Here is a 69,634-nt window from a genome sequence, read left to right on the forward strand (position 1 = left end):
AGATGAGGAACAATACAGATTCAGGTGTAATCTTTGCAAACCCCTTTATTTCAAGTAGAAAGCTAGCTGCACAGGATTAACGGTTGCATTGTTAATTATAAGAAAACAAGTAGGTTGAGGCATCCCACTTCTAAGCTTAAATCACATCTACAGTTTCTCAACAAAATATTTGCTAAAGACCTGCAAGCCCTGTCTAAAGGCACGAGGCTTTACGTATGTATTAACTGGGCATTTCTAAATCCATGATGCAAGCAATATTTAACATATATAATTAAAATAAATCAGTATTAACAGTGAAGGCTGTAATCTCATAATGTACACAGATTAATTCTTTATTTTAGGGTTCACAGTATGAAACAGGGTATTTGTTCTCTCTTCTGACTGCAAACATCCCAGCTAGACATACAAAAATTAAGCCGATATTTAGATCTGATTTATAGATTTCAAAATAAATTAATAGCAAGTGTGGACCTGGAACTTGCTGTCAACGAAGAAATCAGTCTTTAATATTGTAGTTGCGGATTTTTGCCATGTTAGAACAGATTTTTGTGTTTATGGTATGAGCACAAGATGAATACCTGGATTTTAACTTCTGCTGAACGTCCAGCCTGGTTCCTCTAACTGTCAAACCTGCAGCTGGCATTTCCTTGGCTTTGATATTTTCCTGAGATTCTTCAGATTGCTCAGTTGAACGTATAACTTCAAACTCCACTACTCAAAAAAAGAAATAAAAATACTTTGTAGTTATGTTTGTATTTAATTATGAGAGTAGATAGTTGAAGAGAACTGATTCACTCTTTTTCTCCAAATATACTGCTGCCATAGTGCCACATTGTCGAAATCTTATGTTGAGTAACAGAACCATTTCTGTACATAGGAGGCACAGAACTATCCATTAAGGCTTGCTACACTGAAGATATAATACACCAGCATCTCCTGCTCAATGTGCACTTCATCTGTACCTGTTCATTTTCCATTAGCATCAGACTGCTTAAGAGAGGAAAAAGGAAGACAGCTGGAAGGTCGGTGTAACTGTTCAAGTCAGGTACTACCTAGCTGTTTTTAAACTTCACATTTTAGGAGTTTACCCTTCTCTCCATTGTGAGACAATATCTGTATCAATCAAGGCAATACCAACACACTGGACAACATATTACAAAGTTAGACCTATGTGTTCTCTTATTGTGAAATGGTGATAAAGTAGTTGGCTGCAATAGTTCGATCTGTTTCAAGAAATCACCAGCAGCCATAAAAGCTGCAGCAAAACATGTTTGAATATGCATGACCCAAAGGGCTCAAAGGCCATTCTGTGTGCTTGACAAAGCTGCACTACTACCACTATCTTTTGGGGGTTTTTTAATCTTCTCTCACAGAGGAAGGCATTTACTGGGGAAATCTTTGTTTTTATTGTTGAAAATATCTGTATGTACTAGAGAGGACTAACTCAAAAAGTAACATTTTTGGTTGTGAACCAGGGACACTGGTCTTAATGCCAATTGGAGTCCATTGTGCAGCCTCTCGCATAATTCTCTGAAAACCACTATCTCCAACTAACTGAATTTTAGTCTTATTACAGGTTTCATTAGGTCAGGTAAGTGGAATTGGTCAATCACAGTATTCATTATAAGCTATAGGTAATATTTACAGGTGCTTGGCTCCAGCCACTTAATCCTTATTTTTCAAGGCACTGAGATCTTAACTTTAGATTTTCTACAGAGAGCCAAAGCAGACAGCAGAAGTAGTACAGAAAGTAGCATTCTGCAATAATTGAATTTTTTGAGCACGACAGGCTTCCGTCCCAGGTACTATTCAATCACAGAGCAAGAATAAAAGGTGCACAAATTGCCAAAGATAAGTTATTAGTAGGATCAGGTAAATTTTCATAGTCAACAGAACATAGTAGGAAGTCCAAACAAAATTCTACATAGAAGGAAATAAAAGATATTCTTGAATTATGGAATTAATTAATCTATTGAGGGTTTATAGCTCTATGCAAAGCATGACACTGTGGCTAGTGTCAAAATACGACACTTTCCAAAACGATTTTTATGTTCAGGCTTAGCTTGAACCAGCTGTTCACTCGTGTGTGTGCAATCTCTGCACTGAGTCAGCTTGGTGGCATTTGTTATTACAGGTGGCAAAAACTCATCGCACTCTCAGCCTATCGATGCCAAATCCTGTTGTTCAGCTTGCCACCTAGTGGTTACCTACAGATGTAGAAGATAGGGAAGAGGATGCTTGAGCCCATGAAGACCTTTAGGTGTATTTTCCTGCCAGGAATAAGGACTTTAATTATTATAGTGCATTACCCTAGACCTCTACCACGTCTGGCAGATAATAAAGCAGAATTTCACAACATCAACAGTTTAGAACAGTGCAGGCAGCAGTGTCTGAAAGCTACTGGATATAGCTTCAAAGGTTGTTTTGCTTGAACAGGAGCTGCAGCAAAATGAGATTACCTCTCATTTGTGGCCTAAATAACAGCAATGAGCAGATCCCTTAATAGCACACAGTCAACAGTGCTTACAGACAGTCTGTTTTTTTAAATACTCCCTCAGTTTTGAAGAGTCTTTTGTATTCAACCAAGAGTATGACTTTCAGAAATAGTGTGGGAGGCCCTAATCCTGTAGATCCAAAGGCAAAGTAACCAAGCACCAATACATCACATGCATCCCTTCCTCTGAAGTCTTCTGTATGCTTGTCTCAACATTAGTAGAGACACTATGGTTATACATAGTAAAGGCTACTTACTTAGATGTTTGGAACAACAGCACAGAACACAAGCATTCTATATGCCTATTGTAAAGTTTTGGACTGTCAAAAATCCATGTAAACACAGAAATTTAAAACCATGAAATTGCAAGCTTGTAGGGTGAGTTCTACAAAATAGAAAAGAACGAACAACCAATACCCCAGAATTAGAAATGCTATTTAAAGTGAAATATCCTAAGAAAACACTGAATAAGGACCTTCCTATGTTACTGGTTCTGCCTGGGACTGTTCACATGTGGTTTGAAGGACCTTGAATAAAATCAGCATGAATATGCACTGTGCAGCAAAATTTAAATGCAGTAGCTTGTTTTTCACAAACAATGAAAAAGCACACCTAATTTACAAGCCTGTAACTTACTTTTAGATGTGACCTTGGCAACAAGAGCTAGTAAGATCATAGTTAAAAGCCTAAACTGCTTTTGAAAATGGACCTATATGTTTAGTGTATTGAAATGCTTAACATATCTTCTATTTGATGTGTGTTAACTACAGTCAGAAACTAATATACACAGATTTTTTTTTTTTTTTTTTTTAAACTAAAGAGATACAGGTAGACATGTTGTATGAACAAATTGAAATTTCCCCAGATGGAAAATTTTATTTAAGAAACTTGTCACTAGCTATTTGCTTATGGCTAACAGTGTTTCTAAAGGAACACCAACTCAAACAAGTTCCTATTCAGGAGAAGAACATTTAAGTGAAGAAAATGTAACTAGGGGATTAGTTAATATTTGTGAAACACTTCAAAGATGAAGTTTTATGTAACGCAGAAAAGAAATCATGAGTCTTTCTCTGATTGGAGCCGGAATGAAGCCAGAGCCAGAGCGCTCTTTCTGTTTGTTAATAATTTATCAGATTCTTTCTCTGGCCAGCTTTTTACCCACATGGATTGCTCTTAGAACTGTCAGTGATGTCAAAGCTGTTGAAATTCTGTCTAGTGTGGAAACACTTAAGATAACTTTTGATCCATAAAGTGTAGAATTTCAGACCACAGAGCTTTGCAAATAGCAGTAACGAGAATTAAATAAGAATTACAGTAAAAGAAAGTCTCCTGTGTAAGTTCAAGTAGTAAAGCAGGAAAAGTTACTTTGCTTCAAAGCAGCTTAATCTCATTCTGTTAGGCTACAATGTAAACTCAAATTAATACGCCCGGGGACACAATTCTGAGTATCTGCTGAGGTGAGGTTTCAGTGGGACCATCTACCACAACTGGAGCCCTCCTCTGGCATAGAAAATACGAAGATTCATCTACCCCAAAAACGTATAAAATAAGTGACTAGTGCGGATATTGTAAGTGCAGACACAGCTTGCCTTATGCTCTTATTCCCTCTGCACTGACCCCAGCCTCAAGTCGATTAAAGTTGAACTTTAATAGGTGATGTTTGCCTTTCATTCCAGAAAAACTAGTAAGTGTCTCCAATAGCAAGTAAAACCTTTACTAAGCTAAATTACTTGAAGAAAAATAAAATTCAGTTTTCTAAATGTTTTACAAAGCTTCTCCTCCTCCTGCCTAACATTTGTTCTAAAATCAAAAAAGGCCCTGTAGCCCACAGGTGAACAGAGAAACCCTGCAGCACATACACAAGCTAATCACACGGTTGAACAAGTGTGTCATGATTTTCAGAGGAAAGCATACAACTCTTCTGACAAGCAACTTCCCTTTGAGGATGGTCTGTCATCAGTGTTCAAGACACATGGTATGGATCACCAACCAAACTCTCTCACCTGCTCTCAACCCCTGGGATAGGGCATATAAAAAGGAAAGAAATACAGAACCACATTTCTTACTAGTACAGTCTATGTATGTAACACTGATGCTTTTAATATCATCATGGCTTGTACCTGTCTACCTCTGTAGCAGGATCTTTTTCTTTCAATAATACAGAACAACTTAAAAACACCTGAACAAGAAACCTTCCATCTCATTCCTACAGTACAAACTAAAAATCAGCAGATAGAGTAAGGAGAGAGAAAATTAAAATATCTCATATCCTTCTGACTTGCTTGGAAGCTTCCACAAGTTCTGAATTCGATGTTGAAATGAATAGAGTATATAACAGTCCACTTCAGTAATTCAGTGTTAACATCTAGTCATAAACACTCCGAAACACACTGAGTCATTGAATTGTGTTGTATGCTGGAAATACAGCAAATTGCAGGGCTTACTTGACATGCCAACCATTATAAGTCCCGGTAGGGTGTTTTGTACAATAAAAAAATGAAGCTGTTCAACAGGTTCAGAAAAACATTCTCACACTACAATTGTTTCTGTTTCACCAGAAATGCCCATAAAACAGACTACTGGTGTGACAGATCCGTACCGAGTTGAACTTGTAAAAGAAACGTTTGAATAAGCAAACTAACTTGTTTGCTTTGTTGCAAATATTTTTTTGTTACTAAGCTTTCAAGTCTGTGTGTGCATCACTTGGTATCTGAAAGCCCAGCATCGAGTCACTCTGTCTTAATGATGGCTCTATCCACTGTAACCATGTGTTTGATTAATGTATTAAATTCCGGTGAGTGGTTTTAAACAGGAAAGATTGAATTAATTTTCCGTAGCTCAGGCATGAAAAATAATGCAAGCCTCTGCTAAAAATCAGAAGCAGACCTCCTTGAAAATTTTGTATATTCTCCTCTGAGGTGATGTTCTTCCAAAAAATGAAAGCGTTTTCTTTCACAATCTTGTTTCCTGAAATGCAGAATTCAGTCTAGTAGAATTAAGGATACCATTTGCATGGCTTCCTGGAGCAGAAAGCTAAGCAACATGAAAGAGTTTTTTAAAGTCCTATTCTTGCAATGCAGTATTTCAGGGCCTGCATGTTTGAGTAAGAAGCTCAAGTGTTTTTAGGGTAAACCTGGATGTAGAGATCAAATTAAGGTTGTTCTCAGGAAAATATCACCCCTTATTGATGTGTCACTTGTTTCATGTTGGCAGTATCATCTTTTCCTTTTGCTATTCTCTAGATCCCCAAAAACCTACAATAAGTTTTGCAACGGTGGCTGGAAATTTCTAGATGTTAAGAAACTGATGTCCTTGTAACACTGCCAGTGGTGTTGCATCATGCATACAACAGCATGAAACTGCATGGCACTATCAGTAATGTTTCAAAGACATCTTTTTGCTTATCCTGTCAATATAGGCCTGACCTGAAATACTCTTCCTATTTCAGTCCCAGCCCCACAAAAAAAGCACATGAATCATGGCTGTCGTCAGCACTATGTCCATTCCAGTCCTACAGGTCTGTCAATGCACCTTACTTTGTCCCTGCAATGCATTGTTGTTGTGAATAAATACACTTATAACCATTCTTCATTTTGAAAGCTCTTTTAAATTTTTTTTTTTTTGTGCTGCTAAAGATGGTTCATTGCATCTATACACTGGTTTAAAAATAGATGTAATGTAGGTTGGAAAGAACCTCTGGGTGAAATGTCACAGTGCTAATCACTCCCTGCTCAGAACATATCTTGGCAGAATTTGTGTCGTTTGCCTTGTTCTTTTCACTGCACACCTCTCAGAGTCCGCTGCTCCCTCCTCCAAATTCCTCATTGGGTAGTTAAAAAGCAGCAATCAGACCACTCATTGACTCTTTTTCACACTGAACAACCCAGCTCTCTAAACCTCTTCTCGTGTAAGAGGTGTTCCAGTGCCCTAGCCATCTTAGTGGCTCCCCACTGGGCTCCAGTTTGTCAATCCTTTGTATCAGAGGGTCCAAAACTGGACACAGTACTCCAGATGTGGCCTCACAAGTACCAAATAGTGGGGAACAAAAAACTTCCCTTAACTCGCTGCTTCCATTCTTGCTCCTGCAGTCTGGTATGTGGTTAACAGCACACAAGTATCTATGTAATGGTAACAGGTCACTATTAATATAAAGCTCATTTGAAAAGGCTAAATGGCTGACATATTACTCCACATTATTACATCTGTCATCAGATCTCAGGAATAATGATGACAATAAAAATAATAGTATCAAAACCAAAAACCAAACAACCCATACAAGTCCCACAGCACTGTAAGAAATAATTTATTGAATGCTATGCCTCATTAAAAAATAAAAATCACCTTTAACTGGAACATTCTGTCTGTCTATTTATAAAGACCTTTATTAAAGAAGAGTCTACAATCCTTCTGGGGAACATACTCCATTATTAGCCATCCTTAAAGTTTTTCCAGTATTATAATATAAGGCCATTACTTTTTGTCCCATCCACAGGAAGTGTTAGAACAGTTTTCCAAAGTTTTGCCAGTAAAGGATTACTTCATGAACAGGCCAACAGTTTGGGAGACATAACATTCATCTGTAATGCACTGCTCAACATAATGGCTACTGTTAAAAAGTTCCTTTACAATTTGCCTGTGAGTAGGCTACCCTTTACTGCACATATGTTACAAATGGTGCCTCTGCTAAAATTTCCAAGAACATGTGGTGCTTTTTTGTAGAAGTGTAACATTGATTAACATTCAGCCTATGACCTAGGTTTTACCTTCTCCCCTCATCCTAACCCTGGCACTGTACGACATGTAAGGTCAGGATACTGTCTCACACATAAGAATTTGTGTCTGCTTTTATTTTTTTGTGTTACAACTTGTTGCACTGGACTATGAAATTCTAGTGAATAACAATACCTAGTTCACTGTGTGCCCACAGCATATACGACATTATGCCCATGATCTCACTTTAGGTGAGAGACCTTTAGGTCTTAGCGCACTAAGCAGTATCGTAGCCATTAACCTGCCACAAAAATAATGATTAAGCAAGGATTTGCCAAAGTATAATTCGATCTAACAGTCACTTGGCAACACTGCAGTGTTCTCAGACAGACACTTTTGTATCTGCCCCAGATAAGGTTTAGACTATGTCAAAACAGAAGGGGATTCACGTTTTCCAGGAGTATTTAATAAAAGGGGAGAAGCATTTGCAACAATGGCATTCAAACCAGAGTGCCATATAGGCATTCCTCTTAATTCTTACTTCTGCTGGCAACAGTGAAATTCCCTTCAAGTAACTCATCAGATCTTCAGATTCTGATTACAGGACTGTAACATCAGTAGCAGTCACGTAAAAAAATTAGTGGGAGGGGGCAGAATCCACTACTGTACTTCCATTCTTTTGGAAGAGTCAAATATTGTGACTACTTTACAAAGCCTGCTTACCTTTGTCAATGTTCTTTTGAGGACTGAGAATAGAAGGGCTTGATCCCATTTCTAAAGCTTGCCAAATACCTTGGCAGAAATTATGTGCTCTAGATGAAGGAAGCTGGACCTGCTGGACTTGACTAGGACTCTGCCTGAGTGGCTGACTTTGAACAATCTTTGAGGATGTAACTGCCTTTCGTTGCTCTGGCCCATGATTTTCAATAGAGAAATCTAGCTGAACCTGTTCAAATTCAAAAACAATCTTACAGAGATACATACTTCTCACGTCAAAGACGTCTGAAGATTGGTTAAATCTTATAGTGGCATCTTGGTCTTGGAAAGGTAGAAGGTTTCAGCAAGAGGCAAGACAGAAGAAAACTATTCTTTTTAATTATGAAAGGTTGTACAATAATATTAACTACAACATCATGAAAGTGATTGAGAAACTCTAGTTTATTAAGTGTTAACAAATACTATTTTGTACGGGAACAATGCATAACTTAAAAAAAGACATATATTTTTAAGTCTTCCAGGAGATGACTGTTGAGCAACCTCAACTGAAAAATCCAACTGCAGGCAAATTACATTGATGATAAAACTGCACTGTACCTCAGCAGATGGTAATTCTGTTTCTCCCCCACAGCTGCTTGGTGCTTCTTTTTCCTTTAAGCTAGGGCAGGCAATTAGAGAAGACATCCTTGAGGGATGCTGTTGCTTTGCATACTGCAGCCCCTAATATGAAATATTACATTAACACAAATAACTCACGGTCTCTAAAAATAATACATGTATAGCTCAGTTTGCTGTTACATGGCTAGATTTAAAATAATCAGTTATAAATAATATTAAAAAAAATTATGTTCCCTTCAGATCAACAGCCAAACTACCCTCTTAATAAGCCTCTTACTAAATATGTTCAAATTCTACATCTCTTACTGCTTCTTACTCAAGTTTATATTGTCAAGATCAGTCTTTACTTTTGTCTTTTCCCATGATTAAATTACAGAAGAAAACCTCCCAAAGAAGTTCTAAAAAACCAAATAAAATAAAGCAGCTATGGAAAAGTAATTTGTCAGTAACTAAAAAAGTCTAATTACCCCACAAACTTTCACCAACACTCAACATGTTGCAATTAAAGTTAAATTTGATGAAAGCAAACTGCTTCAGCCCTGTCAAAGGAGATCAAAATAAACATCGAAGTCTTTTGCTATATATTTAGGACTAAAGAAACAAAACATGAGCCCATCATATAAAGTAACTGACAATGACATTCCTCAGCTTCAGTGCAGGGTCTGAGGCCTCAGCAGGTATGTTCTGTGTAATGAACAGCCTGGAATGAGACTACTGAAGGTGAACAGCTTGGATAGAAGAAGGGCTATCCTTCTTTCTAGTCTGGACAAATTCCAGCAGTAAGAGAGATGATCCCAAAGGTTCTAGAGCTGGAAAGATCCTCAGTGATAGCCACTTCAACCATTACCTCCAAGCAACCCATGAGCTGAAGACGTTGGACTAGTACTCCTGGAGTTTAGCATACCATCTGGAAACTCACAGTCAAATGCTACCTCTGCAAGAGCCATGGACATATTGTATTTTTAAAATCTATTTATTCTTTCAAAAGCAAGAACAACATTTAATGATTTTAAAAAGAACGTGGAAGCAAACACAGTACCCAGCTCATTAAAAATAAGGCAAGGGAAGACTGGGATGGATGGGTAATGAATATTAATTGTCTCAGTTTAAGAGTCATTGAAGTTCTAAGATGACTTGTGAAAGAAAAAAATTAAAGAGATGGAGAAGAAAAAAAAAAAAAAGTAAAAAATGTGGTTTTGAATTGTGGCAATTTTGCCCAGATCTGGACACCACTTTTACATATGTTTAGTATAAGCATTTAGCTAATCCTTTTCAGACCTCGATCCAAGCAGTGCACAGATGAAACAAGCAGGCTACGAAAGGTCTTCTCAAATGCTTTGCTGGACCCTAATCTCCTTTGTAAAAATTATTCTCCATGTTAAGAGTTTAAGAGCTTAAAAACCAGTTCACTGAACTGAAAGTTCAAGTGAACCAAGGATGCTAAGTTTGTGACTTTAAGTTAATAAGATGTTCACAAGCATCCTGATTAAATTATATATCCATAAGCACACTGAGGCATTGCACAGTAAGTTCACCTGTTGTCAGACCACTTTCCAGGCTTCCTGCACACTTTAATAACAGCTGCCTCACCTATTTCCTTCTGAAACCCCACAAGAGGGAAGTAAGAATCATATGCTCAGGACTGTCATCTAAGACCAGAGCTGACCTTTTCATCTTGGAGTTTTGCAAGAAGTTTGAGGTCTCCTGCTCCAGAAGTAGCCCATGCCACTGTCCCATACGATGTATCATTGATATGCCAAAGCAGCTGTTTATTTAATGCTCCCTGATTCTCTTCTCTGAGGACCTTCCTCACGCCACAAGATGCTAATACTTCTTGTGACTGAGCTGCTGTGACAGCTCTTGAGCAGGTCCTCAGGTTGTCAATGAAGAGTTGCAAAACAGTGCTGCATTCCCAGACCTGTTCTCACAGAGCTCAGATAATTGTAGCCTTCCCAATCTTGGAACCCAGGTGGCTTTCACTACGCTATGTCCTAACTAGTATTTTTGATGCCCTCACTAATACTTGTGATGTCAAAAGAACTTGACTAGATAAATTTAGTAAAATATACCAGATTGTTCAGCTCACATTGCACTTATCTGATTGACCTGTTACAGTTCTCAATTTCTCTTATCTTAGACTATCTGCTATATCTAAGGAAGAATAAGTGTCCATTAGCTCTGTAAAGGTACACCAGATGGCATTCTCAGTTTATCATTGTCTGATGGATGGTTTACAATGTTTGCTCACACTGCAACCTTTAAAACTTCTTCATTGACTAATGGGCAGTAAAGAAGAACAGAGGCTTATTTCCACTCAAGCAATCTGTTCAAATTTGGTTCTAATTGACTCTAACAGCATAGCCTTTTGGACTTCAGGCAACCTTTCTCTACCAAACAGGAGTGCCCTTCCTGTTGGGTATCTTCTGCTAGGAAGAAGCTAAGAGAAATTCAAGCACCTGTGATAGGGTGTCCAAACACAGAGCTCTTTCCTGCCAGGTTCCGAAATGTTGCCATAGATTCAATCTGATAGATTCACCTTAGCCAGGAAACATGTGTGCCCATTTTCTTCCCCAAATATATTCCTTTCCAGGCTGAAATACTGCTGCATACTTCGGATGCTTGGAGAGCCTTTTCATTTCATATTCAAGCGTTTGAGCCCTCCTGTCCTGGTTTCATCTGCGATAGAGTTAATTTTCTTCACAGAAGCTAGTGTGAGGCTATGTTTTAGATTTGGGCTGAAAAAATGTTGGTAACGTACTGATGTTTTCAGTTGTTGCTAAGCAGTCTATTTACTGCTATTCTTTATCCAAGAGAGTAGCAATCCTGTGCAGAAGCTGGATAACTGTTCACCTAAAGACCTGATAGCAGAGCACTGAACTTGACCCTGTCAACACTTGTTCTTAAATTTAATGGCTGGATGATATTTGCAGTTCAACTTTTTACACTATTTTCTTAAATCTACTGATCCAGAAGGTTTTGTAATTAGTCTGGCTAATGTCCCTCATGGGTATAATTACATGGCTAATCTGCAGGGCTGTTTTACTTCACAGGAAAAAAAATAATCTATTTTCAGCAGAACTAAATTGCAAATTGAAAGTGCATCATCCCCAAACATACAACTGGTTAAATTAGTACCAGCTGTGTCACTTAACCTTCACTTACCTAAATTGTAGCACTTATTCTAAGCAACTACAGAGGTTAATATGTTTTTTTTCTTTAACAACTTTCTTAACTGTAAAAAAATTCAAATATTCATTAGAATTGATTTCTACTGTCTCTTTTAAGAAACTCACCTTTGTCATTCAAACTGTTGGGCCAGATGGTTCATATACTTTGTAATACACCTAGACCAACCAGATAACATCTGAAGAAATTAGTGATAACTTCAGGCTCAAAAAAATCCACAGGATGGCATGCTCAAAATGAATATGTGGTTATTATGTTATTATATATGTTATTATATATATAATATAATGTATTATATTATATATGAGGTCTTATCTTTTTAGAATGTGTCTAGATGTCAGAATGTTTAAGATATTTTCAGAATGTGTTCAGATGGTAAAAATTTTGAAGTAAATGACTGACAGTTGTGATTTCTTAGTGCAATCTTACAATGTGATAGGATTATCTCCTGTGTAGCTTCATATTATCACAGAGATCTTAGTATGTAAAAAGACATCAATTTCCTACATATTCCTGGATGAACCTTAATAATCCACAGCAAGGCTCTCAATCTGTTCTGGATTTCAGTTAAGAGAAATAAGAATGCATAAACAGAGAATTAAAAATAAACAGGATCCTCCAGAGGAGATTAGCTTTCTTTCAGTTGATTTTTCCCCAAAGGCAGAGGAGATTGCCGTTTACAATCTAATAGGCTGGAGGCTGACTGCTTGGAAAGCAGCTCAGCAGAAAAGAAACAGGAAACCCAGTGGACTACAAATTGAACATGAGGCAGCAATGTGTTCTTGAGGCCTTTGGCCAACAGCATCCTGGGCTGCATCAGGAAAAGCACTGCCAGCAGGTTAAGAGAGGTGATTATTTCCCTCTACCAAGCACCGCTGCAACCACGTTTAGAGTACTGTGTCCACTTTTGGGGTCCCCAGTACAAGACAGATATGGACATACTGGAGCAGGTCCAGCAAACAGACACAAAGATGACCAATGAATTGGTAGATATGAGGAGAGGTTGAGGAAGCTGGCCTTGTTTAGCCTCCAGAAGAGATAGGTCAAGAGTGATCTTTTCAACATGTATAAGCACTTGATGGGGATGGTGGGAAAAGGTAAAGATGCCTGAGCCAGACTTCTCAGTGGTACACAGTGGAAGAATGAGAGGCAATGGGCAGTACAGGACATTCTGCTTAAACATAAGGGGGTGGGGGTGGTAGAGAGAGCAGAACCCAAACCCCAACCTTCTTTACAGGGAGAGTGATCAAACACTGGAACAAGTTGCCCAGAGAGGTTCCCATAGGAAGTATTCCCCTAGCTGAACTTGGTTAATAATTCTGCTGGAGTTTTCTACCTCAGAGCAACAACCTCACTGTTTCTGAAAGAACATTGTTTACTGCCCTCAAAACTACAATGACAATCAGATGCTCTGACTCAATCCTCACAGGAACAAATCTGGTGATCAATTAAGTAAAGTACATAGTGAATTCCTGACTATCTAAGTCACTGGGAAGTCTGCCATTAACTACTAGGGGAGCCAGGATTTATCCACCTCTCTGATGAAAGCTGCAATTTAACTATTAAAAGTTGTATTTTAATTACAAAAAATAACAGACAGGTTAATTATATATCCTGCTTTCATATATGGAAAAATATGCTGTTACAAAAATTTGGACAAGGGTGCTTTAAAATCCCACCACTGTGGATATTTGGAAATATGCTCACTGATTAATCATTTTCAAATTTATCTTAGAACATACTGCAAATCCTTCACATGGACTATCTTGCTTATTTAAAAGTAAGGTTTTAGTTTAGAAACTCATACTGGTAATTCAGGATTGCATTTATGCTGCAATAACACAAGTGTTTCTGAAACTCCTTGAATTAAAATCATGTTTAAAAAAGTTAATTTTGAAGTCCCAAATATAACACTGTAAGTAAATGGGGAAAATCTGGCTGGTGGCCAGTTACTAGCTGTGTTCCCCAGGGCTCAATTTTAGGGCCAGTTCTCTTCAATGTTTTTATCAACGACCTAGACACAGGAGTTGAGCGCACACTAAGTAAGTTTCTTGACGATACTAAATTAGGAGGACTTGTTGATTTCCTTGAGGGTAGCGAGACCTTACAGAGAGATCTTGATAGATTGGACTGCTTGGCAATCACCAGCTGCATGAAAACTAACAAAAGCAAATGCTGGATTCTGCTCCTGGGACAGTGTAATCCTGGATGTCCATATAGATTTGGAGACAAAAGGCTGGAGTGCAGCCCTGCAGAAAGGGATGTGAGGGTTTTGGTTGATGATAAAGCTCAATATGATTCAACAGTGTGCCCTGGTAGCCAAAAGGGCCAGCCGTATCCTGGGGTGCATTAGGCACAGAATAGCTAACCAGTCGAAAGAAGTGACTGTCCCGCTATACTGAGCATTGGTGTGGTCTCACATTGAGTACTGTGTGCACTTTTGGGCTCCACAATATGAGAATTATATAGAAATATTAGAATGTGTCCAAAGGAGGGCAACAATGATGATGAAAGGACTAGAGGTCAAGACTTATGAGGGTGGCTGAGGATACTTGGCTTGTTCAGCTTAGAAAAGAGGAGACTGAAGGATGACCTCATTGCTGTCTACAACTTCCTCATGAGGGGGAGCAGAGAGGGAGGTGCTGATCTCTTCTTTCTGGAGTCCGGTGATAGGATGCGAGGGAATGGCTTAAAGCTGCATCAGGGGAAGTTCAGACTGGCTATTAGGAAGAAGTTCTTCCCTGAGAAGGTGGTCAAGTGCTGGAACAAGCTCCCTAGGGAGTGGTCATGGCCCCAAGCCTGTCAATGTTCAAGAAGCATTTGGACAATGCTCTTAGATACATGGTTTAACTTCCAGGTTGCCCTGTGTGGAGTCAGGACTCGAAGATCCTCATGGGTCCCTTCCAGCTCAGGATGTTCTATGATTTTATGAAATCTTCCAAGGTACCAAAGGAAGATTTGAGATAAAGTCAGCAAAAGACATTTAAATGCAGAATTTTAAGGAAAGTTATATTCATGGAATTAGAACTGACTTAACATTATCACTAGATTTCAGAGAGCATATCGTTACCTGTGTTGTAAGTCTGTGCTGTAGACGCTTTAAAGCTGATAGCTGACACTGTGTTCTTTTGACAAGCTCTCTTGGAAAAAGACTACCAGAGGCAATACAAACTGTGCAGTGCTTAGAGCTAACAGGATGCCAAAGTCCTATAAAGAAGAGAAAACACTGAGGAAGGCATTCTCTGCTGTTACTTTGTCATCAATATTACATTCCGAATAAGCATTTATAGTTGATATAAATGAACCATAGAACACAGGCCTTCTCACTGCAGAAGGATTCAACACTATGCGGAAATGGGCCTCGTGTTTTACTCCTTTCCTTCACTGCCAGAGCAATTGTTGCACAGAACTTAAATGCCCACAGTGAAATCTTCTTACATTAGATTTACTCTTGATTCAAGTTTACTCTATAGTAAGCTCATTCTGCTTTCTCTTCCACTTTCATAAAGCATTAGTTTTTATTCCAAGAGATAAACTACCTCTTTCTACTCTTAAAAGAAGTCTTAGTTCAACTTCTAGTTCCCACACTGACATCTAAGCACCAAGGAGTCCTTCATCTAAGATGTTCATCAACAAAAAGTTACTGCCTACAGACTCTCATTTTTCTATGTTAACACCTCTTATCACAGGATAATCTTACTTGCAACAGCAAGCAGCAACAACTGCACAGCAGTCTCACATAAACTATGCAGATCAAGAATCAGTGAGGTCCAGCACTTTGTTTTCACATCAAAGCCTAGCTGTCTCCAACTCAAACAATGAACAGATTCCCAGGTTTTATTCTAAATATGTAAGCTAGCACTATTCTATGGAATAAATTTACCTTCATTTAATACCACTCCGAGTTCTGCTCTCAGTCTGTTTCCCATTTCAATCAGCTGCTGCTTCTCTTGGCTCAGAATTGAGATTTTTCTTGCTGCTTCCTTCAGTTCATTTTGCATTTCTTGTAGACCAACACCAGGACCAGTGCTAGGTAACTGCTGTCCAAGATCTATCATCTTTTCATCAAAAACTTTGGGTTTTGGCCCCTGAAAAATACAGATAGTACTTACCATGAGTATTTTGAAAGTGTGGTCTGCGGGTTTAGAGATTTGTACAAACACGCATTAGAAACCAGTTGAAGAAAAAGTGTAAAGTTGAAGTCTACAGCCCATTTTTGAGGGTCCATTTTCAAGATTTTGTTAGCAATATAGGACAAATTAAACTATGGATAAACCACTATAACAGCCTGGGACATTCCCACAAATATTGTTAATTGTAAGTTAATAATATGCATCGAATAAACACCACATGACTGTAAACAAGAGAGCTGTTAATTTTAAGATAAAATGTGGAAAAAACCACTTTACAGCAGATAGCAAGCTGCCACAAACCCTTCTTTGTGTAATCATCGCATGCATACATACATATGGGGTAGATGTGACTTAAAACATTGTTTTAAAGAGAAAGGCTGCAGAGTTAAAAGTAAAGAGTCTACGATGAGTTTTGTGTATGCAAACCTAATTGAGTCCTCTTGCACATACACATTATGATAAAGTATTTACCCAGAAGATCACATCCCTGTTTTTCAAGAGCTACATACTGTCCTCTTTCAGCTCCCTTATTACAGAGTAGCCTTTTCAATATCCATTTAAATACTCATCATTCACTGAACAAATCATCTCCCTATAGACTTTTAAGACACTACACATTGCCACAAGTATCTAAATGTCACATACATTAAAATTGTTTTACAAAACCCTTGTTCATCTATGTTTACTCTTCTATATATAAACTATATAGTTTATCTATGTATAGATATATATATCACACTGTAGATTATCTATATCTAGAGTTTTTCTATACATAAACTAGTTAGAAGTGTACTAGACTGTAATTGTGCAAGCCCAATCAGTTTTCAACTAAGTCACCCTGAACACTGTGATTCAAGGAGTAAACATTGAAAGGTTTTATCCATACTGACAAAAAAACCCATCAACCATTGCCTTAGTGTGCCATGCAACTCCCATTCTCCTATTTCTTTGCATAGTTTTACCATAAAAGAGGATGCCCTTGAGAACATACATGGAAAGCATGCAGGTTCACAAACACTATGGGGGAGAAAAGTGGAGAAATTAGTGCATAACTAAATCTAAAAATATGAAGACAGACACCAAATTGAAAGAATAAAGGAACATGACTTTGGCATACATATAGCAATTTATATCAGGGCAATTAAAATAAGCAGCCATAAATTATTACATTTTACCCTCATCATATGAAGGGTGAAATTAACACACTGAGGCTTAATGTAAAGAGAGGTCAAGGCACTGACTAATTATGGTACTGCTGGTTGTCACACTGTGTACCACCTTCACTGTACCAAGAGGCCAAAGCACATCACATGTCTAGGGCAAGAAAACCATTTGCTTCAACTTCTATTTTTCCTGAACTTTTCATAAAAACATTGAACAGCATTACACAGATTTTTTTTCAGATGACAAATTGTAAGCTGTAGAGTTAGGAGCGGAACTCAGAAATCTTTTTACCTTTAGATCCATGTCTACAGTATAAAAGTCTACAGTACAAAAGAAAGAAAACACAGAAAAGATGGGTACTAAAAAAAGGTGGGAGGAACAACTCTCCTCAGAGTTGATACAAGGAGAAAAGAAGAAAAATATACATACATGCAAAAGTCTACATGCCTATTTTCCACAAAAAACTTTCCTCTTTAGCTACATTTTAGCTCTGGAATCTATAATCTTGAGATTATGGTCCCAGAACCTCTGTTATATTAAATGGAAAAAAGAAAACTACCCCTATGGCTCTCCGTATTGACCTCACGTCTGCACCCCCATGTATAGTTACCATTATTGCTCAACAGATTCTAAAATCCCTGAGGTAGAAATATTTTTGCCTGTAATTCATCATGGCCTTAAGTACATCCTTAGCATGCAATTAATAAATGTAAGAAGCACAGAGACAGTGTAGAAGAATGTTAAGAGATAAGCACTTCTAAAATCCAGTAGGGAATTCCAATGAAGTTTTGCCCATTGTTTGTAAGATATTCCCAGGACTGTTTTCAGCTGCCAGTCTACACCTAAGAAGGCTTGTTATGCACTGAGGAAGAAGAAATAAAGCAGACAGCAGAAGTAGACAGGAAATGATAGTTCAACATCAGTGAAGACAGCATTAACTACAGTTCCAGCAATTTGTTCACTTCAGGTTTTGGTCGGCACATCTGCTATTTACTATGTGCCAATACACATAAAGCACAAATAATTCAGCATGTCACACTGAAGATGCACATTGCTGCCTGAAAAATGTTCTTGTTCTCATATCCAGCCCTAAGCATTCAATTACAGTTTAGCATCATGAAGCAAAGAATTAATCTCTGGCACAGAGAATGTCCAGTTCCTATCTTATTGTCTCCAAGGCAAAGCCACTCTACTTTTCTTTTCTTCTCTCTATCTCCACTTAAAGAAACACAAAGAAAATGAGAATGCATCCTGGACAGTAGTTTGTAAAACATTTTTTGCAACAGAAAAGAATAGTTGGTATAAAATTCAGTTTTCACCTAACTCTGGAAGTGGCCAAAGACAAAAAATAAATCTGTGTTGTCTGTAATGGCACACAGTGATTTCCTAAATATGAATTGACAACAGGAACAAACAAATCTCCCCCTATATTCAGCAAAAAGATACAACTAAGATTAAACATGATCTGTGCCTGGCGGGTTGTGCATGTTTTCACACAAGGTTCCCAAGGCTCCAAAGTTTTATTTAGACATTGATGTTGTTTCTGTTCTTAAAGCTCTTAGCTTTTAATGTAATCAGCACCTCTCATCCTTATTTATTACTTAGCTATTATTTCCATTTGCTTGAACTTAGATGGTTACTGGTGAGTCTTAACAGTATGAAACACATATTGGTAGATATTACAGATTACTTGAAAATTAGAAAACCCTTATTTTTTAATTTTATTTTCACCTATCTTACTTAACCTGTCTTACTCCATTTATTACATTGTGAAACCATTGTGAGACAGGAAGGGGAGAACATATAGTGACTCACTTTGTACGTAGTATTAGATATTTTGTCCCAGATTTCAATTCGTTTATTATTTTTCTGAGAGATGCCTCTGTCATACTTTAATGCTTGTACTGTTCCTACCCTTCAAAATAACACAATGGGAACGACATTTGTAAACCCTAGAACCGAGTAAAAATGCTCCCAGAGCCAGTGAGTTTTTCTTTCGTGGGTGGTGAGGGCTCCGAACCGACGTTGGCGCTCAGTTATTTCTCGTGCTCATACCGAGCCATCCCCCAGCTGCTCGGGGGGGCTGGCGAGCGGGCGGCCCGCGCCGCTGGCCCCGCCGGCGCAGCCGCGCTGCCCCCTAGTGCGCGCCTGGCGGAAGCGAGCCGGCAGTTGCGAAGGGCTCCCAGGATCCAGAGCTGGCACGCGATCCCATTTGCACGTCTACCTCCGACCAAGGCTTCACAGGACCTTCTCGTCAGGGTGCAGTAGTGACACAGTATCTGCAGTTTCATCTCTGTCCACCTTATTACAAGGCATATTGATTTTTTTTTTTTGTATTTTTAAAAAAGGCTAAAATAGGGATTTACACTGGAAAACTCGAAGGGATGATATGCAGTAGTTTAAGAATTCGCAAGGAGAAAAAAGAAAAAAAAAAATCCAGGGCTTGAAAGATCAGGAGCGACTTGTACCAGGGAAAGACTAGTCAAAATTTATTCCCTAGAAAAAATGAGCATAAGTTTGGCTGAAAAATCATTGCTGGCTCTCATCTAACATCCACTCATTACCACATAAGCATATATTGCTTCAGTTTTTAATATTTATTCAAACAAAAGTAATACGCTATGTGTTTAATTACACACACACAAGCATACAGATATTTTAGGTAGTTTAAACCTCTTCATACCTTTACTGTGTCTGGGTTTACTATACAATCCAAGTTAGTTGAGCTGACATTGATATTGCTCAAAGTGGTTCCAGCTGAAATTTTATTTGTGCACAATGAACCTAAAAGAGGAGTATAATATGAATGTGAATGTATTTACGCCTAGTTTAGGCTTTCATAGTGACAGCTGCTTCAGAACTTTGTCTCATTAATATACATGTATACTATTTCAGTAAATATATTGTAAACAGAGCTGAAGAAATATATAAAAAAGTAGTCTCACAATATGCAAACATCCGTCAGCTTCAAATACAGAAGTGACTAGAAATGACACATTAGAAGGTCAATTTGTGAGTAAGGAGCACAGAGAAGTTTTTATTTCTTCCAATACTGCATTATTTAATCACTCTTGGGAAACTGGAAATACTGAGTATAACAAAAATAATTAAGACACAGTAGCTTCTTTCAATCACAGTCGAAAAAACCCACCAATAAATGGAAATTAATCCCCCAAAATTTTTCTTTTAGTTCCCATAAAAATGTGAGTCTCACCATATTGATGTATGTGGACAAGTAAGGGGAAAGAACAGATGACCTTCTGGAAACCACAAGCACCCCTCCAAGTTACTCTCCTATTGTCTTAAAAAGTTCAGTTTTAACATCATCATCTCTTTAAGTGACTGAATATGATCTCCACACATTTTTAAAAGGGATATAAGAAAGATTATTTTAGTTGAATAAAATATTTTAGCCATAAAGAAAAAGGGTAATACATTTCTGAAAATGTACATTTATCAGCTGACAAAGATTACTGCTTCTCTTGGACACTGCCAAACTCTAGCAGCGGTAAGTCTTTTACATGTTGGGCTATAACATCTTCAAAAAACAGTGGACTGACTTCACCTGCCTATGACAAAAAACTTTGCATGAGTTTGTTTTTTAATGTAAGAGAGGTTTTGCTTTAATTGGTTATTAATGTCTCATTGTTAACAAAGCTCGAACATGCTAAGCATGTTTATTAAAAATGCCTGCACACTTAATTAGCTCATGATTTCATGCTACTGTGCAAGTGACAGTTCAAAACTAATTCTGAAAACTGGTAACACAGATCCAGTCTCACTGCAGAATTAAAACAGAGAAGCATAATGACAGCAAAACAGTTAGTGCAACAAAATACCTTTCATGAAACCCAACTTACTGTTTCTGAAATATGGAAAACAATGAATGGTGACTCTGGAATAGTTTGAAGCAATTAGAAATTAAATGTTTACATAGATGAGGCAGAGAGATATATAGGGCAGCTATCTACCTGCACTTATATAACTGGTAAAAAGTGCTAAACACAGGGCTAATTATTCTACAGAAGTAAAAGATGTCCTTGCAAAAGTTATACCTTGCCTATTAAAAAAAAAAAAAAAAAAGCCAAAACAAATCAGCGCTGGTTATTCCATTACCAAGTTACCATTGATTTCCTTTCCACTTTTGTCCAGGCTTCCAAAAAGTCACAAGAGTGTTTATGAAGAAAAAATCCAGTTTTGTTTCTAAACAAGCCTGCATGAGCGCCAATCAAAAACAAACTTAAAAAAATTTCATAAATTTATACAAAATGTAACCTAGTTGCAATGAACATATATTCTGCAGTTTGTGTGTTTGGTTTTGTTTTTTTTTTTAACATTATCAGCTTTGACTTTCCCATGAAGGATAATGGAAAAAAAAGTAAAAATGAGAATATAAGACATGATATACTGAAATGTTTCTAAAAAATGCTAAAAATCACCCAACTAATGATGTGTGCCAATATCTGGTAAAGGGATGCATTTGAAAGTATTACATATTTTTAATATTGAGATGTTTTTAGATTTTTAGCTTCCTGACAGAGCCACCACAAAGGCCACCCAGTAAACATACTAACAAAGAAGGGTATCTCCTTAGAGCTCAGCTGTAGTAGGCAGGACAAAGAAAGCTAGATGGGTGCAGGACAAAAATTGTGATAACGAACTGACCTTCCAGGAAAACAGGAGCCAGCAACAACTGGAACTGATGCCCTATGCCCACTTACATATCTACACCAAAAAGGTATAAAAAGTAACTCGTTACCTTCCAAAAAATGGCCTCTCTGCAAGAGCTTCCCTGCACGTGATCTCCTGGACAGACCGGACCCTCACTGGGGATGCCTGGCTGACTCCAGACTCAATGATGTGGATCATCTTTGAAGTGAGACTTTTTTTTCTGTCATCGATTAGCCCCACTTCTGGGAACGGTTTGGTGAGTCTCATACCAGTAACATCTCATGTAATATATTTATAGGCACATGCACAGGTAAAGGTTTTTAAGAAAGACATGGACCTGTTAAATCGGTGGCCCATGAAAATGATCAGAGGGCTAGAACGCCTCTCCTATGAAGAATTTTTTTACAATGAGGGCGGTGAGACACTGCAACAGTTTGCCCAGGGAAGTGGTGCAGGCCCCATCATTGGAAGTGTTCAAGGTCAGGCTGGATGGAGCTTTAAGCAATCTGATCTAGTGAAAGAAGTCCCTGTCCATGGCAGGGATGGTGGACTGAGTGATCTTTAAAGGTCCCTTCCAACCCAAACCATTCTGTGATTCTATGATTCTATATACTTGCTTCACTAGTTGGAATTCTGTAATAACTTGTAATATGCATATACTTTCTTTACTCTTGAGAGAGAGAGAGAGAGATTTGCTTTCCCAGTGGTAATTTTGTAGTGACTTACAGTGCAAGTGTATGTATATTTGTTTTTACTAATAATAGTTTTGTAGTAACTTCTATTAAAGAAATTCTCAGAATCTCAGATCTCTGTATGCTCATGTATTGTGGAATCCCAAGAACCCTATGGTCACGATCTTTACACACCCAGGGGTCAGGTATCCCTCATAGGCTCCTACTGTGACCACTACACTCCCTTAACTGAATTTAGAGTTCTGTGGCAAGAGTAGTCACCTTGCCCTGCAAGCTGTCTGTTTTCTGTCAGAGGAAAAGAGGACATGTGCTCATCAAGACTCTCCATTTCTTTCCTCATTTGTGCAATAGCAGCCCGAAGGTTGGCATTCTGCTCCTGCAGCTTTTTTATTTCCAAGGTAGGAATATCTTCGCTCAGATAACTTTTATCATCATACTGAAATATCTGTAAAATAGAAGTACGACACAGTAATGACCCATCATTAATGAGCAACACATATTCTTTTCATAACACCACACACGCAGATCCTAATACTTTCAATCCATGAGCAGACTTTGGAGAAAAGAACCATAGGAAGAAAGAGATCTCGTTATGCTGGGGATTTGCCAGGGAAAAAAAGTGCTATTATGAGAACCTGACATGGGGGAGGAGGATGGCCACAGAGGTGGCTCTGTCTTTTCACTGCTGTTCTTTGAAGGGTGCTATCTCTTTCTCTTCTGTGCATGGGTAACCCATCTCCTTAAAGAACTTACAGGTTCAACAGCAGTCCCCTTTCTGACCTGCCAAATTCTTGAAAGCAGCATTTGAGATCAATTGTTCATGAGAACATAAAGAGGCTGGACATCCTTTGCTAAACTGGAAAAGGGGAAGTAGTATATGGATTCCATCTAGACAACCCGGGCAATGGACAACATCTAGAAAACCTCTAAGCACTTCAATTCTAAAATAAGTAGCAATGCCTTCCTTTTGCACATTAGTTACAGACAAGCTAACAGCGAACAACATAAAAGGAACATTGGTCAGATAACGATTGAAGCTCTGCCTTCACAAAGGCCTTGAAGCCTGACTTTTGGAATTATACTTGGTGGAAGTATGAATTAATGAGCAAATGTCACTCTTACAGACTTCCAGAACTGAAGAGGCTCACAAAACACAGGCTGCCAAAGCTGCTTTAACTACTGTAAAAAACCTAATTTATATTTAATCCAAAATAGAGGTTTCATCCAAATAAAGAACGCAGCATTTAGATTCCACCTCTGTAAAATTCTCTCTAGGTGATGGAAACATATGTCGTCAGCCATTTAAGAAATGCAGATACTATTTGGTACAGGAGTATTAGAAAGCCCGGCAATTGTGGAATATACACTCCTATAGTCACTAAAAGAATCTTAATTTTCAGACTGTCCAGACCAGATGTTTTTGAAAATACAGTCTAATGTGTTTGGAATATTTGTATTGAATGTTGCTAATTTACATTTCTGAGCTAAAAAAAATGTTTCTTTGTATTCAACTCTAACCTTAAATTGTTGCAAAGCAGCAGTTCTGCCTCTTGAGAGGGAAAGGAAATCCATGAGGCCCTGCACATAGGACATGTGTCAGCAGAATGCTGATGTATTGTACTAATGTTAAATCTCAACATTTACGCCTTGCGCAGCCTCAAATACTCCTTTTCTGCCTTATCCATCATTCCCCACTTCCTTCAGTCTTCTTATTTCCCCACCATAAGTCTGTTCTGTGACTGTGATCTGAAAGTGTGATCTGGAACGTTAATGGCCTTCCAATTAAAATTCCCTGTTGTAAAGACAACAGCTGCCCTACAGCCTCTTCCTTCTGTAGTTCTTTCTGCCCTAAGAGTACAGGGTATGCAGAAGATGAGGATAATCTGTATTCTGTTTTTCCAGCCTCTCCCAAGGCTGTTAAGGTGAGGAGAGGGGAAAGGGAGATTGAAAAGGCATGAAGGGAAAGGCACCAGCAGGTACCAGTACATCACCCAGGTGTGTCCTGAATTTTGGTGACCAGAACTGCATCTCAACCTGCAACATACACATGAACCGTCACAGTTGGAACCAGAAATACAACTGGTCTAGGTTTTTGCTAGTGGAAAAAGGTCTAGACAGAAGACCACATAATCATCCAGAATTACTATAAGCAATCTTTTCTTATCTGTGGACTTGTATGGTATTATTAGCATGCTCCAGTTAGGCAGACATGACCTAAGTCATACTCAAAATCAGTTACAAGCAACATTTTCCAGGCTGGTGTGTTTCACATCTCTGTTGCTTAATTAAAGGCCAAGAATGACTACTGCAATATTTCTAGCACTCTCATGGGGTCTCAGACCAATCTGAATATAGGACTTGTATGCTGAAGATACTGTACTAGGGTGTATTTAAACTTTAATCTTCCTTGCCTCAGTCATCTAAACCAGAGCCTAGGCGACATACTATTCCTTCTTTCGGAAGACCAATTGACACAAATGTTACCAATTTTAAACTTTTAATCACCTTTCCCCTTGTTTGTTGACAATTCATTTTGTACAGAAAAATTATGAGAAAAGGTTCTAGTTCAGAATAGTATTTTTTGTTGTTGTTTGTTTTTTAAACAATGGTCCTTCACATAAATCAGAGACAAAAACGGTTTTGCTGAGAGGGGTACTGCTTATCGTACAGGCCAAAAATGCAAAACAGAGATAAAGTATATTAGCAACAGAAAGAAAGGTGTGACAATGAAAACAAAGTCTTGCCAACAACAATAATAGTTACAGTAGAAGACAACAGTGAAAGTGAACAGTAAAACAAGAACCCCTCCCCAGCCCTGATTCTCTTGGTATTTGAACGATCAATTTGCAAATCAGTCCAGTTTGAAATGAAATTGGAAAAACCAACTTGCTCCATATTAAGTTTTTACTAGCAGTCTACTTTTGTCTAACATATTATAAAAATTGTTTTCCGGAAGTAATACAATACTTTCTGCATCCAGATACCACTAGGCTTGCTTAACATTGCTTTTTCTTACCAGCAAGCTCTGGTAACACACTCTCAACTGCTCATGTTGAACATCTGTAGCTGCCCAGTAGGGCGCACTGCAGCACACTCTTTTACTTCATTCTTTTACAAAAGACAATTTTCTACTCATAATGCATTATCCTTCAGCATGGCTTCAAATGAGCATTACGTTTGCAATTTTGAATGGCTTTTATTTAATATTTGTATTTTAATAAGTAGCAATGAAAGGAAAACTAGTTTGTGATACTAAAAGAAAAGTCATTACTTTAACCACTGACAAATTAGTATTTTAAAGCATTGCCTTAAATTTTTAACTTTACAACTTTAAAATCTACCTTGAATTGCAACTAACACAGAGCCTCAGTAACATTCCAGAAATTAATTCTTCCCATTCTGATATGCCATGATGGTACATTACATTGTCCTGTTTTGGAGCAACTATCTACATCCAGCTTGCTCTTTTTGCCAGTGAGTAACAGATCAAAGCCATAATGAAGCCTGTGAGACCTAACCGATGTGTATTCCAGGCTAGATATGTATATATTTTGAATTAAACATATGAAACAGATGAACTCCTTACAAGAAGTCCAGTGGAAACAAGCCCCATAAAATCGTCATCTCAGAATGAATTCATTCAAGTCAAGACATTAAGTGTTGTCTAACCTGTTTCTCCCCTTCAGGTAAAATACCGTGATTAAACGAAGCTTGTATTGTCTGTTCTTTCTCAACAGTCAAAGCAGAAAGAACAGTCTTCACTTCATGCAACCTGTAGTCTGTTTTCTGTAGATCAGCTTCAACCTAGGAGGGAGAGAAGGGAGGGAAAGAAGAGCATGTCAGCATCTCAAGGGCAAAGGGTGCAGAGATTAAAAAAAGAAACAACAAAGAAAAGAAGGAAATAAAAGAGAAAGATATTTTAAAACACAGGACAGGAACTTAAAGCATATCATGTTTGGCTCTGTCAAAAACCACCTTCACAGAAAAATAATTTGGCTTCGTTGTCTCATCTTTTGTATGTGAAATGGACAATGCTGATTCATCTCAGATGTGTTCTTACTCTACACCTATTGATGCCTATGAATAATTTTTGGAAGACAATGGTAAAATAAAACACCAGAGTAAATGCCTGCATTCTAAACTTTGTAAACAAGTGTTTACTCTGTACCCATGAATTTACTAGGCAACTGGTCATTGAGAATTATTGTTAGCCCATTGTGTAATAGTCTCCAAACAATAAATAGGTATTTCATTTTTCAGAGACAGAAGCTTGCACACTTCACAAAATAGGATTTTTTCTTCCATACAAAAATACTCTGAGTTTTCCAGGACTAATATTGTTCCCTGGATAGAATTCAAGCTGTACTGTGATCTGAAACTCTTTTTGGCCTGGGGCTGCTCTAACTAAAAGGGATCTTTCTTCTTCTGCTACAGTGCCAAGAAAAGCAGTGGCACGTCCCAGCCTGGAGATGCCGCTACTTCTCAAGACTTCATTACAAGGGAGAAAAGGCCTCTATTAAGGATTGTCCATGAAAATTAAATCTGGTCTCTGATCAAATACATTTAATGAACTGCTGTGCACAATACAGAATTACTGTTTTACAGATTTTTGAAAGACCACTGAAGTCATGCCTCCCTTGAGAAACACCATGATGGAAAAAATCCATAGCTCCCTATGCAACAGATCGTTCCTAAACAGTGTTAATTTGAAATTCTCACCTGCTCTCTTGCTGAAGACAGTCTTTGTGTTAGGTCCTCTGACTTCTGATACTGATTCCTTTCAGCATTCTCACAGACCTGCTGCCAGTTCAGTTCTGCTTGCATTTTACTCTGTTCCAGAATCCATTCTTGCTCAGCTGCCAAAGACAGTTGTTGTTCATACCTATGATACACAGAGCAAAGCTGTTGATTTCAGCTTAAATTGTTTGACTTGGGCTTCCTTCACTGAAGCTGGCATTGTATCTTTTTCCTTGGTGGCATGAGCTAGTTCTTCATGCCTAGAAGATGTAGAGAGACAGAATAAAGTAAGGTTTCAAGCAACATAAGCACGTTATTTTTCAGTATTGTTGATTTACTTACTTTTTTATCAATTTGGTTTGAGCAATTTAAAAGAATCATTGTTGGAAGCAGCGGAAACAGAAATCAGTATCTGCTTGTCAGTGGAACAGGTTGCGAGGAGGTCTTTTGATGTTGTCTTTTCAAACTAAGAATGCCACTGTTTAGTTGGACTTAAGACCAGGGGTGAATCTTTCATATACCACTGCAGAGACTTAACTCCAATTTATCAAGGAACTTCAAGTCTGTGATTAGCACAAAGAACAACAGTATTTCACCTAGCAATGTGATCAGGGTAATCCTAAAAATTAAGTTTGATTGTTTGTTTTTGGTTTTTTGTTTTTTTTAAGATGACTCATAGAGAAGCTATTTTAACAGGTGGACTACTCCTTTTAACATTCTCTTTTACCATACTGAAAATATTCTTCACAGTAATTGAAGAACTGAAAAGCAGCTATGATCAGGTGGCCCAAATAAGAGACTGCAGGAATCCATGGAGCAAAAATGCTCCCTTGAATGTTCAGTTTTCATTCACAGATTAATGTCCTGAGCATACACTCACACAAAAATAGAGACCAAGTTTAAAATAAGACAGACGTGAGTTGTTAGAAGAAAAGACCACCAAATAGTGCCTACAGAAAACTCAAATCTAACAGTAAATAAAAAAGGAGACATGCAAGTAATAGCTGTATAATGTTCTTACCCTCTGAAACTGACATGCATATAAATTTTCAAAATATATAAAAAATCTTGGATATAAGGGATTAAAGCAAAACAGAAGGAACAGAAATTGAACTATGAGTGTCATTTCTTAAGTTTGAACTAGTGATGAGTAAAACATAAAAGATAAAACCCCCAATAATACTCTGGTTTGAATGGGTTATTTTCTGTCACTATATTCACAATCTGTGTGTAGCTGCTTGAGAAAGTATAAAGTTGTAACTGAACACAACTGGACTTACTGGATTCAAATCAAGTGTGTGAAATATGAGACACCAAAACCAGCCCACATTATAGAAGTGGGATGAGCTAAGTTTTTTCATTATTTTTACTGCTTGGAGGAAGTACTCCTTTTTGCAGTAAAGGCAGAAGGTACCACCGAACCATTAAAACTTCTAACATAAAATTTTATTTTTTAAGTGATTCAGCTTATATCCAGAAAGAATGTAGCAGAATTAACCTGAATCCATGAAATTTAGCACCTCCTTCTTTTGTAAGAATATATATTACTAGATCAATTAATTAACGTAGACCATCCTAAGCTGTTGCAAAAATAAGAGTATGTGAAGAAGTATGAAGTACGTAAGTTGAAAGCATTTGCAGAGTTGTAGAGTCTTGAAAAGCACTTTATTTTTATCATAATCAAAACTGTACAATACCAAGCATCTTTCACAGCAACAAAATCATTGAACTGGTTTTCTTTCTCCAGTCTCAAATAAAACATTTCTGGTGTTTGCATTCCAATCTCTCTGAGGGTCTCCAGTTCTCTGGTCAGCAGCTTCACCTTAGAAAGGAGGAGAATAAGACTTAAGAATTCTAATGAGAGCCTGATATAACCTAATTTTTAAGAGGTGAAGTGTTAGCATCAGCTCCAGAAACAAACAAAATAGTATAGAAGGTTGCGAGGTGTTTTTTTTTGGGGGGGGGGGGTGGTTTGGGTTTTTTTGTGTTTTTAAATTTGTAAATAACATTTTGCACGGTATAAGCACTTTATAAGCACATTAGATCAACAAAGCACTTTAAAACACCTTCTCCATAAACTACAGGCTCTGCTGTTATTTAGATTTCTACTCCCATATTACTGCTAAATATCCATTTTGTATCCTCTTCCTACACCTATTACCTACATTAACATTAATCCTGCATATGACCCCCTCCTACCGCTGCCTAAAGTTCCTTTTACACAGTTTTTTTATTCAATGACTTCTTGGCTTCTCCTGCAGCTGGCCTCACTAATACATGAGGGAAATGATTGCAGATGAGCTCTCCTTCCCTTGCTTAACACTTCCACCCCAATTCAGGTACAAATAATATCTCATAGACAATATATTTCGTAAAGAAAGAAAAAGATGTAATAGCATCTAGCACCTGAGGCCTACTGAGAGCTATTACATTCAGATGCAGCTGCAAACAGTATTGGAGCTATCTGATCAAGCACTCAAATCTGAAAATTGCAAAGATTAAAGGTTTCGTCTGAAGTACTATTAGAGTTACACTGCATATCACAGAGTAAGCAATATGTGCAAATTCACATTTAATAAGTATACACGCAGTTGCAGTTCCTTTGTTCATACTGAGTCAACAGCAGTTGGTCATGCAATCTCTACAGTCAAGACCACAATAAGACAAAGTGTTTTTAGGTCCATTACTACAGTACTGTCCTTTAAAGAAGGCCCAAGACAAGTCAAGAAAACAAAATCAGAAACTAAACTCCAATTGTGTCAGCATTCAAGATGCAGAAATCCATGGATACCACTAATGACCAGGCAACCTTTTGCTACCCTAATAAGCCTTTGGCAAGGTAAGGTTTGTAGGAAGAAGTAGTTGATTTTATTAGACAAAAATCAACACAGCTGGAAAAAGCTGGCAATCTTTTAGGCATACAAACCCTCTTTCTGAAAGCTTGTCTGCTTTTCCCAACACTATCAGTTTAGGTTTAATGTAAGCATTTTTTTCCCCCCTCTAGCTATAAACCTTGGTTTGTTGAATTACTAAGCAATCAGTTAAACCACCACTGAAGCAAGTGAACACAGGCACCAGAGAACCCATCCAAGTAATATTGGATGATGATTAGCAAAGACTGCATATGCAGAAAATACAGATTTTGGAAAAGTGAATTCCTCATTACTAGCCTTAGAAGGATGAGACAGGCCTTTCAAAGACCTATATATATTTTTTGGTTGTGTAGGGAAAAACCCAGTCACTATGAATGAAATTAAGATGCATACCACATATACCCCTGCTTCCTGCTATCCTGGAAACAATTAGTTAGTGGAGGAAAATTAGCAGGTGTAGGAAAAACAGCAACAACAACAGAGTCAGCTTTTCATGCGTTTCACACAGGAATGACTTGAGATTACAATAAACACATTGAATAAAGGGTACTAGCTTACAAATAAGTTACCTTAACTTCATGGAACAAAACTAAGTTACCAATTTAAATTGTCTGCTCTTGAAACTCACATTCTCTCCTTTTCATTTCTGCATCAAATTCAGCTAGCAGTTCCTACAAGGGGAGCAACAGATAGGTAACACAAGTACAATGGTACTGATAAAAAAGCCCGTGACAATACAGAGTTTCCAAACACGGTAAAACGGGTTTAATCATTGCATGATATTTCTCTGCTCTAATGAGAATCAGAATGTGCCAAATGAAACCTATCATCTGGCCTGTAGCAGGTCCCCTAACACAACTTGTACAGAAAAGGGGAATTTAAAGAAACACATCAGCCAAATGGCATCCTTTGCAAAATAAATCATATTCCATAACCAGGGCAGGGGGAAGAAGCACTTATTTTAAGAAAAAACACCTCACAGACATTAAAGTTCAATTCCTTTACAGACATCTGAGCATTTGTAATACATCAAAGACTATCCATTATGGAAATACCTGAAGTTTCTTTTAACTTTTAGAGGAGCAGAAAAGTGTGATATCTCCCCAGTGCTAAAAGTTGTGGTTTTTTGCTTTGGTTTGTTTTTTGTTGTTGTTGTGTGTTTTGTTTTTTTGTTTTTTAAACTGGACAGTTTACTTAGCAAATGGGACCGAACAGTCTTGAGCTGTACAAAAAGAAACCAAATAAAGTTATTTCAGCCTTTTTTTGCCACAACTTAAAGTAAAATTTTAACTATAAAATAACAAAAATTAACAGAAGTTAAATGTATATTATAAGCACATGAATAAAGGGATATTGATTATTATGTACAATATATTACATGCCATTAGGACATCCAGCTTCTTATACACACACATATGTATGGAATTAATAGTGATAAACATTTAACAGTTTCCCTCTATGTCTGCAGAATGACAACAGAAACAGTATTCAAGCACAAAAAGTGGTCACTAACAAACCACACAAAAAAGATTTTAAAGGTGCATTATAGAGACTTGTAATCACTAGTCTATGCTTTTTGCTTAAGTTAGGGAAAACAATTCACTACTATTACAAGGGAAAGTTTTGGCTGCAGTCAAGAGGCTTTTAAAGTGAATATTTGCAGGACTACTAAAAAGCTAAGAAAATATAGCCTTACCAAAAAGTTGTCAGAAAAATACTACCATGTTTTCCACTCTGGAAGTAAAGTGACAAGAGGGCTGCTGGGAAATAGGAAGCTACGGGAAAGACTTTTTTTTTCCCCTCTGTATAGCTATTTAATTTTAAGTTAAAGGAAAAGAATCAAAACAGTTATATTGCTTGTCATACTTGGGAAAACAAAAATCTGTTGTTAGAGGACTTTACATTTCAATCCCAAGTAAGAACAGTACTACATAATGGTCATTGTGGTGTAAAATTCCTCCAAAGTAACATTGCAAGTTATTCCGAGTCCAATGCATGGAAATTAAAGACACCAGTGAAGACACCACTGAAGAAGTGTGACATTCATTCTTCACAAAACCTATGTTTTATAAGCGTATGAAAAACTGTTCAGAAGAGAGCCATGGATTTTCCAGAAATTAAACTGTTGCAGTGAGTGGCCTTTCAGGTGCGCAGACTGATAAATTATTTAAAAAAATGTTTACGCGATACTACTTCCAGGACTTTAATTGGTAAATCACAACTGAAACTTGAAAACAAGAGGATGAGGTCACAAGGGATTTTAGCTAATTGATTAAATGTCATGTCTTAGATTAAGGGGAATGACTGCAAAGAGACCCAGTGGCAACATTGTGAGATGTGCTGCTTTAGTTCTAAGTCAAACAATGGAGATACCACACTGCAGGAGAAAAAAAGAAAAGTTAAGAGAAATAGTGCATATTAGATTATGTGCCCTTATGCTTGTGTAACAGCAGTTAGTCAGCTTTATCGTTACAGTTCAACCACACAACACACAAAGACAACTTCTAAATCAAGCCAGTTATCAACTATTGTTCACATAGGTCAAATTTCATTGTTAGTAGGATTATCCTTTTATAATTAAATGATAGCAATATAAGAGGTGGGAGGGGGGGAGCCTTGTAATTAGAAGTATGCTAAACAACGTACATTTACCTATGTTGCCTAAGGCTGCCTCTGCTTTCTAGATGCTGACCTTTCCTGTAGTTTCAAGGTTAGCAAATTTAGCAGTGTGCTGTCTACATAAAATAATCTTACACAATCTCAGATTACTGAACACATTCTTAACAGTTCCTTACACGGTGGAGCTGCCAGACAAGCAAAGCAACAGCTACTACACAAGTAGTGCATAATTTTCTAAACTGTCATTACAAATCTCATCAATTTAAGCAGAAAAAGGCAAAAAAAAAAATTTTATACAACTACAGCAATGTTAAACCAGAACATTGTAATAAATTAAAAAAAAAAAAAGTTTGCTAGGTGTCACCGCAGCAACAACATTTTTTCTCCATATTCTTATACCTGTTTCTGACAGGCAAGCTCTCCTTCCAGTTCTTGGATTTTTCTCTCCATGTGATGTTTCAGGTTCACATATTCCTCATGCTGATGATCTGTGTGACTGTTCCTAGAGCTATAAACAAGAATAAAACAAATTTACATTAAAGACCATCTCTGGTGACCTAACAAGGCCAGACATTTTTACATATATAAAATTTTTTAAACAATAACACATAACTAAATACAAGATGCTACAATTTCCTAAAGAAACAGTCACCATAATTTTTTTTTCTCGTAAGTCAGTTGAAACCAATTATAACAACATATGTCATTTCTCAAAACTATACTTCAAAAGTTAGTTGCACTGCTGAAAAGAAGTGCAAGACTTCCACTGAAGTATAACAGAGTTCCTCCTCCACCCAAAAATTTCTGTTGCATAAGAAGAAATTGCAAAACAAGGGCTGCCCAGCAGAAATCTGAGCTTTTGTATACACTTAAAAATAGAAGCAGCTCCGTATCTTTTCCTCTCCTCCCCCCAGTATTTTTATTTGCTATCAACAAAAAAACGTTTCTCAGAGATACAGTGGAAGAATACCTGTAAGACCAGCATTTCAAACAAATTTGAAGAGCTGAAGAGCAGTAAGTTCTCTAATGATACACTGAACCTTTTCAAGCTTGGGATTCATCCCTGCAAGACTCAATAGGCTTGGTGCAGCCTCCTGCATGGCCAAACAGACCTGGACTGATATCGTGCAGTTCTGCAACCTTCTGATTACTTTCAATTCTATGTAGCTGAATGACTGCTGCGTTTGGTTAGATAAGGTTAATCATATAGTGACTACATATAGACATATAATAGAACTGCAAACTAGAACTGGATAGTCACAAACAGCTAAATGCATATTCACTTTCATATTCTGCTAGATTTTGCTTTTAAATTTACACTTCATCTGAATTAACGTGAATCCTATAGCCAACACATGCATATAAATAAAGTCTAACAGAAGTGTCATCTCAGTATAGTCTAGACAGACACTTTTACGCCTCCCATGTTCAACTCGCAACTCTCCAGGGCAAGGCAGATCAGAAGAATAATTGCTCTACTGCTCAGTGTTTAGTATTCAGCTCAGCCTGGCAAAGAGGCAATGCTGGGTGTAAAAGACTGAAACTCCTCCTTCCATTACCAAAGGATATACTCCATGTAAAATTCCTGAACTGGCTTTAAATGAAATTGCATATGCTCCAGAACCACGGTAACATCAATCAGTTAGTGACCTTTGAGGAATGCCAAATCCATGTCCAGATCACTTTTAATAACTAAAAAAATTATCTAAAACTTATCCAGCCATCTCTACATTGTAAATGCAGTTAGACCCACAACACTTTACAGCAGTTACAATTTTAAACAGAGAACCCATTTTAAACAGAGAAATTAACATTTGAAACAGTATTCCAAAGATACTGTTATAGTTGAAGACAGTAGTTATATTAAACAAGAATGATGTGCAGACAGATCTCAGGAAATAAGTGTTTATTCCCCCCCCTTTTCCCACAAGGTTTAGAAGTCTATATACAGAATAATAAAAATTAGTGAGAATGGCCAAACTAAACAAGTGCATTGCTTCAGCTATCTTCATCTACTAATTTGTTGTATTAATCATAAATCTTGGTCCTGTGGCTGGATATGTCCTAACAGACTTCTTTCTTTCAAACAGGCCTACCAGAGAAGGTGGGACAAAATGTATTTAAGAGCGCATAAGCCCAATTCCTATCATAAGATTAGCTTGCAATGGCTTAAAGTAGTTGAAAGGCTGAGCTGTTTGTGTTGAATCCACAGCACAATACAGTAACCAAAGTCTAGTAACCTTAGATAATATTGTTGACAATGGTTGATACCATTATCATTTGTCTCTTCACGTACACAGAAGATAAGTGCATCTTGATATAATGCACAGGAGACATATCACAATATTTTCAGATTCATCTCATTTCCCAGAGGCGTTTCAGTGCCCAAGAAAAAAAAACATTTTTCTGACAAATCCTTTTCTGCTCCCCACACACTGTTTCCCTTATAATCATACCATCTCCACCCAGTCGTATCATCTCCCCAACATACACCCTTGTAAATTATGTAGGGACATGCTGTATGTTTAAAAGCATCCTCACTATCACTTAATGCTATTCTTTCTCTAACATATTGCCAGAAATCAGACAAGTCACTATGGAAACCAAGATACAGGGGTGTAAAGATAGGCCAAGTCACTTCTGTTAGCTCTCGCTCTGTTCACATTCCAGGTGCTCCTCTGTCAGGATAGACAATCATATCTCCATGCTCAAAGTGTTCTCTACTGTATGAATGATGTTACTGCTTTATCCCAATCCAAATATGTCTCAGAGAAGCTAAATTTCTTTTTTCCTGCATGCTATTCTATCACATCTCACCTGCAAAACCATTCCAGCTCTAATTTATGTTCGCCAATGAGTTATTGATAGCGATAATGAAGTTTACATATTTTTCCTTTTTCCTTGATAAGCATTTACTCCACTTTACCCAGTTGTACTCTAAGATCACTAATCTCTGCCTGTTTAGCATTTTAAGATGTTTTCAGACAAGTGACTATGACATTATAGTGTTCTAACTCTATCTCTCTCTTCTAAAATTCTTAGGTTATAGACAAAATCTTCTTTCAATTTGTTAAATTTTTCATGCGTGTTTTGGAGTTGCTCTTTGACATCTTGCAGCATTTTCTTTTGACACAGGAACTGGTGAGCATGTAGCTCTTTCCCTTCTTTTTCTTTCCACTGAAAGAGATATTTTAGTTCTTTCTCCATCTGTAACACTACTATAAATCTGAAACAGGAGCTGACAGAAGACAGTTGAGACTGATAACTAATACAAATCAAGTATCTCATCACTCCCAATCTACGGCATAGCTGATAACTAATTACCAGTGAATTTTAAATTTAAATTGTAAAGTTTCCTGGACCATTGGGCATTGGCTACTTCTAGAAACAGAATTTACTTTTATTTATAGTCCTGCATTGTCCAGGGATAAGACTTTCCAAATTAATTGCAAAATACCACTAAATTTTGGGGTGGGAAAACATAATTTTCTCCTTTCTTTATACAGACTGAAAATAGAGGTATACAAAGATTTAGTCACTGTAAACTGCATGCATACTTCTCTTTTCTTGAAGGCATTTATGACAAGTCAAGTCACAGTCCAGCCTTCTCTTAGATCAACAATATTAACTGCTGTGTCCCATTTGTCTTCTCTTCCCACAATTACTCATGGGACTACAAAACTACTGTTCTGTCCACAGTTAAATCCACCTTGAAGTTACTTTTCAGAAAGGCCCACAGGTATGAGGAAATAGCTGTATTTCAGTAACATATTAAGTGTATCTTTAAAACTAAAAAGAAAATAAACAACATGCAGGCTGTGCTTTTACTGGTAAAGCCCTTTACCTGCTTCACTTCCATCTTGTAGAAGAAAAAACATTATTTCTAAGCACCATGGCTGTTTTAAAAAAAAAAAAAAGATTAAAAAAAAAAAGGAAAAAGAAAGGTAATTTCTGATCAGATCTCTTCTGTGATCAGATCTCTTCTTTCTGACACAGATCTATTCTGTGTCAGTGGTTACAGATAATCCCATCTGGATAAGCAAAGGGATGCAGAGAACAACTCAGACAAGCATGCCTTTCAAATAGTGGCTCTTTAATCTCTTTAAATGAAAGAGATATTTCCAGATCAGCAAACATGATGCAGTATCTCTATGCTAAAGGATGCCACAATTTAAATAATACTTTTCTTCACTAACAAACTAGTCAACTCTAATTCTCCAGGATCAAAAATGAGTCTCTGATTGTTGGACGTGACAAACATAAAAAAAATTTCAAGCTTGCTCTTCCCAGGTACAATGAGTAACAAACACTGGTGGAGGACACAATGATATGGTGGCCTTTCAATTCTGCTGGCTTGGATTTCACATTTATCCCTAAGGCACTTAAAATAAAATTATGCTTTCTCTTCATATTCCACTTCTCGTTGGCAATCTTCAAATCATACCACCATGTAGAAAATAGTCTTAAGTAGTATCTTCTCCATTTGGATAAGCAGCAATAGATATTTTTTGTAAAAGTCACTGTTGTGGATATTCATGAACAGTACTGCTTCCCTGCCTATAACAAGTAATAGTAAGAAAGATTTGTTCTTTTTATATCTTCCTTTCAGCTACTGTTGCTCCAGATGCACCTGATGGCTACCAAAGTTAAAAATATTAACTAAATCCGACTTCCTTCCCCCCTCCACCCCAATCATAAATACATTGAAGATAAAAAATGCCTATGAGATGCTTTCTGGACTCAAGGCACTGAAAGAAACTATGCTCAGCCTATACTCATTAAAGTCTCAAAATACTTTTTAAAGTGCCTTTTAAAAACCTGATGTATGCTTCATTAGCTAAAATTAGCAATACATTATTAGACAAGACCTTTGTGTAGGGAATGAAAAACAATACCACAGCTCCAGCCTATTACTTCCTTGAAATCATCAAACTGGAGTCACAATTTTTCTTGGAAAGAGGTGGTTAAGAAAAATGATACTTCTTTTACAATCTTCCTCTACAGTTATCTCAAAATTAAAAGGCACCAGCTTCCCATAAAAATAACCTTCCTCCCTATGTCCATATATCTCAAATTAAGGCCACTGGTAAATTGAAAGTGGTATCCTGAGATGAATTTGTGTTACGTATAACATAGGAATCATTCGTGTCATGTAAGAATATGAATGAATGAGCCTTCCTGTAATTTTAAAATATTGCTTTCCATCAAAGAAAGCTGTATTTCTTAGAAATGCAATTTAATAGGGGAAAAGGGTACATTTTGCCTCTGATAGCACTAGTATTTATAATTGGAAGTTAGTTTCAGTAGGGACCATAATGGAAATAACAGTGTAATTTTAAATATAAATTGCACCAATTACCTGGATGTCTTACAGTCAAAAGAATAGTAAACATATATATGATGACATTAAAACATGACTTAGGAAACAGCATACATAGAAGTAAGAGTCAACATCCTACAACAAGCACAGCTTACCCGTACAATCTAAACAGCAAATATATCCATTACAATCCAACCACGTACCTCAAGCATATCCAGAAAGAGGCGATTGATAGGTACTCCTGTTCCCTCACATAACAGCCTAATGGGACTCATGTCAGCCTCTTTACCAACAGAAAATGATAGCTTCGCTGTAAATCACACACAATTGAGTGTGGTCGGCATATCTGATTCAGTGGTGATTTCACAACTGTTATTACTAAAATGTTACTTCAACAACAAGAAGTTAGACGCCATGTTTGAGCTAGTCACTTTTCAACCAAATAGGAGAACAAGGTGTTGCTGAAGACCATATCAGAATAATACTTGAGAACATTCAGAATTCCATACAACCCCTTCTTGTCAAAGAGATGTAAAGCTTTAAAATTTTGTTCAAAGTATAAAGAAGTTGTACTTGTTTCTGTCTTCCTTGACATCCTTATAACATACCCTTATTGTACCAAGAAAATGATGTGCATAACAGACCAGCAGAGCTAATAAACCAGGACTGCTTCTCTTCCTTTCAAAACTACAGAAAAGAGGATGAGAAAATGCCACGCAGCCAGTATCAATTAAGTATCTCTAGCTACAACTGTTTTCCCTGATGAAGCACTGACAGACAGAACCAAGACCACCCGAGTATTAGCACAGCTGTTTCACTATTTGCTCCAAGTCATGATGAGACAAGCAATCAGCACAGGCCACAGCTACACTGTTAATTCCCAACAATTCCCATTGCTGGGAATGGAAAAAAAAGGAAATAATGTCAACACCGTTCCAAGAAAAAAATTATGACAATTGGTGATACAAGTTAGCATCACTTGTGTGCTCTCTTACTCTCTTTACTGCCAGTAGCTGGTTTGCTATTAACCTTACAAGACATGTAAACCAGCAAATATACATTGTGCATTACACAATCTGATCAGAATAGATAAAATATAGCAGAGCTGGAGGATAAGATAAAGACCAATAACATACAAGAGAAACCTGGGATGTCAGGTACTGAGCAGGGACACACTTCTGGCAAAGGAGGGGATGGGTTATGCTGCAGGGTGCATGATAGCATGATGTCAAGCTCTGCCATTATGCAGGACAGACAGAAGAGTAGAGGGCACGAGAGACTGCGTAAGTAAAAGACAATGTATGGTGGGAAGAAACAATTGCTCCTGGGACTGAGGAATGGGTACATATTCTAGAGAGTGTCCAGGAATGTAAATAGAGGACAACACAACATAAGGAGCCCTGACACTGAGTCCCTAGAGCAAATATCATCAGGGATGACAGGATGGGACAGCCACACGGATGGAGGAAGGGAATGCTACAGGCAAGCCAAGTATCAAGTATGCTGCAGGACTTGTGCACCTTAGTACAGAGAGGGACAACGAGACATAATCGAGTGGGAGCAAAAGAAAGTACTGCCAGGGCAAAGCCAACAGGCAAGAAGCAGATCCCAGAAGAAGGGGTGAGAAGTGCCATGGAGGGCCCAGGGGGTCAGATCCTCTGAAGCACAACAGCAGATAGCCGACAGACTGCCAAGTTCAAGTCCCTTAGAGGAAGGCAATAGAAAGGAGCACACGGCAGCACAAGATAATGCTTGGGACTCAGAGGCAGCACACAGAGGGCACCTGGTAACAGGAAAGGTGCAGAAAGACAGTAGGCCCCCAGAGAGAGAAAAAGGGCGCAAAATGCACGGTTGCCGCGTCGGAAGCTCTGAAGGACAAGCTGCGGCACAACGAGATGCTGTGCGGCCGCTGGGCCTTCTGATGGCGCCCGCGCAGTAGTCCAGTCGCGGCTCGGCTCCTCCCGGCACAAACCTGCACGTCCTCCTGCCCACGGCTGCAGGCCGCGTCTCACGGAAACCGTGGCGAGCAACGCCTGGCCGAAAGGCGAGCCCATCTCCATGGGAACCGCGGCCCCTGCCGCCCGACCCACCGTTAGCCCCAGGCAGGCCTTGTGGCGAGCACCGCTTGCGCCCAATCAGTGCTCTGGCGGGCCCGCCTGGCTCCACCCCTAGGCCAGCCCCGCGGCTCTCGGGTTCCAGCTGCGTCCCGCTCCAGCCCTAGCTGTGCTGGGGATCGCCAGTTCCCCTCGCTGCGTCCCTTCGTGCTCAACAAACCAGCGCTTCCCGGTTCCTCTCACTGCGTTCACTTCCAGGCACCTGGTATTCTTCTCCTCGTATTTTCCTCATTTCATCCTCTCTATAAACATGCAGCAGCCCCTCCTCCACATTGTGTGAGCATGCGCATGCTCCTTTGTAGCCCGGGTCTCTTAATAACACCCCCTTCTCCCAAAACACAGCTAACACTTCTTTCATGCTCTCAAATCTCGTTTTCTTGTTCACTTGTGTTCTAATACATTTTGTTTATCAGGCTGTTCAGTATTAAAAGATTTCTCGCTAGTGCAGATCAGGAAGGAGAGTCTTGGCCCATTTCAAGTACAGCTGTTAGGGATGGGAACAGACAGGGAACAAACTTCCCATTCTTTCCTAACTCCCACTGCATTGTGCGAAAACCTTTAAAAAGCTTGTAAAACAAGGTCAGGCCAACTGCAACATGAGGTCATGCAGCACAGATAAATAAGTTCTGCTACCAAGGCATTTAATTATTACAAAAAAGTATCAGCTAAGCCAGACTACACTGTCTACATGAGGAAGACATAACACATGAACTGGATGTAAAATGTGATTTTCCCTTAGTCACTCTAGATGACTTGCTTCTCTGGAAGTCATGTGGCAAACTTCCTGTAATGCTCTCTCACTTTTTTGTGTTTCTGAATTATATAAATGGCTTTGCCAGATGAGAGCCCTTTCAGAAACCTGGTTGCATGAATTATATCTGAAGTACACTAATTTAAAGAAAATAGAGTATTATCAGTAGTTCTGATATATCTGATGAAAGATATATCTTTCCTTAGGTCATCAGAAGAGAACCGTATTTCCTAACCCCGTGTCATCTAAAGAAAGGACGCATTTATTTCTGTCAATAACTATTACTGAAAATTAGAATCATAACCCATAATCTGGCTTTGAAATAAATAATTTAGCTACATGAAGTGTATCTATATATACAATTACTGAAGGGATTTAGTTCATTTGTTTATATGAATCATCACTGGTTTAAAATACAACAGTGAAATCTGGTGTCAAATAATTTTCCAAATCTGTGCACAAAAAAAAATTATTATGCAAGTCCCAGCATAATTTATACTCTGCAGTGGGCCTCTCAAAACACTCATCAGAATCAATAAGGCAAATGTCTAAACCCATGTACGAAGCTAACTGGTGGCATACTCCTTTTCCCTATGTCTTACCCCAGAGTTGCCTAACCTATCAACTGCATTATTTTTTGCAATCTTTCCTCCTCCTGCCCCCCTCTTTCAAAATAGCTGTCATCTTCTCCAAGGTACCTTCAGACAGTCCCTAATCACATAATTAAATGCATGTCAGTTCCCCAAATGAGTAACTGATGGCTTCTAGTGATTCAATAGTGCTTAAAATGGGTAAATTTTAGTCTTAATGGTGAGTCAAGAAGATTATAGTCTATACAACACGGATTTTGGGATCAATGTAGAAACCTGTATATACCTAAAATAAATGCAGAAATTGTCCTAGTTTCATAGATGGAAATGAAAGGAAACCTTTTTCCCTTTTAGCAAAGATGAACAGGGATTTAGAAGAGAGAGACTTATTTTCCATTCTTATGAAACACTAGTGACTTCAATAAGATTTAGCCTAAAGGTAGATTTCAGCCACTTTCAGAGTCACAACTTCTGAATACACGTCTTCAGCCCCATCAATGTACTGTGAAATACCAACACTTCCGAGTAGTTTCACAAACAAAGAAAATGGACCCATCCTTTGAAAATGCTGCATTTTAGAGAGAAAAAGCAGGGTATATCCTGGCTACAAATATACTACTAGGCTCAAAAATACTTCTAAGTTTCTAGTCCAAAGGCTATGTCCAACTCACCATGGCCCAACTCCGTTACAAGATAAGACCCAGGATTACACAAACTATTTATCCTGCCACCCTCATTCTTCAGGGGCTCTGAGCAACCTGATCCAGTTGAAGATGTCCCTGCTTATTGCAGGGAGGTTGGACTAGATGACCTTAAAGGTCCCTTCCAACCCAAAGATTCCACGATTCTATCATTCTTGTTTCTATGGAAAAGTAATTCCAAGGAGAGCCATGGCACACTCCAAAGATGCTTACCTGGACAATCAGAGGAACAGATTTATAAGAAAGATCATGCGGGGACTCTGTAAGTGAATATGGGCATAGTCTACCTTGATGAAACATAAAAATTAAAATGTGATTCAGAAGAGTCTTTCTTTCAAGTGCAGCTTTCTTTCAAAAGAATAAACTTATTTCCACAGAACCCTGAGGGATGTATTTAATATACAGTATACAAACATTAAATACAAAAAATTTAGAACTAACACTTTAAAGATAATCTAAATAAAAGTACCCTACTTTACACCTTGCAAAGGACTTCAAAGGAATTTTTGTTCCCCTCTGAAATTTGGGTGCTGTCATTTAGGAACTAAATGACACATTTAAATTCCAGTTTCATCCAGGCTAGAAGAATTTGATTTCCATATCTCTCTTTTCCATGTCTATCTGTTCATATTTTCAGTGGGTTCATATTTTTGAAGACCCTATATGTCTTTGTAGGTACAGTTCATGTTCCTCAACTGCATCTTGAGAGTCATATGAGAAGAACCCCTTTTCATACTCACTTTAAAAACAAACTAAAAATTACCTAAACCTCAACTCTGAATATTACTGGCCTTTCTGCAATAAAAATCTTACAAGGGCTTTTTGTACAACATGATTTGCTATATTTACCTTTTGAATCAAAGGCAGAGGTGTATGCATTGTGCAGTTAGCCATGTATGAAACCCTTTGAAATGTTCAATGTTACTGTTAACATTCTTAAAAATACTGCAGTGAAAATCCATAATTAATACAACAGACTCCATTTGAGTGCAAATAAGAAAACATAGCCTTAAAAACAAATATCTGTAAAGCTTAATAAGAATAAATGTTTACAGGCACTTTTAAGGTAATATTTGGGACTCACCTACAAACTGCAGGAACAGCAAAGAGTACAGCTGGAATCTGGAATGGGAAGCAACAGCCACCCAAAACTGTTACAATACAGAGAAAGCATTTCTACAGTTCAGGGAGGTGCTAGGGAAGACATTAGCCAACAGAAGCCCGAAGTTCCAGAGCAATGAAGCTTTGTCCAAATGTCAGCTACCCTCTTCTTATTTACACTCTGTAACAACAATACTCCAGTCACTTCTGCCTTCTTGGAAGCCTGGTCAGGCAAAGATTTCCAGCATTCTCTGACTGTCTGTACTGATGGGAATGGCAAACAGTTACCGGATTCACTACATCACTCTGTTTTTAATGGAAACAATCCAGGAATCTCACGAAGCTCAACAGAGGAACACATGAAGTCCTGCCCCTGTTGAGGAATAACCCCATGCACCTGTACAGCCTGAGGACCAGCCCGTTGGAAAGCTGAGGGTCCTGGCAGACAAAAAATTGACCATGAGCCAGCAATGCGGCCTTCTGTTCAATACCCAGGATATCATTAGCCTTTCTTGCCGCAAAGAGGCAAAGTGAAAAATAACAAAGTCAAAAGAAATGTGTAAATACAGAACACACCATGATCTTTATTTATTTGGAAACTAGTAAGGAATTATGGAGTGAAGGACTTTTTAGTGGAGGGTTGATGGAATCTAGCATCTCTTAGGTATAACCCAACAATGTTATACTTTCCTGTTAAGAACTCCCTTTAGCAAGAAGCTAGACTGAGACTTTCACAGTGTACTCCGGACAAAGAATGTGCTCATTTAATGATTCCTCATGAGTTCAACAACACTTTGAGAATATCTGTAATAAGTGGCATATTTATAGATGAACAATACTAAGATGCAGATTTTTTTTAATTTAGTTAGAACTGTAAAGAAGAACTTTTTAAAACTCTTTTCATAGATGCCTTAAGTCACTGTGTTTTGAGTTTTGCTGCACTTTAATATTCCCTCTACTCATAAGTGTACTGCAGCATAGCTAATGCTTAAACACATGCAACATAGCTCCACCTAACAGATAGGGGTTTTGTGCCTTCATCTCAGTTCCAAGTGTTTATGAGGTTATCCAGACTCTTTGCAGGCTTCTACAAGCACAACAACCCTGTGTTCTGCTCACTTACACTACTGCCTTGTTGAATACTGAATCAAATCCAATGATCTGGTGCTGATGTTGGGGGGTGTCATTTACCCTGGCACGACATCTTCTATGAACACATCTCTTTCAGTAAATGTATTATTCAAATACAATAGGAGCCATCAGCTAAAAAAGTGAGACCAATAGGAGCCACCAGCTACAAAAGTGAGACCACAGACCACTGGTCAGTTTTCTCAGCAGCTGGTCTATGCCTGTGGACATCAACTTCTGAAAACCAGACCAACTGCAGTGACACTCTTCTGCCTCTAGAAAAAACTACACTGACCTCTTAAAGTGGTGTGAGTGTTTTACAACTGAACGCTAACCAGAGAGCACATGTTGCACTCTGCTCACTAGGCTGCAGAGAGATGGAGGCTTTGGTAGAGGCAATGTTGACAGATGTGAAGGACACACCAGTCTTTTTAATATTTGGTTAACACCTGTTTCCTTACCTAGCCTTTTATATCATTTGCGTAGCTATAAGAGGTACTGATGGTTTAGGTATTTTGCCAACTTCACTTTCACTGTTACTCCTCTCCATTCCTAGGCACTTCTCTCCCTCCTGAAAATACCTTCACAAAGTACATACCTCTAAGGTTTGAATTAAAAATTCTACTGGTGGCTATACATTTCTATGATGTAGTAAGTAGTAAAGTGGAGTAACAAAGCAGAAGATTTTGCAGGGTGGAACTGTCCTCCTTAAGAAATTACAGTCAAGGGATAAAACTATCCCCTCCCAAAAACTGTAGGAGTTTTTCTGGTCCTTTGGGACTGTCAATGGAGATCATAGTTCCTTTTCCTGGAGAACCAAGATTACCTGTAAAGACATGTAAAAATGTCTTGAGCTGCTAGACTCCACTGATTTTGCTGGGCCTCAGGCACTGCACTGCTTGCTTCAGAAGCTCCACAAGAATCAGTGGGTTTTGCTCTTCTGCAGTTACCTTGATCTTGCCTATAAGCAAATGGCCTAAATTCAGGTAATGGTAGACAGTCAAAAACTGGTTTTACTGATCTTTAAGATTAGCAATGTATGTCTCACTACCTGTATGCTATCTACCCAAAACAAACCATCTGGCCTTGCTTATCTTTGCACATTACTGCAATGAATCCCTAAGCAGGTACATACGGGTACTACAGCAAAACTGAATCAAAAGCCAATGCAAACATAACGTGCAGGGAGGAGAAAAAACTTCTATGGTATCAAAAGAGTTTCAGATTCTCCCTCTGTATTACCTATTTTCAGTGATTAGCTTCTAAGATATTGGAAGCTACTAATCTGTGCAACACCATAGCTCTCACAAGACACTACTGTATCCTGCCTATCCTCTTCTAGCTAGAACCCTAGCCCTATGTATCTCCACACAGGTGGAAGGAATCATAGAATCATTTAGGTCGGAAAAGACCTTTAAGATCATTGTGTCCAACCGCAAACCTAACACTGACAAGTCTACCACTAAACCATGACCCTAAGTGCCACATACAGATGTCTTTTAAATACGTCCAGGGATGGTCACTCAACCACTTCCCTGGGTAGCCTGTTCCAATGCTTGACAACACTTTCGGTGAAGAAATTTTTCCTAATATCCAACCTAAACCTCCCTTGGTGCAACTTGAGGCTGTTTCCTCTTTTCCTATTGCTTATTACTTGGGAAAAAGAGACTGATGCCCAGCATGCTACAACCCCCTTTCAGGTAGTTGTAGATAGCGATAAGGTCTCCCCTGAGCCTTCTGTTTCTCCAGACTAAACAACCCTTGTTCCCTCAGCTGCTCCTCATACCCTTCACCAGCTTCATTGCTCTTCTTTGGACACACTCAAGCACCTCAACGTCTTTCTTGTAGCGAGGGGCCCAAGACTGAACACAGTATTTGAAATGCAGCCTCACCAATGCTGAGTACAGGGGGATGATCACTTCCCGATACAATGGTTATAGGCATGGAGCACCTACTGAATTTCCTAAGTAGCCTAAGAAGTGCTACTTTCTGTACTGCACTTTAGAAGCCCATCGCAACTTGTGTGGATGCTAAATAATAGCAATATGAACAGTTTTATTGTTCAATATTATAGTTCATGAACCTGGGTTGGGGCAACCCCCAGTATCAGTACAGGCTGGGGGATGAAGGGATCAAGAGCAGCCCTGCCAAGAAGGACTTGGGGGTAGTGGTGGATGAAAAGCTGGACGTGAGCTGGCAATGTGTGCTCGTAGCCCAGAAGGCCAACCGTATCCTGGGCTGCATCCAAAGCAGTGTGGCCAGCAGGTCAAGGGAGGGAATTCTGCCCCTCTACCCCTCTCTGATGAGACCCCACCTGGAATACTGCATCCAGCTCTAGAGCCCTCAGCACAGGAAAGATATGGACCTGTTCGAGAGAGTCCAGAGGAGGCTGCAAAAATGATCAGAGGGATGGAACACCTCTGCTGTGAGGAAAGGCTGAAAGAGTTTGGGGTTGTTCAGCCTGGAGCAGAGAAGGCTCAAGGGAGACCTTATTGCAGCCTGCCAGGACTTAAAGGGGGCTTATAAGAAAGATTGGGACAGACATTTTAGCAGGGTCTGTAGTGATAGGACAAGGAGTAATGGTTTTAAACTAAAAGAGGGTGCATTTAGACTAGATATAAGGAAGAAATTTTTCACAATGAGGGTGGTGAAACACTGGCACAGGTTGCTCAGAGAGGTGGTAGATGCCCCATCTGTGGAAACAGTCAAGGTGAGGTTGGATGGGTCTCTGAGCAACCTGATCTAGTTGAAGATGTCCCTGGTCATGGCGGGGGGGGGGGATGGGTGGGCTAGATGTCCTTAAAAGTTCTGTTCCAGCCCAAAGAGTCTATGATTCTGTGATTTGTATGAATAGCAGCAGAGCCACAGCATATCAGTACAGAAAGCTCACTCCATCTGGATATAAAAGGAGAGCGATCTCAAGTGGGCATATCTGCAGGCGGTGCTCCTGTGGTAAAGGATGACGAGGGAAGCCTGTAAAGTATTTGCAAAATGCAAATATCACAATCAAAATGACTAAGAAGGAAAAAAAAACAAACAAGAAAGGTCATAAAAGTCTTTCTTATGTGAGAGGAAACTGTGATCACTCTTTGGAAAATAGAAACGGCAGCACAGAACAAACCTCAGCTACAGAAGCCGATTTCTACGTTTAAGTCCACTGCTCAGGTCCTGCTCTTCTCGGTACCTGGTGCAGCATTCCACGGGGGCAGTATCCAGCCCCGCGTGGCGCTCTGTGTAAGCAACGGAAAGCTCGTGCTGGTGCCTTGTGCGCTAGCCTGCACGGCCCAAGGCGCACGCACGCGGCCGAGCTGCCCCTGCGCGGACAAACCTGTAGCGGCGGGAAGGAGTCACGTGGCGGCGCTAGGACCCGGGCGCCCTCGCTCTGGAGTGGGCGGGGCGAGCAGCCACCGACCTGTCGCGCCGAAGCGCTCCGCAGCCGGCGGGACGCAGAAGGGCTGGGGCGGGTCTGTCTGGGCGCACGGGTAAAGCGGGCAGTGGTCCGGCGCGAGGACGGGCATCTCACGCTGAGGCGCGGGACGTGACTCAGGTACTGAGGCTGAGCCGTCGTGCGTGATGCTGCGGAGTGCTTGGCTGGCGCACGGGGCGAACGCCATGGGGAGCGCAGGGTGGGTCCAGCGCCGTGTGAGCCGACTCCGGAGTGGCCGGCGGGCCGACGGCGCATCTCTGCATGGGGCCGCCCAGGCCAGCGGACGCGCTCGAGCGCGGCCGAAGCCTTGGGCGAGAGCGGCGCGGTTTCATCCCTCTGCCAGAGTCTGCGCAGAGCGCCGGTGGGGCGGTGGGCACGGCGCGGGCTGTCCTCGCCTCCCTAGGCGCCACCTCACGTGGGACGACAGGGCGCTCCCCCGCCGGCTGCGTTTCTCCCGGCGTACGGGGCCAGGCGGGCGCGTTTCTTCCTCGGGAAATCCGCGCTGAGGTACGGATCGCGCAGCGTCCCCGCAGCCGTCGGCCTGACAGCGCTGTCCGGGCGCTGAGCGGTGCTGGCGACTAAGTCCAGCTCCGGCTGCTGCGAGGGACCGCTGCGCCCAGCTTCCCCCTTTGGCGGCCGGGTAACGCCTAGGCGCGCGGTACCGCAGGCCCCAGCGCACGTACAATGCCACACCGGTGGCTCGTGAGGCACCCGCGAAGCTCGGGCTTTGTTCCCGCCATTGCTGGCTTCAGACCGGTACTGGGCGACGAGGGTCTCCCGAGTCCTGCCCCGCCTCCACGATCCCTTCGTTGCTGCTCACCTTTTCTTTCACTGTCGAGCCCCGGGGCTAGAATCCGGAGTTCGCTTTGTCACAGCGGTGACAGTTCAGATCCGCCAACGCGAGCGACTTGCAGTCTGAGGGACCGTCCCCTCATATGGACATCGCCGCAGCCCCGCGCATGAACTCCGCTACTCGGTACTGAGAGCGGTGAGGCGCTCGAACAAGAAATCGCGCGGCCGCCTTTCTTGGCTGCTTGAGCATCTGCGGCGGCGACTCGAGCGCTCCGTGGGAGCCGATCCGGCTGCGGGCGGCGGGGGCTACGTGCCCACCCCGGAGCCCCACGCAGGCTCCCGTGGCCGTTGCCGTTGGAGGCGCCGCGACCGCCACCATTGTTCTCTTGACCCCGCTCCTCCCCCGCGCGGCGGGCTGTAGCGGCCCCTCTGCATCTGTTGGGAAAGAGCCCTTTTTTGCTACTGCTCGTAATTCACATGAAAAGGTCTTCGGCTTGCCGTATTCGAAACGGTTCTGCGGAGAAAAGAAAATATGCGCAAAGGTGAGGTTGAATTATCGCAATACAGCTTCCTCACTGGCACAGACCGTGGGCACCGGTTGTGGAAACGCATTCTTGGTCAGCGGTTTTGCATGCTTTTTGGGTAAAGCAGTTGGAAAACCGTTGAGTTTAGGATGTCACAGAGTGAAGTCACGTATGGTTTTGCAATGTTTATTTCAGAGGGAGCGGTAGTTTAAAGCGTGGCAGTCAGCAGTTTAAAAATGTAAACCAGAATCTGTTAGTACAGTACACTTGTTGTGGTTCAGTCGGAAGTATAAGTCAAGGTAAATTATAAAAAATATTAAGGTGACGTTTTAAATTGTGACTGAAAGGGGAATTCAGGTATCTCGATGCATGACACCACGTTATGCAGCTGCACTGTCCAAAATGATTGTGTAAAATGACACCTCTTAGCCAGATAATCTTTTCCCTCTATATTCAGCTACGTGTGCCAACCTAGCTTGAGAAACAGTGCATGTGCATGTGAGCACTTTATGTCAGGGTAGTTCCATGTTACTCTGCAAAAATATGCATGTATGTTCAGCTGGTGACAGGACTGGACCCTTAATTAGTATTTATCTAGATCTGTCACTTTTTTTGTTTCATACTAGACAAAATAAGGACTCTTTGCTACTATAAACTATTGTCAAGAATTTCTATTTTTCTGAAGCTCTGACACATTGCAAAGCCACTGTAGCTGTAGGGCTGAAATTAATTTTCATGATACATGAAGAATGAATTGTTAAGTATTCAACTGAAGTTGGGATTCTGCAACTTCTATTTTTGAAAGCATATGGAAAGCAGCCAGATAGTTCAAGTGCAACTGAAGGCATGTTTGTCACTTTTTCAGTGCACACAGAAAGGGCATATACTGTCTGGTCTTAAGGTGCTGCTGTGATGCTGACATTAATGCACTTATGGTAACAGATGTGGTGTAAAAAATACTGTAGGCTTTAGAAAAATAAGTCCACTTCTCCAGAAAGTGGATATAGAGGCAATAACCAGGGAGGTTGACAATGCTATTGCTCTAGAACTAGTATATTTGTTTCAAAGTTGGTACGTGATAAGATTGAACTGTTAGTTACTGTTGTATTTGTAATTAAAGAAAATATTTATGCAAGTATTTATCTCAAGATTAGAAGACCTGCTTCTTTCTTCTTAAGAAGAAAGCCACATTAATACTTCTTCTTTAAATGTTATGCAGATCTGTGGCTTATTCTTTTGCTTATGGCCCATTGTTAGTTAGGGGTACTTGTTGGTAACATGCTCATTAATGAAAAATAAAAAACTGTAAGAAACCAAAACAGAGATACAAACTGATTTTCCCAGATAATGTAATGAACAGGGTTCTAACATTTTAATTCTCTAAATAAAAAAAAAAGCAAAAAGCAAAACTTCCCCTGTAGAGCACTTTACCCAGATAATAGAATCTACACTGCTTAGTATTATTTGATATACATAAAATTGCAGTGTGAATTTACTGTGTGATTGCAGTCTGCTAGTAACTTGTGATGTACGTTACTTACTGTGCTGTAGCAGTGAACACTAAAATGGTTTGAGACTGAGTGGGGACTGGAGATTAATATGAAGTGTTGGTATGGAACATCACCTACAGCTACAGACAGCACAGAATTACTGTATGGTTTATCCTAGGATTTTTGAGAGAGAGATGAGAGAATGCTGGCAAACCCTTAGGAAAGGCAGATGCAGTGGAACCGGAAAACTCTGATAAAACAGAGGAGGCCAAAATGGGAGAGCGAAAGTCACTGTGGGGCCTTGCAGGGAAGACAGGCGGTCAGGGCAGGCATTGGTAAATACGGTAATGATTTTGTAGGGTACAGGAGTTTGCAGCCTTTGGAAATGAATGTATAATTCAATTGGCTGATATTTAAGCAGGTAAGCCACAAGAAATGCACTACTGTGTCATAGCAGTGGCCCATCAAAATGGCTTGTACAAAGTACCTGAGTTGTAACAAATAAAATTTGAATTAGAGACATATGCATTAGTGCTTTAAAGCATCAGGAAAGAATTAAGGTCATGCTGAACTGGCAGATGTCAGTGATGTCAATGCAAAGGGTAGTTGTTTTATATGTAGAGGGCTATCAGAAGGCTCAGGAGGATATGAAAATAGAATTATTTTTGCAGGGGTCATTTCCTGCAAAACTTCAGTAGAGTTGGTGAGTCTTAGGACTCTTCACTCAAAACCAAGGATAACATACATCTTTTATTTAGTCTGCTTAGAATTTAATACTCTTGGGCAAATCTAGGAGGTTTATGACTCCTATTAACACAGTCTTGAGCAGTCTACGCTTTTCAGCATATCCATACTCCCAACACCCTATGAAGAGAGAATTATTATTCTCTTCATTCCACAGATAAGAAGCTGTAGGAGGATCTCTACATTGCTCAGTTTAGACCATCTTCCTTTCCTTAGACCACCTTCCATTTTGTAATTGTACAGTTCTCAACCTAATGGGGTTCCAGACTGAATTCCAGTCTGAACTGGGTTCCCTACATGGAAGTTCATGTTTAATTTTTGATAACCATTATTTATTTCTATCCTAGGAATTCAAGGTTGGGTAGATTTCTGCCATAGTTAAAACAAATGAATTCAGGGGAATTTCTTAAGCTATATAGGCCAGCCTACATACAAATGTCCTTCCTACCCATACTGCTGACCATAAAGTACTGCTACGGGGCCAATAAAGATACTGGCTAAACACTGATACTAGATTCTTGCCATTTCTAGCTGCTCCTTCTTATAATGTAGATACTCTCCTTTTACATACACTGCACCATCACACCAAACACACCACCCACAATGCTACCTACAATCACCTAACATTTCCTCCTAAACTGATCCTGTATTAGTTTCCATGGCAACAGGAAGATAATCTCAGGAGCATGAAACCCCACAGATTTAACTACATTTACTCCCTTTGTTTTACACATTACCAGAGCAAGAACCCATTTCTGATAGGAGGAATCTGTAATAAATACTGGCAATACTATCACGTCTGATGTGGCGATACTGAATCTGAGCTGCAGCCAGTTAAATGTAATCCTTTGCCTCCAAACAGGGCTGAGCTAGCAAAAGCAGAAAGCAAAGCGAACTGTTGCAATAGTTATGCAGTGGCCTCCTGTTTTAGCAGGCGTTGGCAGTATCTCAGTAGTGAAGTGAAATTAGAAGTAAAAATTTTGTGCAATCAACCACGAGTCTACCTCTTCTAATACTCTAGTTTGCACGTTTCACACAGGAACCTCCCCACTACTTCCTTATTAGTTCTTAAGGAGGTGAATACAGTGTAGCTTAGTAAGGCACATCACAACAAGATGAAGTGCATCTTCTGCTGTGTTTACAGAGACGGAGTTCATTTAGTTCTGGTTAATGGTCTTTTAGTTTTGATGTGTTAACATGAACTACTAATGGACTAAACCAGACAAACAAGATTGATGTACGTGTGTGCATATGTAGACCAACCTTAAAAAGGATGGCTTTTGAAGGTCTGCTGTGTTGGATTATGGTGATTTTTAGCCAAACGTGGCAATAGACATGACATAAAGAAGAGTAAATAGATGTTACTTTTCTCTCATAGGCTTATTTTTATGAAATGCTGGGACTAGGCCAGGTTCCCCCACATCTGCAAGTCTTGCTCTTTCATCACAGCAGAACATAAACCCTTTTAGAGACCGTTCCTCTTAGAGCACACAAAGCTGGTAAGTCCCAAAGGCCAGGTGGAACAAAACGTCTCTTACAGGTTGACCTGCTCTGCTGAGCAAGGAAGAGCGCAAGAACGGCCAGGAAGGAGGGTGTTTCCACCTCTTCTGAGCGAACGGGGCTCCGCGGAGTGCGCGCCCCGGTTTCCCGGAGAAACCGAGCTGCGCGGGGCGGGCGCACAGCTTGTGAGGAGCGCGGTCCGCTGCGTCTGCTGCAATTACGGTAGGCGCCCCGCCCATCCGCCCAGTCACGTCCTGCACGTCTCAGTGCGGCGGCCGCCAGCGCGCGCGCCCTGCTGGGGTGGCCCGCGCCGCCGCACGTCACGGTGGCGGGGTCACGCGGGGCCGCGGCGAGCGGGCCCTGCCCTGTGCCTCCGCCGGCGGGCCCCAGCCCGCGGAGCGCGGCGATCGGGCGTGGCTGGTGGGGCGGAAGCGGCTCCGTGCAGCCTGTGCCCGGAGGCTGGCAGCTGAGCGGCAGACGGGGTGTGTGGTAGCCGGGCCTTCCTCCGGGCCGCGTTTGCATCGGGCTCGGTGCGCCGGCTGCCGAATTAACTTCCTGCCCCCCGGAGAAACTCGGTGAAGCTTGGACAGTACTTTTCTGGAAGGAACAAGCAGCTTTTAACGGTGATTTGTCTCAAAAGCCACCTGCCACTTGAGATGGCTTGGAAGTAATTTACTGTCAGGGTCCAGCACTGTAGGTCTGCACAGATTTCTCTGTGCAGAAGGCTCAGGAGAAAGCCTTCTAGATCTTCGCTATAGACTCGGTAAAGGAGACTGACCCTGCCTGTATGGAGGAAGAAGCACAGAGGTGAATGTCATGAGCCATTTCTTCCTAGGGCTGAATACTCCTATCCAGCACTGTGCAAGCAGTCTGGAAAAACTGTTGCTATTTTTCAACAAAACATGCTCATGTATTATTACTGACTTTGTGTTGCCACTAGATGGTTAATACAAAAGAATAAAAATTACACAACTCTTCCTCCAACATTTTAATCATTAACTCCAAATGAAATGTTCTGACAATCTGGAAGTAGTGGGAGTGACGATTCCTTCTGCCCCCTGGTCTCCTTTGGTTTTTCATCTTACTCCTGTTCTTTGAGCTGAGATACTTGAATCTGCATTTTGCCTATTATCATTAATATTACAGAGCTACCAGTGTCATAAAGGATTGCACTTTGTGCACCTACTCTGTGTTGTCTGGTTATTGCTTTAAAAAAATAACACTCCTTTTTTGAAGAATGCTTTACACAATTCTGAAGGGTGGACAGATCCCAGCGTCAGGAGGGTTGGCAGAGATGCATCTTAAGACTTTCATTTAGTGGCCCAAAGCCTGGTGCAGAGATTGCCCAATCTAACAAGCTACGTATTTCTACATACTTGTATAGGAAGCAGCAAAACAGCCATCTGTAGCAGTCATGTAGTAGCAGACACCTAGATGTCAAGTTTTATTGAGATATTCTTTTCACTTCTTTAACAATTTTATGTTCTACCTGTATGGACTCCAGACATTGTTTTCTGTTTATATTTCATTTCCTGAAAACAAGAGGTGAAGTCAGTAGTATGAAGCTTACTGTCTTTCTTGTACAGCCCCGGGTAATAGAACAGCTATAGTAAGGGCTAGGTTTATTCCTGCATCATGTATATAAAGTTGTTTCTTCCAAGATGTGGGAGTGCTGGTCTAAATGCCATAGTGAGTACGTTCATACAGGCTCATTAACAATCATGCATTCGGTGCTCAGTTCTCTAGACAAGTCTGCATCAACTAGATGGTTGTGCCATGCATAGTCTGCTTCTGAAATGTAGCTGTAAGAACTATGTAACTGCCAATGCACAACAATCACTATGCAGACCTATACTTTTGAAAGCAGAAGCATTCTTTAGTGATGAACATCTTCTCTGATGTGCAACTGTGCTTGCACTCCTCTTTTAGGTAGTATCATAGAGAAACATTGACCCAATAGGAGTAATCAGTTGCATTTTAAAGAAATGGTCAATCTTTGTACATGGAAGATTTAACGTGTAACTTGTTTGAAGCTCACTTTAACATTTTCAAGACTTCTGTAATACCCAGATCCTACAAAAACCTAATTGCTGTGATGCAATACCTCCCTGCACTCTTCATATACAGGGGGGACACTTTTATCTGCCTTTTCTGTGCCTCCCTGCCCTGCCCCCATCTCTCTCTCAAAACATTGCAGCATTACTGTCTAGCACATAATGATCTCATAAGAATAGATCGTATTTTTTTAGATGTAAAGGCGCTTGTGGCTGCATATGGAAGATGTAAAAGTTAGTATTAATCAAATAAAATATTAAAAACATTTACTGATAATGCAGTAAAAACAACAATGGAAAGTATTTGCTTCAGGCAGACAGTGATACTGAGCATTGCTGCAGTTACTAACTCCCATCATCCACAAAAACTGCCCGTGCAGATTTTCACTGCAGTTTAGCTTAGGTACTTACTTGATGCGTGAAAACTGATAGCTCATCAGAAGCTTAAAGGGATCTGTCTATCTTTTCAAGGTATTGGTGCATCAGGGGTGTATTGCTGTCCTCAGTAGGGAACAAAAAGCCTGGGTGATCTGTCCATTGTTGCACAGAATACTTGTGATGCACCAGGATTTTAGTCCAGGAGCTTCATATAACAAGGTCTTGTAACAAAAATCCTGCAGACTTTAATGCAGTAGTTACTATGTATTTGTGAAAGTCAAATACACCTCTGAACTGCTGTAATGGCTTCAGTTTTTCTATGAAATAGTGATTTCGCTGAAATCCAGTCTTGACTTTGAGAGCTGTAAGCGGATGTTCATTTAAAACTCAGCTGTGTGCATCTCATTTTAATGTATTTTTGTCAAGCTGTATAAGGACTAAACCTGAACAAGGAATAGTTAAAATTGCACTGCATCTTCAAGATTTGTACTTAAAATAGTCCCATATCTTATTTGTAACTTTAACTGTAGTGCAATTTCTGCTTATTTTGGTTAGATAATTGTCCCAATGTCTATAGACTGTAATTGCTTTTTCTTTCTTAGGGAACACTCTTGAGCTTCATCATGGGAGCTGTAGTAGCTGATGACGGTCCATCTGGTGTTAAAGCCCCTGATGGAGGTTGGGGCTGGGCTGTCCTTTTTGGCTGTTTTATCATCACAGGATTCTCCTATGCCTTTCCTAAGGCAGTTAGTGTCTTCTTTAAAGAACTTATCCGGGAATTTGGCATTGGATATAGTGACACTGCATGGATTTCCTCCATTCTGTTGGCCATGCTTTATGGAACAGGTAGGTAGTTGTCTGTTTTTGAAACAGTATTGCATCATACAATGATGTTTGTAAATCATACAGCCATTTAGAGCGTGAATCATGATTGCATATCATTACTTGTGTGCAAGTAGGCATTCCAAAGAAGAATTACTATTAATCACATAAATCCAAATTATTTAAGCACATGCAGCTTGCAGATAAAATTAAATCTCTGTAACTCAGTAGCTACCAAAGATGATGAAAAAGAAAAGTTGCATGGTACTCTGCAGATGAAAAAGACTAAGTATTTGACTGTAGAGGAAAGAACACTCTTGCAGATTGGCCTGACAGTACGGACAAAGTATGGAAAGAATCACAGAATCATTTAAGTTGGTAAAGACCTTTAAGATCATCAAGACCATCTGTAAACGTAACACTGCCAAGTCCACTGAAGAAGAAATGAAACGTGACATAAAATCAATTGCAAAAATTGGTTTATCTTAACAACTGTAATTTGCTCTTCTTGCCTAGGCCCACTCTGTAGTGTATGTGTCAATCGCTTTGGCTGTCGCCCTGTCATGCTGGTGGGTGGCCTTTTTGCCTCAATGGGGATGGTGATAGCCTCCTTCTGCACGAGCATCGTTCAGATCTATCTAACTGCAGGTGTGATTACTGGTAAGTAGCATGCATGGTTGAAAATGAGTTAGCTGATGTCTTAGCTTTAGGTTGAAGTTTTGTATAAACGACAAATACCTAAATCATCAGGTTCATCCAAATGGGCTTTTATAAAGATGGCAGATAAATCTGGATTTAAACTGTCTTTTTTTTCTCATGAATGTTAAGTTTTCTGGTGTGTTTAGTAGCCACTGCTGTAATCAGTGAAGTGTAACCATAGAGTGGAGGCAGAATGTTTTTACAAATGTTATCTTAGAATTCTTTTGTCCATTTGAAATAAAACTCAAAAGAGTAATGAATCAGAAAAACTGTAATTAGATTTTTTTAACAGTGATATTATAGGTGAGTATTAATTTTTATGTACCCTCTGTTACAGGTTTGGGTCTGGCACTAAACTTTCAGCCTTCACTCATCATGTTAAACCGTTACTTTGACAAACGCCGGCCCTTAGCCAATGGGCTATCCGCTGCTGGGAGTCCAGTGTTTCTTTGTGCTCTCTCACCATTGGGACAGATACTACAGCACGAGTATGGCTGGAGAGGGGGATTCCTTATACTGGGTGGGATGTTGCTCAACTGTTGTGTATGTGGAGCATTAATGAGACCTTTGGAGCTACCCAAAAAGTCTGAAGCTACCAAAGAACCAGCCGAGAAGAAAGTGAAGAAAAAACTTCTGGATTTCAGTGTATTTAAAGATGGTGGTTTTGTAATCTACACGCTAGCAGCATCTATCATGGTGCTTGGCCTCTTTGTTCCCCCAGTTTTTGTTGTGAGTTACGCCAAGGATTTAGGGTATCAAGACACCAGAGCAGCTTTTCTGCTGACTATTCTGGGATTCATTGATATCTTTGCTCGGCCTGTTTGTGGAATGGTAGCTGGTCTTAAATGGGTTAGACCACGCTGTGTCTACCTCTTCAGTTTTGCTATGATTTTCAATGGATTTACAGATCTCATGGGTTCTATGTCTGTTGATTATGGTGGCCTGGTGGTCTTCTGCATTTTCTTTGGCATTTCTTACGGAATGGTAGGTGCTCTTCAGTTTGAAGTTCTCATGGCTATTGTTGGTACTCAGAAGTTTTCCAGTGCTATTGGCTTAGTGCTCCTGGCAGAAGCTATGGCTGTTCTAATTGGTCCACCATCAGCGGGTAAGTATTCCACTTTGTTCAGAATTCAAAATAATTTCCATTGCATCCATTTACACAAATTGTATGATAAGGCAGCAGAGAAAAAGACAACATGAGTCACTCAAGAAGTGCATATTGTACTAGTGTTGCACATGCTTCAATTACTTCCTGCAGTTACAATCTGAAATAGTCCAAGACAGGGTGGGATGAATCTTTTCCTTGGGTCTGTTTCAGGATTTGTTGTATTGTCATCTGGAGATGCTACTCTTTCTCCACTGAAAGGCTACACTGGACCGTTTATTAGTAGATGGCTAATAACGTATGAGTTGAGTTTTATGCACACAGTGAATGACTTTTGTGAAGTTCAGACCTCTTTGGGTTTGGGATTCAGAATATGAAACCTGTCAATTTTCTTTGTAAAGTACTAGGATAGATTCTCTATACCTGTGATGGATTTGGAGGAGGAAGGAAAACATCAGAAGGAGGAGAAGGAAGAAAAAAATCTTACAAGGAGAAGTATAAAACTGGACTGTTTTAAGGAAGGTAGACTGCTTCTATTGCACATGTCTCACAACCCAAGAATAAGGGGACATTACAAAATACTCTTAATTAATTTGATTTCAACATTGCAAATTAATTACTAATCAACATAAATTTTGTAGACCCCGAACTGAAAAAACCCCACCCACCCAAAACCCACCAGTTCACTGCCATAGAATGTTTACTGTTTATACCAGACACTAAAAAGTATCTTTATTGTGACAGAACCCCTCAAGGGAAAAACAGTACTATGCACCGCTTTCTCTGATTTTCAGGTTTGGAGAGGCACTTCCTTCACATCCTCTCTCCTGTTCTTTTACCTCCACCAAGTCCTGTGAAAATTCAACTCGACTAAAGCATCAGAATCAATTACTCCTGACTGACTTTTAGATAAAGATTTGCATTTTAAGCAGACAGTGCACTGCCTGTGTAGGAAAGGAAATGAGATTCGGAGCGAGAGAAAGCTGATGATACAGATCCTGTCCATGGAAGCAGACATTTTGATCAGAAATATATGGCACTTGTCTCATCTCTTGCATATGAAGGCTAGGCTGATTTTATTCCAGTTGAACTGCACGACGCCGTGTGTTTCGGGATATGATGTAATGTCAGTGAATGTTAAACGAATTGAAATAATAGAGAAATATTTTGTTAGAAACTTGTTAAAATGATATTTCAAAAAATTTGCTTAGATATTCATGGTACTTCTAGACAGGAATAATTTAAATGTTTAAAAAAAGCAGAAAAAATTTAATTGCAAGATAATCACTTTTGTTAATTACCTGGAATGTTGTCTTTTTCAGGAAAACTCCTGGATGCAACGGGGAGGTACATGTTTGTTTTTATTATTGCTGGAATTGAAGTTACCACCTCAGCACTTGTATTGGCCTTGGGAAATTTCTTCTGCATTAAGAAAAAGTCAGAAGAACCACATACAAAAGAAGCAGCAGCAGAAAGAGAGGAATTAAACAAATCTGAAGACAAAACTCCTGAAGATGCCAAGGTGGACTCTATTGAAGTGGAGCAGTTTCTGAAAGATGAGCCTGAAAAAAATGGTGAAGTTGTAACTAACCCAGAAACATGTGTGTGAGCATGACAGGAAACTGAAACCAACAAAGTGTTTAGAAAAGGAAGATTTTCAACACTATTTATTTTAGAAATAGAACTAGTTTAGGGCTGGGCCATCTGCTTTATTAACTGGAGGCTGGTCAGCTCATCAGGTCTCTCTGGAAGCTGATCAGCTAGACAACCGTTTATCAGAAAATTAGCTTTATCTGTAAAAGGTGGAGCACTGTGGTTATACTTTTTGTGTAAAACTAAAAAGCTTTTATAAACACAAGTAGAGTCTTGCTATGCATCGCCAGAAACTGCTCACTTTGAAGAGATATAGGAAGAATATATTTTAAGAAAACTGGAATTATATGTATGTTTTCAGACAATATTGTTGAAATTGCTATGTTGTGCGGCTAAATATCATTTCCCTTTCTGTGTTCTTTGTGAAGGGGAAGAAGTCTGAGATGGAGAAAAACCTCAGGAACTTAAAGGTCTCCATTAGGTTTTTGAATTTCTTACTTTTTTTAGATTTTTAGATTAATTGGCTCAGCCCTAATTTAATTTTGATAATATCTGTTACTTTGATTTATGTAAATGTATTTCTGAGTTTTGTCTAAACCTGTAATCTTTGTGATTATCATCTGGAAATACTGTATGTGCAAAGGCACGTAACAGGTAACTGTCCTCAGCAGATCACACAAGTGGTATTCCGAGGTAGTAATAAAAGAAAATAAAATGAGCAGAATCGATCCTGACAGACTATAAGCAAAGTTAGCCTTCATTTACATACATGGTTTTCAGTATAGTTTCCCTGAAGCATTGAAAAATACTACAAGTAACATGGAGAAGATGGATATTAGGTTTAGTAGAATCTTCTGAAAGAGTGTCCATTTTGTATATAAAAGAAACAATGTAAGTTTCCAGATGACCTGTAAATTACCGAGGGTAAATTTAGGGAAGGGACTGGACTATTTTGAAACATGTTATCCATCTTTAAAATGCAATCTTAGGAACATAGGAAGGTCTTAATGTGGTGGGGTTTTTTTTTTTTTTCATTTACCCCACTTGCCTATACTTCTGCTTAATCTACGGAGGCTCAAGGTGCCATTTTGCTGGCTGAGGAAACATGACAGAACTGCTGATCACGTTTATGACAGCAGTACATAAGGACCAATCAAGAATGGGATTGGCTCTGCCACTCATTGCACAAACAGAACGGGGAGTCTCTGGCCAGTCTAAATCATCTCTGACATTGGTATGGGGGAAGGAGAAGAAGCAGAAACAGATCAGACAAGGCAGTGACAGCACATCTGAAGAAACACAGAAAGGGAAAAGACTGATTGTGAGAACACTGAATAGAAAAGGAAGGTAAAAGGCAGGCATTCTATACTTTTTTTCCCCCACCCATCCACATTCAAGAAATGTAATCTTTTATACAAAATCATGCTACTGAAACTCACCTTTCAGATATGTTTATAAAGAGCTCTCTAGGCTTTGTGGCTGCAGTAACAATCTTCAAAACAGACTAATTGTAACAGATTCAGTTTTCTTGTTGGTAGCAAAGGAATATTGGCTTTCAGGTGCCAAAATTGTTCCACCTAATAACTGAAAACTAAAAGACCCTAATCCCTTCAACCCCTGGTATCCCTTTTAAAAATAACATCGTTAGTTGTTTCATATTTGACCATTTTAACAGAAACATACAGTAAATCCAACAAAGTGCCAAAACCATGAACCATTCCCTAATGGAACTATCTCAGATACCAGCTTCCATTCTGGTAGTTTATTCAAAATGGTTTTGCATTGTTAGGACAACCTTGCACAGAAATTGAAAAGTGAGGATCATGATGTTTTTTTTGAATGATGTTAAAAAGAAATGGATGCTGCCCTGAATAAACTGTTTATTTTTGTATCAGATATAGTGCATTACTTTAAAACCTTTTATTAATTATGTCAGGAATTGCGCTGGCATCACCGAATAAATCGGTACTTGGAACACAACACTCCAGAAGGCCACCATATGAAAGGGCAAGAGGAACATGGAATCCACAGATCAGTTTATGATATCCCTGCAGGCTGCTTCAGATGATACATGAAGGCCTGATATAGCTTGCAGATTAGAATTCCCTGTTCTGTTTCAAAAAGCAAAAACTAGGAACCTTCCAAAAGGTGAATTCAGATTCTCAAATAGCCATTTTTGTCTTACTGTTGGTTTTGATCACCAGATTTCTTTGCTAGATGCTATACTGTTATCACAGAACTAACTGGTTATTCCTTTAACCTCAGGTTTTGGCACAATTTTAAGTTTCGGTACATTCTTCAAATTGTGTAGACTGTATCATAACAAAAATTTGGGCTTGTCATACTGACTTTTCGGACTCTCATTTTTCATGCTTAATACCTTTATGATTAAGCGGCAAACAAGTGTTAGATTACAGTTTCGTGTGATTGGGGCAGAAGAGGAAGTTACTAAGACAAGGGAAACACATTTCAGCAAGACACCATAAATAATTTCTGAAGTAAATCTAGTGTCCACAGAAAGTGACTCATTGGCTTATACTTCTTGACTCAAAGATCAACTACTCTTGAGTAGGACTGCCAGCGCTCTTGTGCTATTTTCAGCACAGGCCTATGAATGGACTGCAGTATTCGTGAGAGCAGGAGATGCTTACTGCATGAGAGGTCAAATCATGGGAGTCTTTTTATCGACTGAGAGATAAAGGTGAGAATTTAATTTGCTAAACAGTTTCACACACACTGTAAAATCTTCTACCATTTTCATTATTTACAAGAAGCATCAACACAGATGAGAAACTCCTAATGCAGATCTCAGCAACATCAAAACTGGCAGGCTTGAGAGTACTTCTGAGTTCTGGTGACAGTTAAGCTCCCCGCTTCCATTCTGTCCCATTCAGGGGTGACATCCAGATGTGTGGTAGCCCTCCAGTCCTCTTTCCATTCAGCTGCCTTTATTTGCTTGGAAAGAGATTGACTATACTGATGGGAAGGAAACCTTCGTGCATGCCAGATCCCTAGCCTGGACAACTGTGGGCCAGTATGCTAGGCTGTGCTGAGGCATGTACAGAGCTGCTCCTATGGACATAGCTACAAAGGCCTTTACATTAAGCTCCTGTTTTATAGACCTCCCTACTTCCTACTCCAAGATGTTTTTGTTTTGTTTTGTTTTGTTTTTTAAAAAAGCAGCAAGTTCTTCAGTTCCCAGTGCTGTCTTAAATCACCAGCTAGGAACTGTTACATACAGAGAGGATTGTATTGGAACCCTTTCTCTTGGCAAAGAATTATCTGGCTCCTTATTAATTTAACTCTGCTTATTTTAAGTTCACATGGAATTGCTTTTAAACCCCTCCAGGTATTTTGGTACAGTATTTCTTTAATCTCAACACCACTGAGATACTCTTAAGAGCAGTTTGTGAGGTGTGCTCTTTCATATGTTTTGAGGACGTGCATAGTCAAAGTCATAAAGCATTGCTGAAGAGACACTAACTGCCCAGGGGCACAAGCAGAACAGTTCCATGCAACACCTACCCAGAAGAACCTTTGTTCAACCTTCACCTGGTTAAAATTTCGTGATCTGAAAAAAGAAAATGGAAGGGGAAAGGGAAGGGATGGCAGGTAATTATACAACTGAATTGCCAAGCATCCCAAAGACAACATTACAATTTGCTCTTGCATTGTAAGTTCTCGGAACAAATCTAATTTCTTTAGACACATAGTTCATGAGTCTATTTAAGAAGTCTCTTGAGGGAAACAACTGAAAAACACAAGTGCAAAAAAATCCAAGTATAGTAACTATAAAACAGCTGAAAGTTTTCATAGATTATTTCTCTGCAACTAACAAAGGGTCTTTTAGTATACACGATAGCATAATTTTAAAAGCTTTTTAGATCTTTGTATATTCTATAAATGGTGTACTATAGGACTTACGGTTAAAATATTCTATGTTTGATCATGTAACGGATCTTGGGCCCTTAATTTCCTAATGCAAGGTGAGGGTGTGTGTATAAATGCCTGTAACACACAGAGAGTATATAGAGATATGTATATGTGTGTGCATATATATATATGCATGTATGAATCTAGATGTATCAAACATGCAAAATACCCAGTAGAGTAGATCAGAGACAGTTTGCCTGTTTACTGGGCAATGAGCAATGCAGTTAAAACTATTTTCTTCCTCCTCCTATACAAAGATAAGTTTGTTTTTTTAAGATTTCAAAATAAAGTAGCTTGTAGCTATTTGGAGCCTAGAAGATCTCAGCAGAACTAAAAATCTTAAAGTGATACAGCTGTTTAAAATCACTCTCTCTACATTTTATTTTTCTCCAGTCCTTGAATACATTACAGCAAGTCTTCAGCAGTACCTGCTGCTAAAGCAGCTAGTTCCCTAAAGTTGAGACTTGAGATGGTATAAAAGCATGGTGTGAAGGGCTGATCAGATCTTGTGCTTGTCACTATTAAATCCCATCCAAACAAATATGTATGCTTGACAAGGTAAAATCATTCTCTAAAAAAGAATTGGAAACATTCCCCTAACCAAGCAATCAAACTTCAAAATGAAAATCCAAAATACATTCATGTGTGCACCCTTGTTACATCCCAAAGAAAAGCTCCAGTTTGGTAGACAACCATGAACAGAGAGCTTCCAGGAGAATGCAAACTGTTACATGTTACAGTGGTAAGTACCGACTCGTGTATGTGTGTCTGTGTCTCTCCGCCACACTTGTCTTTCAGGATTATGGAAGTACACTTCAGTTTTGTGCAAATGCAATTTTTTGTTTCTTGTTAATGCACTTTAATGTAATGTGTACATTTATAGTTAGATTTTTTTAAATGCTTTTCTAGTAAACTGTTGCAAATGTAGTGAATAAATATTTATTTATCAAAAACTGTAGGTGTGAGAAAATAAGCTTAGAAAAAAATAACTTTAACACCCAGATTTGGAAATTTGGCTTCGTTTGCACATGCTCAAATAGCTACACAGAAGCAGAATGCTTTTAGAGAGGAAAGTAAGAGGTGACACTGAGCTGACAGGCTGCCAGAATGTTATATGGGCAAGGGGACTGCTTTTGCCATGACTCACAGTTTGGCCAATTCCAAAATGGAAACAGGCTCCTGCTATAAATGATCCTGAAGACTATTCTGAAGCATCAAGTAATTTAAAATAAGAGCTATTAATTTTGTGGTATTCCATGTAGAAATTATTGTTCTTGTCCTCTGAAGAGTGCTCCAGGTTTTGTCTGCAGGTAGTTTTATGAGCTACTATGACTTAAAAAGCTCTAAATATTTTGAGTACTGACCTGCCAGCCAGCTGCCTTTATTGTCAAATGATGCTCTTTAGAACTTGAAATCTCTCAAGAAAACAGCCTAACAGTACATTTATGGTGGGTTTTTTTGGATCCTATGGTACCCCAAGGTATAATCTCAAGGCTACACCCAATTCAATCAAAAGTACAGTCTCTTCAATGTAACAAGAGCTACATTTTGCTATCTACAAGATAACTAGGAAGGCTCACACCTCTTTATGCCTAATTCTGTCTGTGGAGAAATTTTGGAGAAACCTCTCTCAGCTTAAAAAGTTTCTCTGTATAATTATACCGAAAAGATCATAGGCCTAGCTTACATAAAACCCCATGTTTGAATAAACATATTACCACCTTTTTTATGCTGGTTTAGTTAAATTAGTAAGACTTAAGGTGTAATCAAATGCTTTGCTACCCCACTGGCCCAATCAAGCCATATGCTGCTACAGGAATGAATGCTACTGGGTGGACTGAAATGACAGAATTTATTAGCATGTAGTCAGCACATCCTTGTGACAGAAAACCAAAGAGTTTATCTTTGCCTCTGGTACTCTGAGTCTGAAAGAAAGGAGTAAGGCCATTCACTGTGGAGGAAAATGGGCATGACCTGAGTTGCACAGATGTTCTTCCTTGCTGCTTGACCTGTTGAAGGAAGGTGACCCACCAATATTTGAAGAGTAAACAACTTTGACAATAGCAGAGGCACTGCATATGAGAAGCAACGGCTTTGGAAAATATTATTTTAGCAGCCTTCTCAATGCTTCTGGAATAGAGCTCATCTTTGTGCCAGTAGGAAAAAGGCACACCTACTGCAAAAGTAGTGCTCTTAAAAGCATCTTGCTCGTGACACAGTCTGTGAGATCAGCAGTTCTGCATCTGTCTGAGAAAGTATGGAAAGTTAGAGGCAGACAGAATAAAAAGCTCCTTACCTCTAGTTACACGCTGTTTGTTCCTTGACTGATCTCAATACCTGCTTCATCATCTCGGCAACATTCCAGCTGGCAACTGTCCTCACTATCCCTAGACGAATGCTTCGGAGCAGTAAGAAATGAAGATAGCTCTTGCTCTTCTGACTCTTCATTTACTACTGTTTCAGCAGTTTAAAGCCTTTCACTGGAAAACTCTGAATCCAATGAAGAAGCGTATCTAGATTTTCGTATTTAAAATTCTTAAATAGCAAAAGACTTTTCAGTCGTGATGAAAAATGTGGCATAAGATCCAGTGGTTGACAATGGCGGACAAAATATCATTTCTTATCAGTGAGAGCAAAGGAACATTTGCTGTTTGGGGCCTTTTAAGAAAAAAAAACCTGCACATGACCTCAAAATAATGCAAATTGCTGGTTTATCCTTTCCTTAAGGATTATGGGAAGTACCAGAAGCTCTGTGTTACCTTTGCACCTGTAATGCTTGGAGCTCTGAACCAAACTGAAGACTATAATTAAATTAAATGTTTTGTCTGGTTATGAGATCAGGACCACACATTTTCTTCCTAGTGCATGATGTACCAAATGAATTCCTGTTTTGTTCCACATCCTACCACACCCCAAGAATCCTGGACTGGTCACACCAAAGACACAGCAAACTAGGACTTAATCCTGTAGGATGATATACACTACTTTCCCTTTTTCCACATTCCTATTTTTCCATTGTGCTTACATTTCTCAGACCTAGATCTTAGCTATGCACTTTGTGTCAGGGATTTTCCCAAAATGAGATTAACAAAGAACACTACCTTAAAAAAAATATTTTTTGGTAGACTGCATATTTTTGTAGCTTGTGTATATACAGATCTCATGTAATTTCTGTTGTCCCTCTGCCTGCAGCATGCAATGGCTTTGTCAAAAGAACCAAAGCATATTTAAGACCAGGCAGGAAAAACCCACCATCATCTGTGAAAAAGTCATAAAGTGTTACTCCTGTGCAAATATTTGCTGATAAAGTTAGTAGGATTTTGCTGTGAAACAGATTCTTAGTGAAGATCAGGCCTCTGAACATTGTCCTGGTACAAATTTACTGAACAATGCAAACAGTCCATACAATTCAGGTTCATACAATCATTTAAATCTAGGCACATACATGTAATGCAAATAATTGTCAACTGAATGAACCAGAGGGAAATGTACTGGTTTTAATAATGTACTGCATTCTTTAACAGCAAAACCTTTTTATTATTAACCTGTCTCATCCAGTGAATTTTAGAAGCTATGCTGTAGGATTAAGTTCACGGTGGATTACACCTCCTCACAACTGGATTAAATCTAGATTTCTGACCAGACAGCTCACTATTAAAATAACAGCAGCATTGTTTGTTTTCCCTCAGTATTTTGTACACATGCAGTGCTGCTTTTGTAAAGCAAAAGGACAAAATAAATAAATACCTTCTTATTTAACTCTTTTACAAAGAGAAAATAAATATTCTTGAAATGAACATGTACACTCTAGCCAGCGATCTACTTACAAATCTGTAAATTCATTGTAAAGATTCTTGTTGAGAGAAATTCCATTTCTGAAAGTGTTGTCTTTGACAGATTTTATGGAGGAGCTGCCACTCAGAAGTCTGGAATGTGGAGAAATGAAGATGTGCTTATTATTTTTCCCCACTGTAGAATGAAGGATAAGATGCCTATCAGTTTTACACGCCTTCCTCTAACGGAGATTCTGAGTACTTTCAGGAAGTTAACATGGAATGTATGGACTCCTTAAATGCTTTCACTTAATATCTCTCCTAAAGTGTAGGATTGATTTTCAATTGTTTTCAAGGTACTTGTACCACAAAGAATTCAGGGACTCTGTAACCGTCAAGATTACGTAAACGAGCAGTACAGGTGGTATTTTCCACATAAAAGCACATAGCCAGGTCTAAATGAAAACTGTGAGGATAAATTAAATATCCTTCCAACTTCTCAAGGTCTGCTAATCAGAAACACAGGATTCTTGAAGGTACATTTGTCCTCGGATTATGAATAGACTTTTGAGAACTACACAGCAAAAGCCAGGACTTATTATACAGGGCATTGTAGAGCTCAGTATTTTTCTTGCTTTTATCCTAGCTCCTGTAACTGATAAGTCTTAATAGCAATTCTCTTCCCATACTTCTTGTCCATACAATGTATTACTTGAGAAGAGAAAACTTTTGTAAAAAAGATTTATGGGAAAAAAGCAATATCCAAACACAACCATTTACTTTTAAAGAGACAAAAGACATGCTTTATGTGAGCAAAGCAATGAATGCCTTCTCTTTCATCCCATATACCCTAATTGCTGCATTCTGACCATGACTACCAAAATCCTTCAGTGAAAGTTTTAGTACCACGGCAATGTCTTCAAACGTTTGCAACTGACAATGCTCTTTGTAGGTACAGAAACACCTTAAAAAAAAAAAAAAAGGAAATAATAAAAAGAAAAGGAAATAAGAAAAAGAAAGCAGTTACACCAAGTAAAGAGTAAGGATTCATAATAAGTAAGTTACACCAAAGAGGAATAGAAGTTATTATGAATGTATGTATTTACACAATTGTTAAAGTACACAAATACAGTGGTAGTACAAATGAAGTGCTCTGAGATACTGGTTTCCAATACACAGGTTTATATAGATAGTCTAACTATTTTCTGCATAATGGAATTCAACTATTATGACGGACAAAAATTACCCACAAGTACAATTCTAGAAGTCTGCAGTCAACTTTTAAGTATAGTACAGCAATCTAATGTTCCAGATACAAAGAGAATAAAGAGGCTGCCATTGTAAGTCCCTCGAACAGTACATTATTATCCACAGGTATTTACAAGGAAAGCATAGTCAAGTGTAAAACTGTTCAAATGGTAGTGCACATGCCTAAAATACTGAAGTTTATAGTAACTGAGGAAATAATTCTCTTATGCAAACTTATCCATGGATCAAACTCCTAAGCTTTTCCACTGTATTCTCCCCAAACACAGGTTTCCCCAGTCAGACTCAGAGTATACGCAAACAAGTAGCTAATGTTCTGAAAACATCCAAAGAAGAGTGACTAATACTTAATATGTGGACTTTTGAGAGGGGCAAAAAAGAATTTGTAAATACCAAAACAATAAAAATCACTCTTCATAAAACTCTGAAGACCAATAGGCCTTTAAAAAAAAATATTTTCAAGCCGGGAAGAATTTCTCAAAATACCTAACTGTTCAGACAAAATCTCTATATATGCTTTCTTTTTCAACGTGGAGCTTCCCATTACTTCAGTCATTCTAGCATAAACAGTACTTCTGATTCTGTTCCAAGTACTGTGAGGACAGAATACCTACTTTTGTCTTATGAGACCTTTTACAGTAACAAACAATATGAAGAATCTCCCATATTCCATAACCAACAGGTGCTAACACCACCTGCAACAGTTTTTTGGACAACCTAAACATGTCGACTCATTCATTCCTAGCTAATGATTCTGGGCATACTCAAGCTGAATAAAGTTAAGAATTAAATATGGTAGGCACCTGAATTGTATTTCACAGCGAGAATAGGTTGTTTGTTTTTGGTGGGTTTTTTTTTTTTTTTTTTTTTTAAAGAATTCCTTTTTTGAGTCTTGGCATGAAATAGAAGGCCTGAATAAATTTATTTATTTTTAAACATGTAGATGCTGCATGAAATGTGCAAATTCACTGAAGACTCGGTAGCAACGTGTATTTTCCACTTGCAATATCCTCCAAGCTAACCAGCCTCAGAGTGCAGGAAACAAAATTTTACCAATAAAAACAATGTTTGAAATTATCCATTTACCCAAACTAAGCAGAGAGATAAGACAAGCTTGCAAATTCTAAATCTCTCAAATGTCAGAGTCTTTCACTTTGTCTTTCATATTTTTTACAAAAAGAGAAATCCATTATTACCATCTCTACTATACTTAAG

At 39.2% G+C, this 69,634-nt stretch overlaps 2 protein-coding genes across 2 annotated transcripts; one reads left to right on the forward strand and one right to left on the reverse strand.

Annotated features, from left to right (window-relative positions):
* Positions 1-496: 496 nt before the first annotated feature.
* On the reverse strand, positions 497-47,837 carry CCDC57 (coiled-coil domain containing 57; the record flags this gene model as incomplete). The annotated part of the gene is given in 16 exon segments (XM_082008311.1): positions 497-711; positions 7,928-8,150; positions 8,519-8,641; positions 14,796-14,932; positions 15,609-15,813; positions 19,706-19,839; positions 19,842-19,845; positions 22,603-22,830; positions 26,055-26,189; positions 27,105-27,291; positions 27,293-27,382; positions 28,820-28,944; positions 33,014-33,122; positions 47,450-47,590; positions 47,592-47,722; positions 47,724-47,837. Coding segments are annotated over 16 exon segments (2,301 nt in total).
* An 8,014-nt stretch (positions 47,838-55,851) lies between these two features.
* SLC16A3 (solute carrier family 16 member 3) lies at positions 55,852-59,463 on the forward strand (the record flags this gene model as incomplete). Its single annotated transcript, XM_082008252.1, has 4 exons — positions 55,852-56,074; positions 56,567-56,710; positions 57,087-57,854; positions 59,177-59,463. 4 exons carry the CDS (start codon positions 55,852-55,854, stop codon positions 59,461-59,463), a joined length of 1,422 nt encoding a protein of 473 aa, XP_081864378.1.
* Positions 59,464-69,634: the final 10,171 nt, after the last annotated feature.

The sequence above is a fragment of the Phaethon aethereus genome (genome assembly GCF_964289735.1).
Source record: "Phaethon aethereus genome assembly, chromosome: 18".
Classification (NCBI taxonomy): Eukaryota; Metazoa; Chordata; class Aves; order Phaethontiformes; family Phaethontidae; genus Phaethon; species Phaethon aethereus.